This window comes from Somniosus microcephalus, chromosome 18, assembly GCF_052327205.1.
Source record: "Somniosus microcephalus isolate GS21.2 chromosome 18, FLI_Smic_1.0, whole genome shotgun sequence".
Taxonomy (NCBI): Eukaryota; Metazoa; Chordata; class Chondrichthyes; order Squaliformes; family Somniosidae; genus Somniosus; species Somniosus microcephalus.
Window position 1 is genome coordinate 19773071 of NC_141004.1, and position 72089 is coordinate 19845159.

Genomic DNA, 72089 nt, shown 5'->3' on the forward strand with positions numbered 1-72089 from the left:
TTTTGCTGTATTCTAATGAGCAATTATCTGGGTTTCTTTATTAATTCAAAACAAACCTCAAATTACTCGTCACCCATCAAATTAGTATTTACTGAGCTGAAACATGATCCTGACATCCAGCTTGTGTGACAACTTACCCCAGTGAAGAAATGGAGTACCTGCTGAACTGAAAACATCAATATCTGTAATAGGAGAGGAGGCACGCGGAGAAAATTGGCAGCTGCTGCTTCTTTATCAAGTACTCACGCTCGCTATTTTTGGTTCTCAATCTACAGGCGACCATTAAGCATCTCAACTATAGACGTATACTAAAAAGTGGGTGGATTGCATGGCATTTGACGGCAAGATTCATTTGCAGTTGGATAGGTAGAGTTTAGCTCTTCGGAATTAGAACTGTAGCACTGCATTGTTTACCGTGTGTATCTTGGAGGGGACGAACTCATTATGCAACTTTGACTATAGTTTTAGATTGGATCTAGAGCAGCTGTACGTTATAATTTGTGTCACTTTGGCTCAGTTGTCAGCAGTCTCCTCTGTAAGTTAGAAGGTTGTGAGTTCAAACTCTGCTCCAGAACTTACGCACACTGTCTAAACTGACCTTCTAGTGCAGTACTGAGGGTGTGCTGCATTGTCAGAGGAACCATCCTTCAGATAATACGTTAAAACTGAGACCCCCCATTAGCTTGTGTTGATGGTGGACTTTAATGATCCTGTGGCACTATTCAAAGAAGAATGGGTTGTCTTGGTCAACATTCCTCCTTCAACCAACACCAAGAATAACTAATATGATAGCAAAATACTGCGGATGCTGGAAATCCGAAATAACAACAGAAAACGCTGGAAAAGCTCAGCAGGCCCGGGCAGCATCCGTGGAGAGAGAAACAGAGTTAACGTTTCAGGTCGAAACCCTTCGTCAGAACTAGAAAAAAAGGCAGGAAATGAAACAGATTAAAAGGCAGTTTGGGGGCTGGGAAATGGGGGAGGGGATGAAAGAAGAGACATTAAGAGATATTCAGGGTGAGACGAGATGGTAATAGGACAGGTAAAGAAACAAACAATGGCTCTAGATGAAGTGTGAAATGCGCTGGCAGAGTGAGAGACAGCTGCCGTGTGGGAGAGAGTGAAAAAAAAAGGAAAAGACTCAATATCGAGTTCAACAATTACAGATCATAACCTCGGCCCCTCTTATATTTTTATATTTTTTATCCACACTTTTGGTTTGTGCCTTTTCCTTTATTTTTCGCTCTCTCCCACATGGCAGCTGTCTTTCACTCTGCCAGCGCATTTCACACTTCATCTAGAGCCATTGTTTGTTTCTTTACCTGTCCTATTACCATCTCGTCTCGCCTTGAATATCTCTTAATGTCTCTTCTTTCATCCCCTCCCCCATTTCCCAGCCCCCAAACTGCCTTTTAATCTGTTTCATTTCCTGCCTTTTTTTCTCAGTTCTGTAGAAGGTCGTCGGCCCGAAACGTTGACCCTGTTTCTCTCTCCACGGATGTTGCCTGGCCTGCTGAGTTTTTCCAGCATTTTCTGTTGTTATTACCAAGAATAACTAGACATTTATGTCACAGCTGTTTGTGGGACCTGCAAAATCACTGTTGCCTTTGTCCACATAATAACAGTCACTGTACTTCATAGTAATTCATTCCCTCTAAAGCACTTTGAGAGAGTTTTGAGGTATGATAAGGTGCTTTGGGAATGCAAATCTTTCAATTTTTAATAAAATTTACATTGCCTAAAGCAGTCTGGTAATATAAATATTGCACTGTCACTTTACTGTACACAAACTGGGAAACTAGCAACAGAACAGAAGTTAGCCATCACTACTGGCAACGCATCATTCACCTCCGAAGGGGGTCTGTTACTACATGATGAGCGTAAAATTCAGTATATTTCAATATAACACTCAAGACGCTTAACAGATAAGGTCAATGATATTATCTGCTGCTGGTCAGCAGGAACAGATGTCAACACCTAAACTGGTGAGTTTCCAGAGGAACAATAGCCTCTATGGCTTCCTTGATTGTAAAATTGCCCATGGTAAGCGAGCATCCCATAACTTCCAGAACCACAGCAGTTTCAGGAGCCCCTCCCGTCCCTGAGGTGCCAGGACAGCACACACTCAGATGGCTTTGTAATCTACACAAGAAATATCCATGTTAACATTTCACAAAAAAACAACAAACAATTGCACATTACTTACCATTAGAGGATTGCTTTAGCCCAAGACCATTCACAAAGGTTTCTGCAAAAGAAAGTGCTCAGAAAGCAATGCAACACATGAAACTGGGGAAAGGTAAAGATAGCCATGCTGTCTTCAAGCTGGTTCTAGTTCCGCTTCTATTCCCCTGCCAGCACTGAGCCATAAGGTTCTTCTACCTCAAACGCTGTGCGGTAAAGGAGTTTGGAATGTGTTGCTGGGACAGGTAAAAGTCTGCAGACTGCAGTGTGAAATGATACATAAACAATTTGCTGGAATTTTACATAGAAATGTGTAATGTAAACATTATCTGACCCCGTGTTTTACTGCTGTGCTCTGTAGCGTCACCAAACTATGAGAACCTAGGTGACAGCAGAATTGTTGCAAGGTAAGACTTAAAATCATAGAATTACATAGAATGTACAGCACTGAAACAGGCCCAACTGGTCCATGCCGGTGTTTATGCTCCTCATGAGCCTCCTCCCACGCCCCTTCATCTGACCCTATCAGCATATCCTTTTATTCCTTTCTCCCTCATGTGCTTATCTAGCTTCCCCTTAAATGCATCTTTGCAATTCGCCTCAACTACTCCTTGTGGTATCGCGTTCCACATTCTCACCACTCTCTGGGTAAAGACATTCTTCCTGAATTCCCTATTGGATTTATTAGTGACTATCTTATATTTATGGCCTCTATCTTTCCTGATAGGTATAAGCTCTCACTTCTGGTGTCATCCTTGTAAATCTTTTTAGCACCTTCTCCAGTGCCTCTATATCCTTTTCATAATATAGAGATCAGAGCTGTGCACAGTGCTCTAAGTGCAATTTAACCAAGGTTCTATTCAAGTTCAGCATAACTTCACTACTTTTCAATTCTATTCCTCTAGAAATGAACCCCAGTGCTTTGTTTGCTTTTTTTATGGCCTTATTAACCTGCGTTGCTACTTTTAGTGATTTGTGTATTTGTACCCCTAAATCGCTCTGTTCCTCTACCCCATTGGACTCTTAATCAAGCCATTGTGTCCAGTTAGAGGAGGAATTTGCATCTATATAGTGCTCTTCGGGCCCTCCAAAAGACTTTGCAGCCAATGAAAAGCTCTTCGCAGCCAAATAATTACTTTTTAAGTGTAATCATTGTGTTTTAGGCAAATGTGGCAGCCAATGTATACACAGCAAGATCCCACATATAATAATGATAAACAATCAGTTAATCTGAGAGATTAATGTTGGCCAGGACACCAGAAGAATTCCCCTCTTACTCTTCAAATAGTGCCGTGGGATCTTTTACATCCACCTGAGCAGGCAAACTTGGTTGGTGTTGTGTATGTACCTTTAAGAGAAGAACTGATTCTATACTGCAGTACCGGCAGTGACCACCCCTGTATATAAAGCCATAGCAGGCTTCTGTATTTCAGTCTTAAGTTATTATTGTTCTCCTGCAGTCCGTGTATTATTTATACTCGGACACTACATTAGCGACGAACAGGTTCGAACTCACCTGCAGTACTGCATCACCTCACGGGAATCTTTCCCTGAGAAGAAGCTTCTTGGAGGTTGAAGTCAGAACAACGGGCGTCGACCGCGGGCAACCGCCCAAGGATCCATCGGAGTTCGGAGAGTTGCAGGAGAGGCTGTGGAGAGCTGGGCTTGGCTCCCCAGTCAAGGTGTTCCAGCAAATCGTGCTGGTAGCAGGTAGTGCGCTGCCCCTTCCGGACTGCGGCGGGCTCGAGCTCGATCGAACGGCTCTGCAAAGGGGCCGTGCAGCGTCGTCGGGAGGAAAAGAGAGAAAGAGAGAGGGTGGAGCGCACAGGGCGCGGTCGGTGCTCAAGAACCGGGCAGCGTAGCGAAAATAAAACAAGGGGAAGGAAAAGTGAGACGCGCCGAAGCCGCAGGTCACCGCCATTACCCTGCAGAACACTAGGAGCAGCGTGGCAGCAAGGGGAAGAAGGAAAAGCGCGGGAGGCGCCATTTTATTCCATTGGTGAAGAAGAAAAAGCGCGGGGGGTGCCATTTTAAATCACCCAAGATGCCGAAAAGTGGCAGTATCACTGCTTTCGACAACGAGGTAGAAGACTGGACCACGTATGTGGAAAGAATTGAAGTGTACTGCAAGGCAAATGAGGTGGCCGATGGAAAGAAGGCGTTGGTATTATTAAATTTGATGGGCGCGAGAACATACGGCCTATTGCGGAATTTAATTACCCCAGCTAAACTAATGGAGAAAAGTTTTGAGGAGATTGTTAATATCTTACAGGAACACCTAAACCCTACACCGCTGCTGATAGCAGAAAGATTCAAGTTCCATAAAAGAAACCAGCACAAAGATGAGAGCAATGCTGACTATCTTACGGAACTACGCAAGTTATCGAAGCACTGCCAGTTCGGAGCAGGACTGGCAGACACCTTACGGGATAAGTTTGTCTGCGGGCTCCAGAGTGAAGGAACCCAGAAACGACTACTTTCGGAAAAGGACCTGACTCTAGAACAGGCTTTCAGCGTGGCAGTATCCTACGAAGCAGCAGCACGGGAAGCTGAGGAAATACAACAGAAACCACAGGAATACAGCGCTAACGAAATGGCGTATGGAGCAGAAAAGTGCTATCGCTGCGGCAGAACAACCCATGATCAGAAGGACTGCTGGTTTAAGGACAAAGTATGCAAGCAATGTGGGAAAATGGGACACATAGCAAGAGTCTGCAGGTCGGGAAAGAAAACCAACACTACAAGAACTACTCAGGGAAAGTACAAGAAAGTAAAGAAATTGACAGACAGTAGTTCGGAAGATCAGGAGAGTGATAAGGACTCTGGGAGCAGGAGACTAAGTTGTCTAAAGTTACACAACGTGATCGCAAAGGAGGATCACCGAACCATTTGGGTCACCCTCATGATAGCAGGGTCCCCAGTAAAGATGGAATTGGACACAGGATCAGCCCTAACTGTCATGAATCGACGAAACTATGAGCGGCTATTCTCACACATACCCTTGAAGGACACATCCATTGTATTGAAGACATACACGGGGCAAAAAGTCTACCCCAGTGGAAAAATAAGGGTGCCAGTTGAATACAACGGCAAGGAAACACAGAAACTGTATCTATATATACTACCAGATGGAGGACCACCATTATTGGGACGTGAATGGATCCGAAAAATACAATTGGATTGGCATTCCATTCAGGCGCTAACTGTGACTAATAAAAAGGATGATGACGTCACACCTGGACGACTGTCAAAGATTCTAACTGACGCGAAAGAGGTGTTCCAACAAGGACTTGGGACTCTAAAAGGAGTAACGGCAACGATAAAAATCGAAGATAACGCAAACCCAAAATTTTTTAAGGCCAGACCGGTACCGTACGCGATCCGCCCAGCCGTTGAAGCAGAGCTGGAGAGACTGGAGCGTTCGGGTGTGCTGTCCAAGGTGGACTGGAGCGAGTGGGCCACACCCATCGTTCCTGTAATGAAGAAATCATTGAGCAGCACGCCTGGGGAACCGAAGAAGGTTCGCATCTGTGGGGACTTCAAGGTAACTGTGAACCCAGTCCTGCACACAGTACAATATCCACTTCCACGGATAGAAGATATTTTCGCCTCACTATCTGGAGGGAAACGCTTTACAAAGATTGATCTGGCCCAAGCGTATCTACAAATGGAGGTGGAAGAAGCATCTAGGAAATACCTCACGATAAACACTCACAAAGGCCTTTACCAGTACAATCGACTGGTATTCGGGGTAGCATCAGCCCCAGCTATTTGGCAGAGGGTGATGGAACAAGTCCTGCAAGGGATCCCGGGGACCCAGTGTTATTTGGACGACATCCTGGTTATGGGCGAAAATGACAGTGAACACCTTGCCAACCTGGAGCAGGTGCTCACGAGATTACAGGAATATGGGCTACGAGCCAACCGCCCCAAATGTGAGTTCTTCAGGAGACAAATCTCGTATTGTGGCCACATGATTGATGAGGAAGGGTTGCATAAGTCGCCGGACAAGATTGAGGCTGTAGTCAAGGCTCCAGCACCGGAAAATGTGTCGCAACTGAGGTCGTTCCTCGGGTTGGTGAACTACTACCATAAGTCCTTGCCGAATTTATCTACAATTCTGCACCCACTGAATGCCCTGCTGCAAACTGGAGTAACATGGAAATGGAGTGATGAGTGTAAGCGTGCCCTTCAGAAATGTAAATGCCTAATCACTTCAAAAGAAGTATTGGCCCACTACAATCCAACACTACCGATTCGGTTAGCATGTGATGCGTCTTCCTGCGGCATCGGAGCGGTGCTGTCACACAAATTCCTTGATGGTTCAGAGAGGCCAATAGCCTTTGCGTCGCGCTCGTTAACCTCAGCCGAGCGTAACTACGCCCAGATTGACAGGGAGGCCCTCAGCCTGGTGTGGGGGGTGAAGAAGTTCAATCACTATCTGCACGGGCAGAAATTCACCCTACTGACTGATCATCAGCCCCTGGTCTCCATTTTTAACCCAAAGAAGGGCGTTCCGGTGATGACGGCGCAACGGCTACAAAGATGGTCACTTTTTCTGGGGGCACATCAGTACGACATAGAGTACAAGGGTATGAAACAGCATGGAAACGCTGATGGGCTGTCGCGCCTACCGTTGCCTATGGTAGAGGAAGCACCTGCAGTGGACCCTGTTGAGATATTCCATGCGACCATAGTCGAATGTCTACCTGTTACAAACTCAAGTATAGAGAAGGAAACCCGAAATGACCCGACACTCTCTCGGGTCTATGATTTGACGGTGAAGGGATGGCCAGCACATGGCGACTCACTGTTGCCAGCATTCTCGCCAAGGAGAGAACAGCTGTCAGTGTGCCGGGGGACCTTGATGTGTGGATCCCGAGTGGTAATTCCACCCAAGTTGAGAGATAGAGTGCTCAATGAGCTTCATGAGGGTCATCTGGGAGGGGTAAAAATGAAGAGCCTAGCCAGGGCGTTTGTGTGGTGGCTGGGAATCGATAAAGAAATCGAGGATATGACCAAGAGATGCACAGGATGCCAGAAGGTCCAAAACGCTCCACCACAGGCCCCGCTACATCCATGGGAGTGGCCCTCATCTCCATGACAACGGGTACACATTGATTTTGCTGGTCCATTTATGGAGTCAATGTTCCTAATCGCTGTGGATGCCCATTCGAAATGGCCAGAGGTCATCAAAATGTCCTCCACCACCACGGAGAAAACTATTGCAGTCCTATGGACCATCTTCACCAGGAATGGCTTGCCAGAACAGATTTGCTCCGACAATGGGCCACAGTTTGTGTCCGAGGATTTCCGGAGGTTTCTGAGGAATAATGGGGTGAAACATTACACATCTGCCCCATATCATCCAGCCACAAATGGATTGGCTGAGAGGTTTGTTCAGACCTTTAAAAAGGCAATAAAGGCAATGTATAATGACGACATACCACTACAGCACAAGGTGGATAATTTCTTGTTTGCTTACCGGAATGCGACAGATGCAGTCACCAACCAAGCTCCAGCCATAATGTTCTTCAACCGAAGGCTAAGATGTCGCCTGGATTTGCTCAAACCAAACATAAGACGAGATGTTGAGGATAAGCAATTCCAGCACATAAATGAGAAGCCAACCAAGAGCTTCAAGATAGGGCAACCAGTCTTGGCCCACGACTACCGAACAGAAAAATGGCAGCCAGGAACGATATGCACACAGCAGGGACCACTAATGTACACAGTGGACGTTGGAGAGAGCATAGTGAGACGCCATGCTGACCAGATTCTAGAGTCACAGGAACAAGACAAACCCATACCATGAGCAGGTGCACCTGGTAATCAACCCGAAGTACAGATTGCGTCTACCTCAGAAGCAGTGGTATTGGAAGCTGACGAACCAACCAATGACAATGAGCCAGAATCAACTCCGCCGCAAGAACAGGATACTCGAGAAAGGCGCTATCCAGTCAGGATCAGGAAGCCTCCTCAAAGACTGAACTTATAAATGATTATTTCAGTTGATGTATCTAGTACAGAGAAAATTGTAATTGTAATTAGTTATTATTTAGTTGTTAAATGAATGTTATGTACTGTTTATCTAAAAGGGGAGGAATTGTTGTGTATGTACCTTTAAGAGAAGAACTGATTCTATACTGCAGTACCAGCAGTGACCACCCCTGTATATAAAGCCATAGCAGGCTTCTGTATTTCAGTCTTAAGTTACTCTCTGTTCAGTAAATACCTGTTATTATTGTTCTCCTGCAGTCCGCGTATTATTTATACTCGGACACTACAGTTGGTTTAACATCTCATCCAAAAGACAGCACCTCCAACAATGCAGCACTAAACTAAAGTTCAACAGTACAGTACAACACTAAAGTGTCGATCTAGAATATGCGCTCAAGTCCTTGGAATGGAGCTTGTACCCATGACCTTCTAACTCGGAGGTGAGAATGCTGCCACTGGGTTAAAATAATACTGTCACCAAACCATTCTGTGGAAGTAAATAGTCTTGGAGGACAACACATTAATCTATCATTGGGAACGATACTCATTGCAGATGGTGCTCTGCCCTGTCTGCTATCTTTGCAGCCAAAGTACTGACTGCTGGTTTAACTGGAAAAGCAATGATATTAATTAATGTTGTCAGTGACATCAGACTGACTGTAGGAAACAACACTGCATCAATGTCAAATAAAGTTCAGATACATGGTTGGTCAGTCCGGTCAATGATAAACAAGAAGCAGATTGGATACAGATATCAAATTAACTAGCAATGGACTCCTGGAAATAGCTCCAAGTTTTATTTGTTCTGGCAAGACTACTAACCGGAAATGGCAGGCTAACAACAGAACTGAATGGGCACGTTGACAAAGTAGAGCTTTCAAATGCATGCTAAATGTGCAAAGGAAATAATAGAGCACAAGCGCTGGAAATGCTGTCAAACCCAACTGAATGAATTACCATTTGCACTAAGCAGCCACCTTTTTAGACGACATTGGTAGCCAAAGGTTTTTTGGGGGGTTTACAGGGCAGCAGGCACATGGGAACTCTACCACCTCCAAGTTCCCCTCCAAGTCACACACCATCCCGACTGGGAAGTATATCGCTGTTCCTTCATCGTCGCCAGGTCAAAATCCTGGAACTCCTTCCCTAGCAATGGGAGTACCTTCACCGCACGGACGGCAGCGGTTCAAGAAGGCGGCTCACCACCACCACCTTCTCAAGGGCAATTAGGGATGGGCAATAAATGCCGGCCTTGCCAGCGACGCCCACATCCCATGAATGAAAAAAAACTATGGATTCAAAACAGACTGGTCATTTAGGATTATCAAAGGAGGTGGGAAACAATCCTATTCCTCTGTTTTCATTTATGATTATCATCAAAACGCCTCAACTGGATTACTGCTTTATAATTCATTTGGCGTCCCCATTATCCTCCATGCAATGGATAACATAATCTTAAACAGCTATTTTTCACTATCCACTTGATGCAGGTTTCTCAGTACAATGGAAGAATTACCTACAGAGGGGTGGCTAATCAGTCTTAGTGAGCAATGCTTTAAAGTCATATATCAGTTATGCCTGTGTCGCACATTGTATTTTGTATAACAATACCAAATCAAGTTTAGCACAAGGGTCAACCTAATGTAACATGACAGCAACAAAGATAATCAATAATGAAACTTGATTTGTGCTGGTGGGCATATAAGCACAGTCTCTCAGCATCAAGGAGATGGATGACAAAACCAATATGCTACCATTATATTGCAAAAATCAGTGAAACCTCAACTAACAGAATATCCGTTAGAATATCCCATTTATTATGTTTTTCTCAGCAAGATAGAAGTTTTGGAACAAGGCTTCCAACGTATGGAAAAAGCTTCTTTTTTTTTGTTGTAAAATTTCAACAGCTCCCAAAGCATCTTTTTATGTTTAAATTAAGAGGTGACTGGATGAATGCACTGACTGGTGTTGTACTGACATCTCCCAATAAGTTCTCAACCAGGGCAATTGTTGGCCTCAGTACCTTTGGCTAGTAGTTGGAAAAAGATCATCATTAGATAATTACAGTCATGCAGCCCATTTTAATTCATTCAAAGTTCTCCCACTGCAACATTCATTTGGTTATTAAAAGATTCCAGTGTTTCTACCTCCACTACATTACCTGGAAGTCTATTCCATAGATTGATCGCTCTTTGCATGAAAAATATCCTGATACCAGTTCTAAATTAACTCTTTACTAGTTTGAACCTGTTTCCCTTTGTCCTACTCTTGCAATTTAATTTCAAATAATATTCCAGATTTACCTTTCCATTCGCTTAACTATCTTGTATATCTTTGTAAGATCACCTGTCAGGGTGATTCCTTTCCAGTCTGAAAAGCTAAAGGTTTCTCTAGAGTTTCATCATAACTGAAATCTTTGACACCAAGGATGTATCTCTGCAGTGCCTCCAGCACTTGAATGCCTCCCTCGGGTCTCTGGTGATCAGAATTGGAATACAGAGTAGAATTTCTAAATTTGCCAATGACACCAAACTTAGGGGTGTGGCAAACAGTGAGGATGATACCAATCGACTGCAACAGGACATGGAAAGGCTAGCAGAATGGGCAGACAAGTGGCAGATGGAATTTAATACAGAGATGTGTGAGGTGATGCATTTTGGCAGAAGGATCAGGGAGAGGCAATATACACTTAATGGCACAGTTTTAAAGAGTGTGCAGGGACAGAGGGACCTGGGAGTTAATGGGCATAGGTCCCTGAAGGTGGCGGGACATATTGAGAGAGTGGTTAGCAAAGCATATGGGATCTTGAGCTTCATAAATAGAGGTATTGAGTACAAAAGTAGAGAAGTTATGCTGAACCTTTATAAAGCGCTGGTTAGGCCACAACTGGAGTATTGCATCCAGTTCTGGTCACCACACTTTAGGAAGGATGTGAAGGCACTTGAGAGGGTGCAGAGGAGATTTACCAGAATTGTTCCGGGGATGGGAGATCTTAGCTATAAGGACAGGTTGGAGAAACTGGATTTGTTTTCATTAGAGCAAAGGAGGTTGAGGGGTGATTTGATAGAGGTGTACAAGATTATGACGGGATTGGACAGGCTAGACGGGGAAAGGCTGTTCCCACTAGCTGATGATACAAGGACTAGGGAACACAGATTTAAGAGATACAGGGGGGGCGTGAGGAAAAACTTCTTTACGCAGCGAGTGGTGGTGACCTAGAATTCGCTGCCGACGGACGTGGTGGAAGCGGAGACACTCAGGCCTAGAAATTCGGTATAGCCGCGTTTGGGGCGCTAGTCCTGGTGATGCGCAAAGTTTAGCGCCAGGCGCAATTTAGCGCCACCTAGCGCGATATTGGGTTGCAGCGCCCCTAAAGGTGATTGCGGCACTAAATGAGGTGCTGCACGCTACTCTTAAGGCGCTAACCCGGCGGCGCAACCCAATTTCGCCGCGGCGGGGCGCAGCGAGGGTGCTGTCAATAATCACTTTCCCTGAGACACAGTGGCGCCGGCCAGCTCTTAAAGGGGCAGGTCAATTGGCATCACCAGACACACTCACTGCCTTGTAGGCCTTCAAAGCGGTGGGAGCCTACCTGTGGCGCACCAGCCTAGCAAGACATGGAAAGGGTGAGACAGAGGGCGGAGCGCCTCACTGATGGGGCATTGGATGCTTTGGTTGGCGCAGTGGAATCAAGGCCAAGGAAGATGGTCGGAATGTGATTTATGTTTTGGACAGTCTCCCGGGTGTGAGAGGCAGTTATGTGTCAGTGTATTAGTTTTGCTTTCTGTTGCCATAGCTTTCTCATGTTTGAAGGAACCACATTTTGTGTAATGAAACACTTTCTTCATTTACAATGGCCATGCCTGCTATTTACATGCATCTTGCCCTTCACATGCTTGGGGGTATCAGACCAGTTCCATTCCTGTTCTTGGAATGGCAGCAAGCATTCTGTGAGAGGGGCCTAGAAGCTACTTCTGATCAGCCTCTGATGCGCAGCCTGAGAAGAGCCGCTCACGTAGAAGTTCAGGCCAGCAGCCGTCTTCTCAGCCGCCGACAGAGATGCCCTGCACCTTATCTGAGGCTGCAGATCTGGCTGAAGCAGCTGGCACAGCTCAGTCACCACCTCCTTTCTAAATCGCAGCCTTCTGACACACTGCTCCTCCGGCATGTTCATGTAGGAAAACTGCTGTCAGATAACTCTGCCAGCGAAAGGTCTGCTGTGGCGACGTCTGTTGGCCCTCCTCCGTCTGGCCATGCCTGCCCCCCTCTCCCTGCATCTCAGTGCCCTTTCCAGATGATTCAGCAGCAGGACATTCCCCTCCGATGCAGCCCCCATAATAAGTGCCCACAGGAAGGTTCCCCATTGTCAAGGCTCACCAACAGCAAGGTGATGGTCAGAAGGCTGAAGATCATCTGCCTGCACTGGCTCAGTGGTCAAATGGCTCTCAGTGTGCAGCTCAGCAACTCTTTGTAGCTCTCGAAGAAGTTGTGATCCAAAAATGGCTGCCGCTTTTAAACCACACCAGTCCCCTTTAAATAACGCTCCTCCAGCCCGAGAGCGACTTGGTAAGGCCCAGGTAAGCTGTCACTATTAGCGCCAGGCGCTACGGAGGGGGGCGCCACTGAATTTCCAGTCCGGGGCACCCAAAAGGCGTTGCACACTCAAATGACGTCATAATCAGTCTGCGCCCATGAGCGGGCGCTAAGATTTAGCGCCGGCGCTAAATGCATGCTCAATATGGGGCGAGGCGCTAGGCGCCTTGCGCCCACCCGGAAATTGGCTAGCGCCCCACTTCTCGGCCTCTTTAGGCGTTAATCAGTGGTGCTGACAACCAAATTTCTCCCCCTCAATGTTTTCAAGGGGAGACTGGATAGGCACTTGAGGGAAATAAACCTGCAGGGCTACGGTGATAGAGCGGGGGAATAGGACTGACTGGATTGCTCTACAAGAGAGCCGGCATGGACTCGATGGGCCGAATGGCCTCCTTCTGTGCCGTTATGACTCTATGGACTGGATTTTACTCACTGAGACGCATTGGGGGCAGGACTGCTGCCTTCTGGGTTCTAGTCCCGCCCCCAGCGACGTCTGACGAACAGACGCTATTTTGCCCTGATTGGCCTTGTTAAGCCCACCTAGCGAGTTTGCCGGCCAATTAAGGGAAAGCCGGTGTCAAATGATGTCAGTTGATGACGCTTCATCTGCCGGTTTTATTAAAGGCATATGCACCACACTTGCTTGACAGATGATTTGACAGTGTTTGACAGCATTAAGTTGCTGTCAAACACTGAGAATCACTGTCCAAAGGTGAGCCCTTGTACCCAGGCTCTCCAATTACTCTCTCTTTAGGATAAAACAGATGGCAGCTGCAGCTGAGATTGCAGAAGTCATCTGTCACTTCTCCCAATGAGATGAGCCGACACAAACACTTCACAGCTTGTTACCTGCAGAAACATCGAACCATTACTTTCACAACTTTTCCTTAGCTCTGATGTTAACCTGTGTCCGATTGCACGCTTCACACCACTTCTGTAGCTGTCATCCAAACACCAACATAACAACAGACCCACAGCATGCCTCACTTACCCTGGCGGGGTTCCCTGACATCGGGAAGCCCACAGGACCAGTCGAAAAATTGGAAAAAGCCTCTTAGCTGCCTGTTAACAGGCAGTTAAGTGGCTATCATCCTCTTCCCGCCGCTCAGAGTCGGGTCCCTGCGCAAATCGGGGACCCGACTCCCGGGAAGATTGGCTGGAGGCGGGTTGGGAGCGGGTTTGGGACCCGCTCCCATTTTGGGGGATTTTCCCAGCAGTCCTGCCTCCAGACCCGCCTCCTCAGGGCTGGTAAAATCCAGTCCTATGACTCTATGAATTGGTCGCGGTATTCAAGGTGGGATCTGACCAGAGTACTGCACAGTTTGATCATGACTTCCTCCGACATATATTCTACTACTTTGGCTCTGCAGTTCAACATTCTATTGGCTTTGCTGATTGCTGTCCTGCATCGGTTAGATACATTGAAGCGTCAAGTCTGCCAAGGACTCCCACGTCTCTCTCGGCTTCATCCTTCGCTAATTCAGTGCCTTTCATGGAGTATGTGTGCTGCCTATTTTTCCTTCCTTTGTTCGGTACTTTACAATTGTCTTTAAATTTCATCTGCCATTGCTGTACTCACTTAAATATTTTTGCCCAACTCATTCTGTAATTTCTCAGAGCTTATTCGCTGCCCAGTTTGGTGTCATCTGCAAATTTGACCACTTTGCATTGTGAGGCAAGAAGATCGGTTTAAGAGTGAGCAGCGGACTGAAAATAAATTTTAAAACAACGAAATATTCATTTTTCTCTGCGAAAGGGATTAATAGAACTGAAAAGATCATGTGCCCAAACTGTTCCTACAGTAGGTCACAATGACCTGGACAACGTACAACAATGTAAAAAACAGCCAAAAGGAACACTTGAGGCAATCCATGGAACAATCCATAGGCAGAAAATAAAACCAATTGATTTAAATCTCTAGTTACAGCCCTCAGGAGAAAATCCACTGGTTTCTCGGCACTTTAGTTCATTTTCCCTTTCGGATTACGTGTCTGTAAATTTTCCATTAAGTCTTTTGCATTTGCTTAATGTACTGCAATTTTTTTTGTATGACTGTGATTTTTCCCTTTTTAATCCATAACCCTCGGCTCAAGTAAAATCTCCTTCGCTCTGCCCCCCGCTCCCCCACCCCCAACACTCCCCAGTCTTCTCCACTCCTCTCCTGAAGGCACCGAACTCTGCTGCAGTGCGATTCCACCAGCCCACCAGCACCATGGCTAAATGACCAGCCCTGATGGCTGAGCCTGGATCATGAGCGGTGGCAGGCTACTTGGCGGTGAGGTTGGGTGCTTCCTCATGCCGTCCTCATCCAGCACAGACAGTGACCTTAGACCAAGGAAAATTGTAGTGTATTTAGCAGTGCCGTCCCCGAGATCATCCACCTCAGGCCAAGGATCCGACCTGGGCCTTCTCGTCAATGCAATGCAGCGGGTGGATTTGTCCAGTAAGTCATGGTAGGAGCTGACATGAATCAGTCATTCATGAAAGAAAGACTTATGTAGTAATACCAAGCGGCCTATGGGTGGTGCTGTCCAGGGAGAGTATAAATACTCGGGCATGGGCCCAGCTTGCGCAGGACATTCTTAACAGGAACTAGTGAAGGACACAACTAGACCTCCATTTTGTAAAACAGTTGATTAAAGCTTTGTTTAACGCTTAGACCAAGTGCCGAATAGTTTTCTTACGTCAGAAGCCATCTTTAGTTAGTTGTCTAGAACTAGGGGGCATAGTCTCAGGATAAGGGGTCAGCCATTTGAGGCTGAGACATGGAGGAATTTCTTCACTCAGAGGGTTGTGAATCTTTGGAATTCTCTGCCCAAAGGGTTGTGAATGCTGAGTCTTTGAGTATATTCAAGGCTGAGATAGATAGATTTTTGGACTCTTAGGGGAATCAAGGGATATGGGGATTGGGCGGGATAGTGGATTTCAGGTCGATGATCAGCCATGATCTTATTGAATGGCGGAGCAGGCTCGAGGGGCCGTGTAGCCTACTCCTGCTCTTAGTTCTTATGTTCTTATGTTCTAAAGCTCTCGTTGTCCAATAAAATCAATTGAAGCTGCTTTGAGATGCTGTGATAATATTGTGGAAGTAGGATTTTTATTTCCACTGATAGTTCTGCACATGAGTGCTACAAATATCACTCCACCAGAAGAGTCTGTAATGGACTCACAGCTCAGTATAGACAAGGTTCTTGTCACTCCACTGAGGATATTCCATGTCCCTTCGGAGGAAGACGAGGAATATTCCCACTTGCAAAGAAGGGTCCAACAGTTAATGAGCGATAAAGTGACGAGAGGCCTTCCAGAATGATGAGAATTGTTAATATTGTGTTGACGCTTATGAAGCATTCTTCTTGTGTGACATGTACTTTCATTGTAGTTGTTGGTCGTTCAGATCCACTGAAGAAAAAAGAAAGAATTCTAACCAAGCTCCAGTGATGAATCTTGTCAGGAGTGTACGCGTGTTTTTTTTTTTGCCAGCAGCTGCTGTGTGGACAATATGGAGAGTGGAAGAAATGGATGCATTGAGAGTTGGGTAGGATGCCAAAAGAGACAATTGGATTACTGTCAATAATAAGAGGCCAGACAGCCAGACCCAAGCCAAGGACAATACAGACCTGGAGCAGCAAAACCCTGGACTTCATCCCAGAACAGAAAATTGAAAAAAAAAGTGGCTAAATTTGAAACTGTGAGCAAATTGTATTCTTGTACCTTCCAGAAAGCAGTGCCTGAAAACAGAAGCCAGTCCGTCGAACTTTGCAGGAGCCACAGCCCCAATTATCCGTACCTGTGCGTGTATGTGGAGGCAGACAGATTTTTTTTTTAAGTTAAGTTAGCACTGCTCTGTGCTGAGATAAGTAGAAATAAATTTATTTCCTCAGAGGTTGCCTCATTACGCCCTACCAGCATGCACCTCTTTTCTTCTCAACACACCATATTGAAGAAGACGCTTTGCATAATGCCAGTGTGTCTCAAAGAACAATGATTAGGTTGGAATTAAGACCTGGCTTTCTTAGACTATTTAGCTGTAGAAATCTATCAAGCTATACCGAGTTGGAATTTTCAAAGACTTGGGGTGATGATGAATTCCTAATACAGAAATGTCCAGTAAAGAAAGAAAGACTTGCATTTATATAACAACCTCAGGACACCCCAAAGGGATTTACAGCCAATGAAGTACTTTTTGAAGTGTAGTCACTGTTGTAATCTAGGAAACACAGCAGCCAATTTGCGCACAGCAAGCGCCCACAAGCAGCAATGCGATAATGACCAGATAATCTGGATAAATATTGGCCAGGACACCAAGGGAGAATTTCCCTTGCTCTTCTTCGAAATAGTGCCGTGGGATCTTTTACGTCCACCTGAGAGAGCAGACGGGGCCCTCAGTTTAACGTCTCAGCCGAAAGACGGCACCTCCGGCAGTGCAGCACTACCTCAGCACTGCCCTGGAGTATCGGCCTAGCTTTATGTGCTCAAGTCTCTGGAGTGGGACTTGAACCCACAACCTTCTGGCTCAGAGGTGAGAGTGCTGCCCACTGAGCCACCGCTGACAAAAATTCAAATGTATCAATAAATCTGAGGTTTGTTGACATACACTCTCTAATTATTTCGCAATTCAAAACTTGCCAATGGCATATCGACTGCATGTAAGTGGGTTTGTTTAATAGTTTCTTTCCAAAGAGCATCCAAAAAATGAAAATCTTGTTGACAAAGAAACTGTCAGCTCCGTGGGAACAGCTCTGCTCACTCAGAATAGGATTCAAGTGGAAAATGCACTTGTTTTATTAAAGCATAATATGCCACACAACATTGAACAAATGTTGGCCTCTCTGTTACTGACAGCTGCCCTAGGTCTATTTTCACAATTGATTTGGAAATAGTGCCGAGAGGAACGGACAGAGTTGCAAAAAGGAAAATGAGCTCAGCCTTGTGCACTTAACTGTGTGTGTCCTTTCATATCTGTGTTTGCTATGCAGAGGTAATACCCACGAAGAGGTTTTGTTCACTAGTTTTAAGATTACACATGGGAGGTGGCTCATGGGGCGAGACTTTATTGACATTGTGAGCACGCCCATTTACCCTGATAGAGCTGCAATGAGTCGAGATTAAGACGACATCATTGAGAAATACATGGTCCCTGGAACTTCTCCCTGACCTGTTCTGACTTTATTTTTTCAAGAAACCTTTTTATTTGCCCTAATGTTTCTGCTTGCAAGGCTTCTGTGTAGAGCTTTACATCCATTTGCTGCGGCATTACTTGAGGGGGAAACATGAGAGGCACAAGGAGCCACTGGCCATGCTCCCATGCCAAAGTTTCTAAATCAGTGCTTACAGACTCTTTAGTTAGAGAAGGGCATTCAGGCTGGCTTTTTCAATCTCTACCGAGTTTTTACAATGCATTCCTCCAACCCTGTACAGGAAACTTTTTTTTATCCGGCACCGACGTGGTGCCGGTTCATCAAAAATTCCGGATAACCGAGAGCTATAGTAAAAGATACGGAGCTGAGAGCTCCGTATAAAGCAACAAACCCTGTTGCTTAGCAACAGGTGCAGAACAATGGCCACAAGTTCCAAGCGTCTCTGTAGCTTAGCAACAGCTGTAGCCACACCCAATTGCACAGCAACAGATCGAGGAAGGCAAGTAATATGAAGTAAAAGTTACCTGAACCTACTCCTGAATTTTGCCGGTTAACCGAGATTTCCGGTTATTTAGGTGCCGGTAAATCGAAAGTTTCCTGTATTTCATTCTTTGACTCACCCTTCAATTTTCCCCTTCAGTTTGAAAGGAAACTGGATATAAACTTAAAAAGGGAAAACATTGCGGGGCTATGGGGAACGAGCAGGGGAGTGGGACTAATTGTATAGCTCTTTCAGAGCCGGCATAGGTACGATGGGCTGAATGGCCTCCTTCTGTGCTGTATCATTCTATCATTCTGCTGTTCGGAAACGCATTGTACAAAGTTGCCAGCTTTCCATGACATCCCATAACAGGATCTGGAGCTGAGCAACAACCACAATAACAACTTGCATTTATATAGCGCCTTTAACATAGTAAAAGGCGCTTCACAGGAGAGTTATCAAACAAAATTTGACAGCGAGCCACATAAGGAGATATTCGGGCAGATGGCCAAAAGAAGGTCAAAGAGGTAGGTTTTAAGGAGCGTCTTAAAGGAGGAGAGAGAGGTAGTGAGGCTGAGAGGCTTAGGGAGGGAATTCCAGAGCTTAGGGCCCAGGCAGCTGCAGGCACGGCCACTGATGGTGGTGTGATTAAAATCGGGGATGCTCAAGAGACCAGAATTGAAGGAGTGCAGATATTTCGGAGGGTTGTAAGGCTGGAGGAGATTAGAGATAGAGAGGGGTGAGGGATTTGAAAACAAGGATGAGAATTTTAAAAATTGAGGCGTTGCTTAACCGGGAGCCAATGTAGGTCAGCGAGCACAGGGGGTGATGGGCGAATGGGACTCGGTGCGAGTTAGGACACGGGCAGCAGAGTTTTGAATGACCTCAAGTTTACGTAGGGTGGAATGTGGGAGGCCAGCCAGGAGTGCGTTGGAATTGTCAAGTCTAGAGGTAACAAAGGCGTGAATGAGGGTTTCAGCAGAGGGTAAGCTGAGGAAGGGCCGCAGTCAGGCAATGTTATGGAGGTGGAAATAGACGTTCTTAGTGATGGCGAAGATCAATTACACCCCCAGTGCATCGAGAAAGGAATTGGGGAAATCAGATATATATATGACAAAAATCAAATAAAATTGATGTAATCTTGCAGCTACTGCAGATGTACAGTGTTTGATTCAGATGAGAATGTCGATAGGGAGTTTACATGACCTGGAAATGTTGAAAATAGTAAAAAGCAATAAAAAATGCTTTGTTTTCCTTGAACCTCCAACCAATGTTCCCTCTAATTCTTTTGGGGTGCACGGTCCCTTTAAGTGGCTGCGCTGCTCATTCAAATTTTCACGCATGGGCGGTTTTTCCCATTTAAAAGCCGGTGACCGGCCTGCGCGGGAACTCCAGACCACTGAGCGGCCACGTGGCTGAACGGGAACGCTGCCTCCAACCCTGATTGACTTCAGTCCAAGGTAAATACATTTCAGCTCATCCGTCCAAACAGAAAAACCTACCGCCCTATCCCCCCACCCCCATCACAGCATCCAACGGGCGCCAGGCTGACACAATCCAGAAGTTCATTCCCAGTATTGATTTATCATTGTGTTAAGAAAGTCTTCCTGCCATCAGTCCTCAATACTTCTTAACCAATTTAAACCTGGGTTCCCTTCTATTACTCTCACAGCTCACATTGAAGTAGTGCTCCAGATCAACCTTTTCAAAACTGTTTAATATCTTACATATGTCCCTGCAAAGTCCCCTCTCTGAAACCTGGCGGGATAACAGCACTGGATTGGAAATGCAGTTGAAAGGTTATATTGGGTTCCATAATGATAGGTTGGGTCACAGATGGGGATGGTAGATTTATTAATAGAAAAGAGATATGGCTTTGACGGAGAGGGAGGATATTGGCCAGCAGGAAGAAGTTGAAGTGTTTTGAGTGTAGCGGGAGTCTGGAGTTCATCCAGGATTGTTCCTTGGCATATGTTATAGGCCTCTGGAGCAACAGGTAGAGCAGGACACAGCAGCCCGCTTGATTGGCACCCCATCCACCACCTTAAACATTGACTCCCTCCACCACCGGCGTACCATGACTGCAGTGTGTATCATCTACAAGATGCACTGCAGCAACTCGCCAAGGCTTCTTCGGCAGCACCTCCCAAACCCGCGACCTCTACCACCTAGAAGGACAAGGGCAGCAGGCGCATGAGAACACCATCACCTCCAAGTTCCCCTCCAAGTCACATACCATCCTGACTGGTAAATATATTGGTGTACCTTCATCGTCACTGGGTCAAAATCCTGGAACTCCCTCCCTAACAGCACTGTGGGAGTACCTTCACCACACGGACTGCAGCGGTTCAAGAAGGCGGCTCACCACCACCTTCTCAAGGGCAACTAGGGATGGGCAATAAATGCTGGCCTTGCCAGCGATGCCCACATCCCATAAACAAATAAAAAGAAAGCAGGAGAGGGAATTTTGTAAAAACCTAAGCAGACCAGAAGAACAGAGCAGCATTGTTATCATGGGATGTTTTAACTATCCTTCCATTAAGTAGTCTGCTACGGGACTGACAAGTTTGCTCCTGATAATTGATTTCATCATTTTACCCAGTATTGATGTAGGTTTAATGGAATTGCATTTCCCTAGATTAGATTGGTCACCTCTTGTGTTGAGTGTCTAAATATATTCCAAAGTCCGGGATCCTCTTTGCTCCTTCAGCCACCCTTTATCTGAAGGTTGCTAACCGTATGCTCAGTGGACCCCACCTCGCCTTGCTTCCTCTGGACACACTCAAGGGGAGTTGAGATTATGCGCAGTGTAGCGCTGTGAAGTTATAAAAAAGATATTTCCAAATTCTAAAAACATATTACAGTACTCCCTCACCAGAATATCCTCCAGTCTGCCACGGGTTGGCACAGCTTATATTGTCTATGGCTTCCTCGTCGATAAACAGGACAGCGCCTGACTGAACAGCAAGGTGGTGCTCAGACTTGCTGCGTGGCTGGGGAGTAGAACGTGTTCAGTTCTGACGAAAGGTCATCGACCTGAAACGTTGACTCTATTTCTCTCTCCACGGATGCTGCCCTGGTCTGCTGAGTTTTTCCAGCGTTTTCTGTTGTTATTTCGGATTTCCAGCATCCGCAGTATGTTGCTATTGTATCCGAGTAGAATGTGGGTTCTCTTTAAGCTCCACGAGGCGAGTTCCAAACCTCAACTGAGCCAACTGCCAGGGTGTTGACCTGGGAGGGGGAGGGGAATATTTCTCCAAAGGTCAAGTCACAACCTGGACATCATCCGGCGGTTGTGGAACATAGTGGCCGTGGGGGGAGGGGCGCGCACTACCCAGCAAGATGATGATATTAAAAGAGAAGAAAACTACAATTTTTTATTTTTTGAATCGAAGCCAGATAAAATAACCCATCTCCTGTCAGTAGAACAGGATATTTTGTGCAGCTTCCAGACACTCTTTAAGCAGCATCTGGTGCAGTCCGAATTTTGGCTTGGGCAATGATTGGTTCTGAACCCGAGGAGAAGGGGCAGGAATCCTCTGCATGCTGAAGATAGAGCTTTAGAAAGTGTACAAATGCAGGAAAAGACAAAACCAAGTCTGGTTACGGGGAGAAGATTCCAAGGCCTCACAAGCAGAGGGACGTGCTCAGTTCAACAATGACTTCATCTAAAATACATACGAACATACGAAGTCGACGGGCAGGCAAAGAACCAGCTGGTCCGTCGAGTCTGCCCCACAGAACTGCCATACCTGCAGCATCACAATTAGGCACGCGTACCCACCCACACCCCAATCAAGGAAAAAGAAAGACCTGCATTTATACAGCGCCTTTCACGACCACTGCAAGTGCCAAAGCTCCTTACAGCCAATGAAGTACTTTCTGAAGTGTAGTCACTGTTGTAATGTAGGAAACACAGCAGCCAATTTGCACACAGCAAGCTCCCACAAACAGCAATGTGATAATGACCAGATAATCTGTTCTTGTGATAACTATTGGCCAGGACACCTGTTATTCTTCGAAATAGTGCCATGGGATCTTTTACGTCCACCTGAAAGAGCAGACGGGGCCTCAGTTTAATGTCTCATCCGACAGTGCAGCACTCCCTCAGCACTGCACTGGAGTGTCAGCCTAGATGTTTGTGCTCAAGTCTCTGGAGTGGGACTTGAACCTACAACTGCCTGACTCAGAAACGAGAGTGCTGCCCACTGAGCCACTGCTGACTCTAAATCTGGGAGTATGTGTAGATTCTTAATTCCCTTTTTGTTGTTTGATGATCAGTTCAGATTACTGATGCCTTAAGTGGAACCAGAAGTAGCTTTTTTTTAAAAAGTCATTGCACTTTACAGTCAGTATATTTTGAAGCTGATGCATTCCTCTACCGTGCATGTTAATAAATGGCACCTACACGGGGAAGGCAGTTTGAAATCAGCAGTACGGGTTATAGGTTATAACACACACAAAGAGCTGCAAACTCAAGAAAAGGAAAATCAAGTCAATACCCCAGCAAAAAAAAATCAATGAAATTGATCTGCACCTGATACAGTGTCAGCTGTGGCTTAGTGGGCAGCACTCTAGCCTCCTGAGTCAGAAGGTTGTGTGTTCAAGTCCCACTCCAGAGACTTGAGCACAAAAATCTAGGCTGACACTCCAGTGCAGGGCTGAGGGAGTGCGGCACTGTCAGAAGTGCCATCTTTCAGATGAGACGTTAAACCGAGGCCCCGTCTGCCCTCTCTGGTGGATGTAAAAGATCCCATGGCACTATTTTGAAGAAAAGCAGGGGAGTTATCCCTGGTGACCTGGCCAAAATTTATCCCTCAATCAACATCACTAAAACAGATGATCTGGTCATTATCACAATGCTGTTTGTGGGAGCTTGCTGTGCGCAAATTGACTGCTGGGTTTCCCACATTACAACATTGACTACACTTCAAAAAGTACTTCATTGGCTGTAAAGCGCTTTGGGATGTCCACTGGTCGTGAAAGGTGCTATATAAATGCATATTTAATAATTTATTAGAAAAAGGTATAGTGCCAGAGGACTGGCGGATAGCTAACGTAATACCGATATTTAAGAAGGGGGAATAGAACATGTCTAGGGAAATACAGACCAGTCAGCTTAACATCGGCGGTAGGAAAAATAATGGAATCCCTACAAAAGGAGAAAATAGAAGAACATCTAGAAACCAAAAATATAATAATGAATAGTCAGCATGGATTTCAAAAGGGAAAGTCTTGCTTAACCAACCTCATTGAATTTTTTGACGAGGTAACAGTGAGAGTTGACAATGGTAATGCAGTACTGTAGATGTAATTTATCTGCATTTTCAAAAGGCCTTCGATAAGGTACCCTATAATAGACTGATGAACAAGGTCAGAAAATGCGGAGTCAGGGGACAAGTAGCAGAATGGATTGCTGGCAGGCTTCAGGACAGAAAGCAGAGAGTGGGAGTGAAGGGTAGCTATTCACAGTGGCAGAAAGTGGGTAGTGGTGTTCCACAAGGATCAGTGCTGGGACCACTGCTGTTCACAATTTACATTAACGATTTAGACTTAGGAATCAAAAACACAATTTCTAAATTTGCAGATGACACCAAATTGGGGGGGATAGTCAATACTGAGGAGGACTGCAACAAGTTATAGGAGGACATTAATAAGCTTGCAGAATGGGCATATAATTGGCAAATGAAGTTCAACAGAGGTAAATGTGGGGTATTACATTTTGGTAGGAAGAATAGGGAGGTCACTTATTACTTGGAGGGTGCGAGTCTAGGTGAGGTAGAGGAACAATCTAGGAGTACAAATACACAAATCACTAAAAGTTGCGACACAGGTTAGCAAGGCCATAAAAACAGCAAACCAAGCACTAGGGTTATTTCAAGAGGTATAGAATTGAAAAGTAAAGAAGTTATGCTAAACCTGTATCGAACCTTGGTTAGACTACACTTAGAGTACTGCGTACAATTTTGGTCGCCATATTATAAAAAGGATATAGAGGCACTGGAGACGGTGCAGAGAAGATTTACAAGGATGATACCAGAAATACAAGGATATACATATCAGGAAAGGATGAACAGGCTGGGTCTCTAATAGAGGTCTTTATAATTATGAGATGTTTTGATAGAGTGGATAATGAGAGAATGTTTCCACTTGTGGGGAAGAGCATAACTAGAAGCCATCAGTATAAGATAGTCACCAAGAAATCCAATAGGGAATTCAGAAGAAACTCCTTTACCCAAAGAGTGCTGAGAATGTGGAACTTGCTACCACAGGGAGTGGTTGAAGCGAATAGTATAGAGGCATTTAAGGGGAGGCTGGACAAACATATGAGGGAGAAGGGAATAGAGGGTTATGCTGATAATTAGAAGAGGAAAGATGGGAGGAGGCTCGAGTGGAGCATAAATGCCGGCATGGACTGGTTGGGCCGAATGGCCTGTTTCTGTGCTGTATATCCTATGTAATCCTATGTAAAGTCTTTCTTTCTTTGTGAACCAATGATTCTGTAGGCTGTCGTCCAATCTAGCCTTTAGAGTTTTCTGTTTCCCCTCTCCCCCACTGAAAACAATTCCTCTCATAGGAAAAAATGGTGAGACTAGTTGGGGGAAGGGGGGGCGGGTGAATTTTTTTTCGTCAAGTAGTAAACACTGTAGTGTATGTGCCTTTAAGAGCCCCCTGTGTACTGTAATGCCGGTAATGGCCACTCGGGCTATATAAGCCTGTATATTGTGTTGTATCAATTAGTTCACCTCCAGACTTTGTTCAGTAAACACCTGTGAAACCAACTCCTGCCTTCAGTGTCTCTATTAACACACGGACACAACAGTGGCGACGAATTGGAAACGGACTTACCTGCAATTCGGCAGCACCTCAAGGACATCGATTCCTCAGACGTCCAAAGTCGAAGAAAAGCAAGAAAAAGAAAAAGCTGTGGTTTCACCAGCTAGCCGAGCTGGTGGCAGGTACTGCAATAATCCTTCCTGGGCGGCGGGCTGGGGCTCCATCGGCTGGCTCTGCAGCGAGGCCAAGCAGTGAAGGCGGAGGCAAGCAGTAACAGACGGGGAGGGAGCACTCGGGAGACGGCCGGCGCTGCAAGCAGGTCGGCGTTCGGACCTAGCAGAGAGAGTCCGGCGGGAACGAGTCTCCACCTGTAAATAAATTTTATTATTTTTTAAACGCGGAAAACAGCGTTGTCATCGGCAGCAGCGGCGGGAAAGCGCGGGAAGCACCATATCTTTTCTGCAGGAAAGAAAGAAAAGCGCGGGAAGCGCCATTTTTTTCCAGGATGCCTAAGGCTGGCAATATTGATGCTTTTGATAGCGATATAGAGGATTGGACCACATGTGTGGAAAGAGTGGAGGTATATTGCACCGCAAATGGAATAGAAAATGATAAAAAGGCGTCAGTACTCCTAAATCTAATGGGCGCAAAGACATACGGCTGTTACGAAACTTAATCACTCCAGCCAAACCAAAGGACAAGAATTTTAAGGAAATTGTTGATACCTTACAGGAGCACTTAAACCCAACACCGCTGCTGATAGCGGAACGATTCAAATTCTTCAAGAGGAATCAACACAAGAATGAAAGTAACGCTGATTACCTCACTGAATTAAGAAAGCTATCAAAGCACTGCCAATTCGGGGCAGGACTGGCAGATTATCTTCGAGACAAATTCGTCTGCGGTCTCCTAAGTGAAGGAACACAAAAAAGGCTGCTTTCTGAGAAAGATTTGACACTGGACAAGGCTTTCAGTATGGCTGTATCATACGAAGCAGCTGCAAGAGGAGCTGCAGAGATACAGCAAAAGACACAGGACTTCGGCACCCATGAAATGACACAGGGTTTCGAGAGATGTTATCGCTGCGGCAGATCCACCCATGACCAGAGGGACTGCTGGTTCAAGGACAAAGCATGCAGGCAATGCGGAAAGATTGGACACATTGCACGGGTATGCCGATCTGGAAAAAAAAAATCCACGGACAGGGAAAAAAAAATCAATAAAGAAAAGTACAGAAAGGTACAAATGATGACGGACAGTAGCTCCGAAGACCAGAAGAGCGATAGCGACTCCGGAAACAAGAGACTAAGCTGTCTCAAATTACATAATGTAATTGCCAAAGAAGATTACCAGACCATTTGGGTTACCCTCACGATAGCAGGGTCCCCAGTTAAAATGGAGCTAGATACAGGATCAGCTCTGACCATCATAAATCGACGGGATTACGAGCGGCTATTTCCGCATATACCTTTAAAAGACACATCCATTATCTTGAAAACATATACGGGGCAGAAAGTATACCCCAAAGGAAAAATAAGGGTGCCTGTTGTATACAACGGCAAGGAAATACAGAAGTTGTATTTATACGTTCTACAAGATGGTGGTCCACCGCTGTTGGGACGTGAATGGATCAGGAAAATACGTTTAGACTGGCACTCCATTCAGGCACTGACGGTGACCAGTAAGGAAAAAAATGATGATGACGTCATACCTGAATGATTAAAAGACATCTTGGCCAACGCCAAGGAAGTGTTTCAAGAGAAACTAGGAACCTTGAAAGGCATCACCGCCTCAATAAAAGTGGAAGATGCGGCAATTCCCAAGTTTTTTAAGGCAAGACCGGTGCCATACGCAATTCGTCCAGCAGTCGAGGCAGAGCTGGAGAATTTGGAAAAGGCAGGCGTATTATCCAAGATAGATTGGAGCGAGTGGGCGACACCCATCGTCCCGGTCATGAAGAAAACGTTGAATAATGATAAATCTGAAGAACAGAGAAAAATTCGCATCTGTGGAGACTTCAAGGTGACTGTAAACCCAGTCCTTCACACGGTACAGTATCCTCTTCCGAGGATAGAAGATATTTTTGCCTCACTATCCGGAGGGAAACGTTTCACCAAAATTGACTTGGCACAGGCATATCTACAGATGGAGGTTGAAGAGGCCTCTAAAAAGTATCTCACGATAAATACACACAAAGGCCTGTACCAGTACAATCGACTGGTTTTCGGAGTAGCATCCGCTCCAGCTATCTGGCAAAGAGCTTTGGAGCAAGTCCTCCAAGGGATTCCGAGGACTCAATGCTACCTAGACGACATCCTTGTAACAGGAGAAAACGACAACGAGCATCTTGCCAATTTGGAGCAGGTGCTCACTAGGCTGAGAGAACGGGGCCTATGAGCAAATCGCCCCAAGTGTGAATTTTTCCAGAATCAAATATCATATTGTGGCCACATAATTAATAAGGAAGGATTGCATAAGTCACCTGAAAAAATTGAAGCGGTCATAAAAGCCCCAGCACCTGAAAATGTTTCACAATTAAGGTCGTTCCTGGGATTAATAAATTACTATCATAAATTTTTACCGAACTTATCAACTCTTCTGCACCCTCTTAATGAACTGCTACAAACAGGAGTAATTTGGAAATGGAGCGAAGACTGTAAACGTGCCTTCCATAAATGCAAAGACTTAATCACGTCCAAGGAAGTTTTGGCTCATTACAACCCATCACTGCCAATCAGACTGGCGTGCGATGCATCCCCTTACGGCGTAGGAGCGGTATTATCGCATAGATTCCCTGATGGCTCGGAACGGCCGACAGCTTTTGCGTCACGCTCATTGAACTCAGCTGAGCGTAACTATGCCCAAATCGACAGGGAAGCACTCAGCCTGGTATGGGGAGTGAAGAAATTCAACCATTACCTACACGGACAAAAATTTACCTTGTTGACTGACCATCAACCCCTCATCTCCATATTCAACCCTAAAAAGGGTGTTCCCATTATGACAGCGCAAAGGCTACAGAGGTGGTCCCTTTTTCTAGGGGCACACCAATATAACATAGAATACAAAGGATCAAAACAGCATGGGAATGCTGACGGTTTATCGCGCCTACCGTTGCCAACGGTAGAAGAGGCACCTACCGTAGACCCAGTGGAGATGTTCCACTCTACCATAGTCGAATGTCTACCAGTAACAAATTCTGCCATTGAAAGGGAAACTAGAAATTACCCGACTCTCTCACGAGTCTACGATTTAACAGTGAAGGGATGGCCAGCACATGGCGAACCACTGTTGCCAGCATTCTCGCAAAGAAGAGAACAGCTGTCAGTGTGCCGAGGAACCTTGATGTGTGGATCTAGTGTGGTGATTCCACCCAAACTCCAGGATAAAGTTCTAAAGGAGCTACACGAGGGGCATCTGGGTGGAGTGAAAATGAAGAACCTAGCCAGGGCGTTTGTATGGTGGCCAGGTATCGATGGAAACATCGAAGAAATGACCAAGAGCTGCCTAGGATGCCAGAAGGTCCAAAACGCTCCACCACAAGCCCCTCTACATCCATGGGAGTGGCCCTCATCTCCATGGCAAAGGGTACACATCGACTTTGCTGGTCCATTTATGGACTCAATGTTCTTAATCGCGGTTGATGCACACTCCAAGTGGCCGGAGGTAATAAAGATGTCCTCCACCACCACGGAAAAAACCATCACAGTATTAAGGACCATATTTGCCAGGAATGGGCTGCCTGAACAGATTTGTTCTGATAATGGACCACAATTTGTGTCCGAAGAATTCAGGAAGTTCTTAAAAAACAATGGGGTTAAGCACTACACGTCCGCCCCATACCATCCCGCCACCAATGGATTGGCTGAAAGGTTTGTCCAGACCTTCAAGAAGGCCATGGGTAGTAAAGACATAAAACTTCAGCATAAGGTGGATAACTTCTTGTTTGCATACAGGAATGCAACACATATGGTTACAAACCAAACTCCCGCCATGATGTTCTTCAATAGAAGCCTAAGATGCCGGCTGGATTTGATCAAGCCAAACATCAGAAGGGACATGGAGAACCGACAATTTCAAGGCATGAATGAAAGGCCAACTAGAACCTTCCAGATAGGTCAACAAGTTTTGGCCCGGGACTACCGTACCGAGAAATGGCAGCCTGGAACTATCTGCACACGACTAGGACCGCTGATGTATACCGTGGACATTGGAGAAAGCATAATAAGGCGCCATGCTGACCAAATCATAGAGTCATCCGAAAAGGGACAACCTACACCACAACTCTATACGCCTAATGATGAAGTAGAGATACCCATAGTATCTACCTCCGATCCGGTGATACTGGAACCCAATGAACCCGACACTGGCATTCAAGCCGAATCAGCCTTGCCAAAAGAACCTACTACACCACCAGAAACTACTACACCACCGAGGCGTTATCCGGACCGAGTCAGGAAGCCTCCAGAGAGACTGACTTATAATTGATTAACTGCAGCAATGTGTAGATTATTGTTCTTGTAACATGTAATTAATGATTACTTAAAATATTATGTACTGGTTGGCTAAAAGGGGAGGAATTGTAGTGTATGTGCCTTTAAGAGCCCCCTGTGTACTGTAATGCCGGTAATGGCCACTCGGGCTATATAAGCCTGTATATTGTGTTGTATCAGTTAGTTCACCTCCAGACTTTGTTCAGTAAACACCTGTGAAACCAACTCCTGCCTTCAGTGTCTCTATTAACACACGGACACAACAAACACGAAAAATAATAATACCTTTTTGTACAAGCCCATTTGCCTGACAGTTCTGGGAAACTGCTTCAGGACCACAAAACATCCTGGTTGGTTGAGTGAAAGAGACAGATTAAAAAGAGATTTACAGGTCAATGGAATTTGACACCAATAACAGGATGTTTACCTCAATTTGCTTTGAATGAAACAAATGAGAAGGAGGTCCTCTACTCTTTTACACAGTTTGTGTGTTCATAGGAAGCCCATTAAGTGGCTTTGGGCTAAAGTAACAGGTGTGTTCTGGTGTTTCCATTGAGAGAATAGACGTGTCTTGTTTCATTTGATAGAGTGGAAGTGTCCCATGTTGTCTTCATTGACCATTTCTCTTACAGCACTTTCCCTCTTTTCTCTTTGTGGGAAATGGCTCTCGTGGTTCCAACAGCCCTCTAGTACTTTACACGGGTGGTCAATCTTCATTTATCAGCCTGGCAGTGCATGTTGGCAGGCTACTTGACCAAGGCGCGCATCACAACCAAACTCAATCCTACCTTCATGCGATGCTTATACTTGCCGATTTTCCAACAGGATTCAATTGTTAGTGATCAGGCACAGGAATGCTGGTACGATTTCCTCTCCTAATTCAGGGACGCTAAGGGGGAAATGTTGGGTTGCTTTGCGCCTCCTGTTAGTGCCCTGGGAGGGGCGGGGAGTTAACTGGGCGCAAAGCCCCTATCACCCATGTGCGGTGCCACTAACACCTCCTGCGAAATTCAGCATCATCGCTGTGCGCAGCACTCCGCTCGCAAACTTCGGTTGTGCCCCCTGACCTATCACCGTGCGATATGTCTGACAGGGTCAGGTTGGTGCTTTTGCAGCTGCGGCGGCGCAAATTAAAGGGCAGGTGTCAGGCGGCCATTTTTTGGGGGCTGCCTGCCAGCACCTGCCCCCTTTCCCCTTTTTTATTCGGGGTGCCGGTCGCAATCACTCAGCCCGGTACTCCTCGAGTGCCGGGCTGTTTCCCCGGCACCCCGCTGCTCAGTGGTCCAGCAGGGCCCCGGTGCGCGCTGCACTAGGCCCCTCCCCTTTAACCAGGGGAGGGAGGCCTTTAATGCAGCGGCGCTACGTGCCAACGTGCGTGGCGTTGCTGCACGTAGCGCTGTGATATTCACTTGTTGCGCCCCAGGAAGGAGGGGGAGCGCTTTCAGTCACCTCCTGCTTGGGGCGCTACCACTGAATTTACGGTGCTGGGGCGCTAACTTTGTCGGGGTGCTAAAAGTAGCACATCCCAAGGTAAGTGCAAATTCTTGCTTTATCCACGAAATCATCAGGGAAACCTCCATTAACAAGTTGGCGTTGCATCTCAAATTAGATTGCGCTGTTTGACCATAATCCTTCGAACCAATGGATTGGAAGAGCAGCCAATTTGTGCACAGCAAAGTCCCGCAGACAACAAATGGGGATGATTTTCCGAGCGAGTGCTTCCTCACGTCCGTCGTAACTTAGCTGGAAAAGCCGCGGAAGCCGCAGAGAAGCAAAAGGTATGGCGGACGAGCAGGAGAAGCCGTGCGGACATTCGCCCCCAATCTGTTTGCGGTGATCCGGATTGAGGGATAAATGTTGGCCAACACACCACCAGCAAACTTTGTTCACCAAATTAACAAAGACTGGATATCAAGTTGAAGCTGTTCTTACAAAGAGTAATTAACTCATTATGGACCTTCTCATTGTATTTGCGTTTGTTTATATCGGCATTTTGTGCTTCATATTAGGTACTATTTATTTGCAAATAAAGAAATTAGTTACTTTAATCTGTTAACCTCTGGTCTGTCTACTAATATCTGCCTTGTCAAAGAGTTTGAGCTTTAAATCCAGTAAAAAAGTGGAATAGATGTTCGTAAACAGATACTGCCACTACAAGAATGAGTATAGGAAAGGTATAAGTTCATATCATAGGAGGCAAGGTTTGTTAATGTTAGACTATTGAGATAAGACAGTTACATAAAAATCCAAAATTGTAATTACTTTCACCTCTGGAACTGACTTCATAAGATCTTAGTACATATTAATCAAACTTTCATGGCTGAGAGTTTGTGTGGGAGGAGTAAAGACCAAGTGTAGTCATCAGGTAATCATAAGATTCTGAGGGGGATTGACAGGGTAGATGCTGAGAGGTTGTTTCCCCTGACTGGAGAATCTAGAACTCGGGGGCATGATCTCAGGATAAGGGGTCGGCCATTTAAGACCGGGACGAGAAGGAATTTCTTCACTCAGAGGGTTGTGAATCTTTGGAATTCCCTGCCCCAGAGGGCTGTGAATGCTGAATCATTGAGTATATTCAAGGCTGAGATCGATAGATTTTTGGACTCTAGGGGAATCAAGGGATATGGAGATCGGACAGGAAAGTGGAGTTGAGGTCGAAGATCAGTCATGATATTATTGAATGGCGGAGCAGGCTCGAGGGGCCGCATGGCCTACTCCAGCTCCTAGATGTAATTCAGTCCTCATTTTAAAGTCACATGCTGTCCGCATTTGTATGCAATAATTTATAGTTAAATGGTAACAACCTACGGCACCTTGGGGAGCAGATAACTAGAGTTGGTTAGAATGGAGGGGTTTCTCCGCAGTAAAGGCAGACCATGCAACTGAGGCATTACAGTGCCACCACAGGTTGGAGGGTGTCATTACAGCATGACAAGTTTGCTTCGGCACTTTCCATTCAAGATCTAGACATAGGAATTTATAATGGGAAAGGTTTAAATCAGGAAATAAAGGTTTTGTAGGCAGGAAGTGCACACAGACATAAGCTTGTTAACATATTATAGACAGAGTTAACGTTTCAGGTCGAAGAGAGAAACAGAGTTAACGTTAATTCTGTTTCTCTCTCCACGCATGTTGCCTGGCCTGCTGAGTTTTTCCAGCGTTTTCTGTTGTTATTTCAGATTTCCAGCATCCGCAGTATTTTACTATTGTATTAGTGTTTGGTTCACAGTGACTGTTCTGTACATCAGGTAGCTGCTCCAGTAATTGGTATTACCTATTAAAGTACCTGTATAACAAAAGACTTGCTATCAATGTAAAGCAATGAAATCAATCTGTGAGAGCACCAGCCCAAAATCACTTGCGTGAGGGTCCACCCGATAATGTGCACGATGCATAAAATGGGCATCAATGCCTTCCTTCAGTACATGTTATGATGGAGTATTGTAAATCTTGCTGGAGGCTTGTTGGGAGAATGGAATGCTTTACCACAAGGAATGGTTGAGCAAGAGGTCATTGCCTCTTTTAAGAGAAAAAGGGATAGTTATTTGAAGCAGAGAAAGATACAGGGCTGTGGGGAAGATGGGGGATGGCAGGGTAAGTTTTGGCAGGCCTAGCAAAGAGCTGACACACACACACGATTGGCCGATTTTATAAAGTCCTATGGTTCGAAATGCACTGCATTAAGTTACAGGACATCTGACGCAGGTTTCCAGGCAGAGTGTACGTTAGGTTTCCAGCTGTCATTCCATTCCATAGGAAAAGAATGTGAATTAAGTAAAAGAAAGTATTTCTTTATTGCCACTCCTGGAAAAAGACCAACAGCAGGAGAGGAGAGGAGGAAAGAAACAGCTGGACGAGTTCATTGCTGTGCCCGTTTACAGGTGTTTGGGCTTTTTTATATTCGTTCATGGGATGTGGACATCGTTGGCAAGCCCAGCATTTACTGCCAATCCTTCATTGCCCTCGAGAAGGTGGTGGTGAGCCGCCTTCTTTAACCGCTGCAGTCCGTGCGGTGAAGGTACCCCCACAGTGCTGCTGGGGAGGGAGTTCCAGGATTTTGAAAGGAGCGGCCGATATATTTCCAAGTCAGGATGGTGTGTGACTTGGAGGGGAACTTGGAGGTGATGGTGTTCCCATGTGCCTGCTGCCCTTGTCCTTCTAGGCGGTCACGGGTTTGGGAGGCCTTCACCTTATAAGGTCTTCACCGAGGACTTCTGGAGTTCCACATTTCTCTTAATACTATTCTCAGTTCTTCCCCCTACCCAGTGACACACATCATTCTCTTGCTACAATTGTACAGGGCCTTGGTGAGACCACAGCTGGAGTACTGTGCACAGTTTTGGTCTCCTTATCTAAGGAAGAATATACTTGCCTTGGAGGCGGTGCTACGAAGGTTCACTAGATTGATTCCTGGGATGAGAGGGTTGTCCTATAATGAGAGGTTGTGCAGAATGGGCCTATACTCTCTGGAGTTTAGAAGAATGAGAGGTGATCTCATTGAAACATATAAGATTCTGAGGGGGATTGTCAGGGTAGATGTTGAGAGGCTGTTTCCCCTGGCTGGAGAGTCTAGAACTAGGGGGCACAGCCTCAGGATAAGGGGTAGGCCATTTAAGACTGAGATGAGGAAGTATTTCTTCACTCAGAGGGTTGTGAATCTTTGGAAGTCTCTGTCCCAGAGGGCTGTGCATGCTGAATCGTTGAGTATATTCAAGGCTGAGATCGATAGATTTTTGGACTCTAGGGGAATCAAGGGATATGGAGATCGGGCGGGAAAGTGGAGTTGAGGGTGAAGATCAGCCAGGATCTTATTGAATGGCGGAGCAGACTCGAGGGGCCGTATGGCTGACTCCTGGTCCTATTTCTTATGTTCTTATTATTCTCAACTGGGAGAATGAGCTGGGCTGGCCTGCTTCTAGGCCTGTTGTAGTAAAGTGCTAGGAGTTGTCCAATTTTCTCCCTCCTTGCCTAATTTTAGCTGTGGACAGGGGACACGGGCACGGGGGAGGCAGCGGTGGCAGGTGCTATGCAATTCCCTATAGTGACAAAGCATAAAATAAGCTATTCTTGTGCACTTCCGTAGTGCCATTGGCAGAGGGGGTTGGCATGGGTCAGCTGCCCAGCTGCCATTTTGGCTGGGGATGGGTTTGAACAACGAGAAAGAAGAGAAATACATTTTAAAAGGGCAGTCTCTGGGATGGTGCAACTCCGCAGAGTACTTGCAGACTGGGTTTTTACACTGTTAATTTCCCAATCTCAGCCTTGCAGAAAGAAAGCAAGACTTGCATTTATATAGCGGCCACCGGACGTTCCAAAGTGCTTTGCAGCCAATTAAGTACTTTTTTGAAGTGCAGTCACTGTTGTAATGTGGGAAACACGGCAGCCAAATTGCACACAGCAAGCTCCCACAGACAGCAACGTGATAATGACCAGATAATCTGTTTTTGTTATGTTGATTGAGGGATATATATTGGCCAGGACACCGGGGAAAACTCCCCTCCTCTTCTTCGAAATAGTGCCGTGGGATCTTTTACGTCCACCTGAGAGAGCAGATGGGACCTCGGTTTAACGTCTCATCCGAAAGACGGCACCTCAGAGAGTGCAGCACTCCCTCAGCACTGCACTGGAGTGTCAGCCTAGATTTTTGTTCTCAAGGCCCTGGAGTGGGATTTGAACCCACAACCTTCTGACCCAGAGACAAGGGTGCTACCCACTGAGCCACTGGCTGAGATCAAGGAGGCAAACAACTGGGCTCAAGAGACAAGTAGGTGTGCTTTTGGAGAGAGAAGGGATTGAAGGATATGGTGCGAAAGCAAGTAGATGGGGTCGGTCTATGAAGAAAACACTTATTTATTAGGCCTAATGGTCTTTTCCTTTAGCTAAAAGCTCTTCTGTTCTACGAAGGCCAGATGCAGATTCACTAGAATGATATCGGAGCGATAAAGGTTAAATTGTGAGGACAGGTTGCAAAGACTAGGCTTGTATTCTCTTGAGTATAGAAGATTACCGGGTGATCTACCTGAGGTGGTTAAGATGATTAAAGGATTTGACAGTGTAGATAGGGAGAAACTATTTCCTCTAGTGGGCGAGTCCAGAACAAGGGGGCATAACCTTAAAATTAGAGCTAGGCCGTTCAGGGGTGAAGTCAGAAGCAATTCTTCATACAAAAGGTGGTGGACCTCTCTCCCCCAAAAAGCTGTTGTGGCTGGGGGTCAATTGAAAATTTCCAAACTGAGATTTTTGTTATGCAAGGGCTATGGAACCAAGACAGGTAAATGGAGTTAAGATACAGGTCAGCCATGATCTAACTGAATGACAGAACAGGCTCGAGAGGCTGAATGGCCCACTCCTGTTCCTATCTTTCCACATAGGGATGGAAGGGACACAGTAATAGATAGAGAGAAACTATTTCCGCTGGTTGGGGGTTCTAGGACTAGGGGGCATAGTTTAAAAATTAGAGCCAGACCTTTCAGGAGTGAAATTAGGAAACACTTCTACACACAAAGGGTGGTAGAAGTTTGGAACTCTCTTCCGCAAACAGCAATTGATGCTAGATCAATTGTTAACTTTGAGATTGATAGATTTTTGTTAAGGGATATGGAGCAAAGGCGGGTATATGGAGTTAGGTCGCAGATCACTCGTGATCTCATTGAAAGGCGGGACAGGCTCGAGGGGTTGAATGGCCTCCTCCTGTTCCTACATCCCTATGTAATATTTTTAAAGTTCGATTCTTCCAAGCTTTATGAATCCTGTGGAGTGTTTCAATCGGGGGTGCTTTGCGTTCTTTCTGTGAGGTGAGATGTTGTTTAGTAAGTAACAAGTGTCGTGCAGAAACTGTACCCCAGCAAGTGGTTGCCAGTGTCGGTGGAACTGTACCCCAGCAAGATTTTTGTTAACCAAAGGTATTAAGGGATACGAGGCAAAGGCAGATCACTCATGATCTCATTGAATGGCGGAACAGGTTCGAGGGGCTGAATGGCCTCCTCCTGTTCCTATGTTCTCCTACACATCCTCTAGCTGCTGTATCAGAGCTGGCATTGACCAATGCCTAGGAGCCGTCCTGATCGTTCAGTGGCAATTGGTGCATGGTCCAGGAACTTAGAGAGAGCCTTACCCTCAAACAAAAAAGAAATTGAACTGAGTGTTGCGGCACTGTTGGCCAGTAAGTGTATATTTCGTTGAATTCTGTTGAAAATCAGTTATAAATGGATGAGGCGTGTCCTGCACGAAACAAAACATACGCCTCTATTTATAGCAATACGTGAATACAAGTGACTGCCATCAATATATGCCAGTGTTATATTGTTGGAGTGTTGCCAAGAACTTTGCGAGACAGCTGCTAAAGACAGGAGTCTTTTGTGAATTGTGATTTTCAACAGTGGTAATACTGTCCATGTTATTCTTACATTTTCTACAAGATGGGGTTAGAGAGCCGCGACGTGGAGCTGGGGCTGTAAACACTTGGGAGAAAAAAAAATTCATTTTATTGGCAAGGCCACCGACAGCAGATTCATAATTAAAGAAAGAAAGAAAAGTTTGCATTTATATAGCGCCTTTCACGACCACCGGATGTCTCAAAGCACTTTACAGCCAATGAAGTACATTTTGAAGTGTAGTCACTGTTGTAATGTGGGAAACACAGCAGCCAATTTGCGCACAGCAATCTCCCACAAACAGCAATGTGATAATGACCAGATAATCTGTTTTAGTGATGTTGATTGTGGGATAAATATTGGCCACAGGACATAACTCCCCTGCTCTTCTTCGAAATAGTGGCCATGGGATCTTTTAATGTCCGCCTGAGAGCGCAGACGGGGCCTCGGTTTAATGTCTCATCTGAAAGATGGCACCTCCGACAGTGCCGCACACCCTCAGCACTGCCCTGGAATGTCAGCCTAGATTTTTGTGCTCAAGTCTCTGGAGTGGGATTTAAACCCACAACCTTCTGACTCAGAGGCGAGTGTGCTACCCACTGAGCCACAGCTGACAGAATTGGTTTACATGAGTAATTGTTAGCTTGCTACAGTCATTCCCAATGATAACTTCCCTTTAAAAATATACAAAGAAAAGGGTGATCTCACTGCTTCACACACCACCCCCTCACGGGAGCCCTTGGTTTCTCTCATTATTACAAGAGGCTGTTTCCTACTGCTTGAAAATCTATCAACACACAAACAATACCAGCAAAAATATAGGCCTAGAAATTGGATGGCGCCGCGTCTGTTTTTCGGGCACCAAATGGGCACCTCAGCCTCCAATATGGCGGGCAGGAAGTGCATGCTTATTATGAGCCAGGAGGACGCTGCCCGCCATATTGGTGCCAGGCCGGCTGTGCTCAGGAAAAACAGGTCTACATGTGGCCTAACCAACGATCCTGAAAGGATTGTTCCCGTGGGTCCCCGGCGACAGCCCCCTGCTGCCCAAAATCCTGCTCCCGCCCGCCGGCCAGACTCCGATTCCTGCCGGGTTCGGGCTAGACTCCGAGCCTGAATATTTAAATGAGGCCCAGGAGTCAAAATCTCTCCGGGCCTCAGCATGCTCGTTTGTCGCTTATCCAGACCCTCCCCTTGCACACTTATCCAGACCCTCCCCTTGCACGCTTATCCAGACCCTCCCCTCGCACACTTATCCAGACCCTCCCCTCGCACGCTTATCCAAACCCTCCCCTTGCACGCTTATCCAGATCCTCCCCTCGCCCACTTATCCAGACCCTCCCCTTGCACGCTTATCCAGATCCTCCCCTCGCACGCTTATCCAGACCCTCCCCTCGCACGCTTATCCAGATCCTCCCCTCGCACACTTTTCCAGATCCCGCCCCGACTGAAAATTGAGGCCCGAGTGCCAGTAGGCTACTTGATCATCAGGCATGTCCACAGCCAAACCTGCTGCTGTCCTGACGAATGGTCATCGACCTGAAACGTTAACTCTGTTTCTCTCTCCACAGATGCTGCCTGACCTGCTGAGAATTTTCAGCATTTTCTGTTTACATTTCAGATTTCCAGCATCCGCAGTATCTTGCTTTTGTGCTGCTGTTGTCCTCACCTGATGACTCCTGCTGCACACTTTCTGACAGGGATCAATTGACAGCGATTGGCAGGATAATTAGCCAAATCTTCCCGGTCCCCACAGGCAGGGTTGCCAACTCTGGTTGGCTGGATTCCTAGAGGCTTCATCACATGACCTCCCACTTCCAACCGCCCCGTCCAGTCAAACAGCCTTCACCCACCCCCCACCCCTCCCCCAATCTCTTCCAATATTTTTATAGCTAATAAAAGAATGTGGAAAAAAAACAATTTTTTTTAATGCCTTTATGATTATTTTCGGCTGGGTTGCTCGTGTAGAAGATCAATCTTTCATCCCTGGAGACTCCAGGGCAATCCTGGAGAGTTGGCAGCAACCTTACCCTTATTGCTATCCCAGCTAAGGTGAGGTAAATCAGCGTCGGATTGGGAATCAAACCGGGCACCTCCCTGCCCCTGGATGGTTCAATTCCGCACTTAGTCCATCCACTTATTACCTGAGCCTTTGGAGGAAGGCAAAAGACATCTTGTGCAGAAGCAAAAAAATGTATTTTCTTGCCGCTCGGCAATCTCACTGTTTCAGAGCCAATGCGATTGCAGCGTCGATGGCTATGAATACTTCATGGAAATCATATACCGTCATGTGACATTGGCCTCACATTTCTGACTGGGCGACACTTGCCAAGTTACTATGTAATGTTCAACCCAGCCTGTGGAGATTATAATTCTTGTCATGAATCTTATCATGACTCATGAAGTAACACTGGGCGGCCAGCTGGTGGCGCCGTCCAAGGAGTATAAATACTCGGGCGTGGGCCCAGCTTGCTCAGGATGTTTCTGTAACCAGGAACTAGTGATGTAACTAGAATCTCATGGTTTTAAAACAGTTGATTAAAGCCTTGTTTTATACTCAAACCAAGTGCTCAGTAGTCTTTTTACATCAGTTCTGGCTTTACATACCCGTAGAGGTAAGGCAGTAATATTTTTCATCATATGACAGATATCTTCTTCTTCTTCTTAGGCAGTCCCTCGGAACCGAGGATGACTTGCTTCCACACTAAAAATGAGTTCGCAGGTGACTGATGAGTCCAATGCGGGACCTACAGTCTCTGTCACAGGTGGGGCAGACGGTGGTTGAAGGGGCGGGTGGGTGGGGTGCTTGGGTTGACGTGCGCTCCTTGCGCTGCCTGCGCTTGGCTTTCGCTTGCTCCCGGCGAAGAGACTCGAGGTGTTCGGCGTCTTCCCGGATGCTTCTCCTCCACTTTGTGCGGTCTTGGGCCAGGGATTCCCAGGTGTCGGTGGGGATGTTACGCTTTTTCAAGGAGGCTTTGAGGGTGCCCTTAAAGCATTTCCTCTGCCCACTCTGTCTTCGACACGAGTGTCCTCAACTCCATCCCGCAGCATGCTACCCGCCACCATCTCAGCACAACCCCAGCCCGGCATGAGGTTGAAAAGGCCATCCGACAACTGAAGAACAACAAGGCCTCAGGAGCAGATGGAATCCCCGCCGAGGCACTAAAGCTTGGCGGAGAAGCACTACTGGTGCGAATTCATGAACTCATTTCTCTTATCTGGAAGGAGGAGAGCATGCCAGGGGATCTCAGAGACACCGTAATTGTGACCATCTTCATGACAGATATGGGCCACTTCAGCCCAGCAACAACTGAATGCAGTGGCAACCGTAATCCTATCTGAAGTGTCTTCCCTTTCCCCGCCACTCCCAATCTTCCATCTTCCTCTTCTGAAGATTCAATGCTGAGATACGGTTCCGCTGATACCTCACCAGAGTCCAGCGAGTGTAGTTGGCAGGCTATTCAACACTGGAGGCCGTCATAGCCAACCTGATCTTGCCCCTTCATTTGATGGCCACACGCGTAAACCTTCCAGCAGCTGTCACTGGATAATGAGTGGGAGAGGGAAACGCTAGCCAATTTCCTCCCTACCCAGGGACACTGAAGCTAATTCTGACACCATTGCTGCTACCCTCCACCATCCCCCACCACCCCACTCCACCCCCAGTCTTCCATACCCCTAGTCAGCTGATAGTGCAGAGCAGGAATTAAACCTGAAGCCTTTCTGGTCTGAAAATGGAGCCAAATAAGAACATAAGAAATAGGAGCTGGAGTGGGCCATTTGGCCCTTCGAGCCTGCTCCACCATTCAATAAGATCATGGCTGATCTTCTACCTCAACTCCACCTTTCTGCACTATCCCCATATCCCTTAATTCACTTAGTTCCCAAAAATTTATCGACCTCTGTGTTGAATATACTCACCGACTGAGCATCCACAGCTCTCTGGGGTAGAGAATTCCAAAGATTCACAACCCATTGACTGAAGAAATTTCTCCTCATCTCAGTCCTAAATGGCCGACCCCTTATTCTGAGACTGTGACCCCGTGTTCTAGATTCCCCCGCCGGGCGAAACATTTTCTCAGCATAAACTGTCAAGCCCCTTAAGAATTTTATATGTTTCAATTAGATCACCTCTCATTCTTCTAAACTCTAGGGAATATAAACCTAATCTACTCAGTCTCTCCTCATAGGGAAATCCCCCCATCCCAGGAACCAGTCTGGTGAACCTTCGTTGCACTCCCTCTAAGGCAAGTATATCTTTCCTTAGGTAAGGAGACCAGAACTGTACACAGTACATAATATACAAATATTATTCAAAGGGAAAAAACATTTAATCCGAGATGCCACACAATCCGAATTTCTATTTAAATAATGTATCTGCACGCTTACCGAGCTCGCAGTGACGTCTGCTCGCTGTATCTGAAAGATCCTAGTCAGGGGCAAATGATATTTTGTGTAGAATTTTCCCTGCAGTTACCTCATGAACTATCATCCAGTGACATCATGAATGGAGTCGGGGCACTGCTCACAGCCCTCTGTCTCCATTCATGATGTCATTGCAGAGGGGAATTATAAAGGTCATCGCCCTGAAATGTTAACTCTCGCTGTCCACAGATGCTGCCTGACCTGCTGAGTATTTCCAGCATTTTTCTGTTTCCTTTTCAGATTTCCAGCATCCGCAGTACTTTGCCTTTGGAATTATGCTGTGTCTGTCTGCTGCTGCTTCTGGCTGACAGTTTCAAAGCCTAAAAAGATGAAGAACTAGGAGTCAAATCGGGGTTTAAATTTGTCACAGAGTTCCCATTGAGCACACAAGAGAGAATAGCGCCATTCATGACCTCAGGACGTCCCACAGCCCTTTACAGATAACGAAATACTTTTTTGTTGTAGTGTAGCCATTGTTTTAATGAAACACGGCAGCTAATTTGCGCACAAGGTCCCGTAAACAGCAATTTGACAATAACCAGATAATCAGTTTTTAGGTACTGGTTGAGGGAAAAATATTGGTCAGGATACCGGGGAGAACTCTCCTGCTCTTCTTCAAAGCACCATGGGATCTTTTACGTCCACCTGAGAGAGCAGACGGGGCCTGAAAAACGGCACCTCCGACAGTGCAGCAATCCCTCAGTCACAAAGATGTTCTTGTCCTATTGACATATCAAAAATGGCGAGGAAATTGTGCCCCTGGTGTCTCCTGATTTTTGCAGAAAACCGAAACAAATGAGATTTCCTTTTTAATTTTCCTCGCATTTTCCCCTCTCATGCTCCGAAGATGAACTCTCTCCAGCAGAGGTCACTGGGTAATTTTCCTCATATCCTTTCATTCCTGAGCATGCTGGGGCACAGTTCCACTGATGTTGGGAGCCCTCCAGTAAAGCGCCCAAGGAGCCATTCTTCTGGGTACCATCAGGTCCTGCTCTTCCACCATAGAAACCAGCACCCACATGAATTATTAAAAATCTGGTAATTTAGCAAAAGAGACCTGTATACAATGAGTTTCTAAAAGGAACATCACACAGCTCCCACGGTAACACCATGCTATAAAACTCACTCCCACGGTAACACCACACTTATACATCTCACTCCCACGGTAACATCATGCTTATACATAATCGGGGGTCCCGACCCCATCCCGCCCCCAACCCGCCTCCATGCCAGTTTCAAAGGAGGCGGGTACCCGCCCCGCACTGGGACCCGCCTCCCCGAGGCGGGAAGGGGATTAGTGCCAATTAACTGCCTCTTAACAGGTAGTTAACAGGCAGTTTTCAGCCTAATTCCTATTTTCATTGTTGAAATGTGGGATTCCCGACGGCTCCAATCCACGCCAAGTTAGCGAGGTGGGCCGTCAGGATGAAGGGCTTGGAGGGGTCAAGATGTCCGGTGTTCAGGTGAGTGATGGGTGCATGAGTGCAGAGGTAAGTGTGTTTGGTCTGTGTAAAGTGTTTAAAGAAGTTCTACTAACCTTTACTTACCTTTACAGCCTTCCTTCCTTCAGGTCTCGGGAGTCCCTCATCTCACCGGCACAGAAAGCAGAATGGCCGCCAGCTGTCAAAATCTGCAGCCTCTGCTTTCTGTTCCGGGGAGATCTCTAAATCAGCCTGAGAGGAAGGAATTAACCTGGAGTACAGATTGTCAGTGTTTGACAGCTTCAAACAGCTGTCAAACACTGATATTTCATCTGTCAAAAGGTCTTGACAGATGAAATTTCAATCTGTGATGTCACCTGTTGCCGGGTGGCCCTTAATTGGCCTGCTGAGCCCACTGGGCGGGCTCAACAAGGTCAATCAAGTCTAAATCGCGTGGGTTGGCTAGAACTCAATATAGTCCCGCCTCCTACCCGACTCCTCAATGAAAATCCAGCCCAAATTCTCCAAAACTGCCGATCAATATGATAGAGTTAGATAAGGAAAGACAGACGGAGGCTGGAGTGGAGCACAACTGCCAGCATGGACTGGTTGGGCCGAATGGCCTCTTTCTGTGCTGCATATTCTACGTAATCCTATGTAATGCCACAAATGCTTCTATGGAGTAACCTTGATACTGAACACACACTGAATCTACAGGGGATTTTGTATCGGTGTTAAATCTTTGTAATAAATGTTTTGTTTGCCCTTCCTCTGAACATTAATTTTCTTTGATATCCCATGATCTGACAAATTGTCCAATGGGCCACCCTGGGAAAATTGAGCATTTTTCTGCCATATCCCGAACAATGGCCGCGATTTTACTGACCCCGGTAGGTCTGTGGCGGGTAACGCCGGTGGCGGGTCCCGACCCCGCTGCTGGCTCCATCCCGCTGTCTGAAATGAATTTCCCTTGATGAGGCTTGTTAAGCCCCGCCCAGTGCATTTGCCGGCCAATTAGAGGAAGCGGGTCTGGTGACATCATTTGATGACGTGTCATCAGCCGGTTTCCTTAAAGGGGCCATGGCCAACTTTATATTGACATTTGTGCTGTCAGTGTTCTTCTCTTCTTCTTCTTCTTAGGCAGTCCCTCGAAACCAATGATGACTTGCTTCCACACTAAAAATGAGTTCGCAGGCTACTGATTAGTCCAATGCGGGACCTACAGTCTCTGTCACAGGTGGGGCAGACGGTGGTTGAAGGGGCAGGTGGGTGGGGTGCTTGGGTTGACGTGCGCTCCTTGTGCTGCCTGCGCTTGGCTTCCGCTTGCTCCCGCCGAAGAGACTCGAGGTGTTAGGCGCCTTCCCGGATGCTTCTCCTCCACTTTGTGCGGTCTTGGGCCAGGGAGTCCCAGGTGTTGGTGGGGATGTTGCACTTTTTCAAGGAGGCTTTGAGGGTGTCCTTGAAGCATTTCCTCTGCCCACCTGGGGCTCTCTTGCCATGTCGGAGCTCCGAGTAGAGCGCTTGTTTTGGGAGTCTCGTATCGGGCCTGCGGATGATGTGACCCGTCCATCGGAGCTAATCGAGTGTGCTCAAAGCTTCGATGCTGGGGATGTTGGCCTGAGCGAGAACACTGATGTTGGTGCGCCTATCCTGCCAATGGATTTGCAGGATCTTGCGGAGGCAGCGTTGGTGGTACCTCTCCAGTGCTTTGAGTTGCCTGCTGTACATGATCCATGTCTCTGAGGCATACAGAAGGGCGGGTATCACTACTGCTCTGTAGACCATGAGCTTGATGCTGTCAGTGTTCTACAGCATTGAGGTGCGGCAAACACTGACAATCACTACAGAGAGGTGCAGGGCTGCACCCAGGCTCTCCCATGACTTCCTCCTTTTGCTTACGGAGGGAGTCACTGCACGCGGGGGGGTCCTCTTCCCTTCCCATGGATGGAAGAGACCTCCCCAGGACACCAACACAGCCTGTTTGCATACTGCAGAGGAGGGCACAAGAAGAGATGTCGTCAGGAGGATGTGGGTGCAGTGCCACAAACATTTCAATGATCTCAGTAGATCATGAAGCATTAGTACAATGCCACACTCAACCTCATCCTGTTGTGCCTCTCATCACATCCCCATCACTCTGCCTTCCCTACCCTACTCCTGCACATCCTTACTGACACCAACCTACCTTGTACCTCCACCCATCCCGCTCTCTCTACATTATCACATCCCCATCTCACTAGCCACCCCTCACACTCACCCTCATCCTAGTGCAATCATACCAACTAACGACACGCAAGGGTAGGCACTTGGGTGCTTTATGCAATGTTCATGTAAAGTTTCTGTTAATGTGGTGTCAAACATTGAAACCTTTATTTTCAACGCTTTGCGTTCTTGGACAAATCTCTGTGCACCTTTGGAAGTGGCTTAGTGAGTTGCAGTGAATCATGAGACATAACGGTACCCCCGCAATGCTGATGAGTGTGGCAGCCAGGGTGTACAGCGTCAAGTGAAGTAAATCTGGGCTCCCGGGCAGCAATGTGGTCGGGTGCTGATGCCCTGTGTCCTGTGCATCATCAGTTGATTGCGGAGAAGGTTGGTGCTGTTGTTGGTGCAGCTGGCGTTGGGGCTGATTGTGGTCAGATTCTGAAGACCAAGGTGAGAGAGTATAAAGGGCACCCATGCTGATGGAATAGATGGCAGGAGAATTAGAGATGACAGAAGCGATCTGTCAATGGTGAGAGAGGTAATGAGGTCAGACTGGATGGAGACTTGTGTAAAGACTTGCAGCACGGTAAATCTGTTGTGGAAATGCAGTGAGAAAGAGCTTGTGGCTGAGGGAAGATATCTCTGTAAGGTGGGAGCTTTTACTTTACATTTGAAGCTGCCAACTCAACAGCTGATTCAATGGCCACTGAACTCCCGCCTCAGCTTAACAGACGTGATCCCCAAGCAGCGAGGACCCCATGGGTGAGCACGTAAAATCAAAAGCTAAGCTCAAATATGTTCTTAATCATCTCTAAACAAGGTAATAATTATGCGAATTGGGTCCCCCGCCACTATGAGTCGGGTCTGCTCAGCGCTGAGAGACCCAACATTGGGGAAAGGCGCGTGGCGACGGGTTCACAGCGGGGTCCCGACCCGCTTGGGGAAAAAAAACTTTCCCACCTGGCCCGCCACAGATCTCGCCCACTGACCCCCCGGAAAATCCAGCCCAATGTGTCTGCAACACTTCTCAAACTACTAGCCACCGTTTCATTTTTAATACGAATATAAGAACGTTTAGTAACAGGAAAAAGCATTTTAGCCAATGCGCTCAGCCCTTTTTCATAGATCAACCTCAGCCACCCATCCTCTCACCATATCCTTAATCCCTTACATCTAATTGCCAATTGAGCACATTTACACTGAATAGAAAAAAAAGAAAGACTTGCATTTATATAGTGCCTTTCACGACCACCGGATGAAGAAGCGGAGTCACTGTTGTAATGTAGGAAACGCGGCAGCCAATTTACACACAGCAAGCTTCCACAAACAGCTATGCGATAATGACCAGATAATCTGTTTTTGTTATGTTGATTGAGGGATAAAAATTGGCCTAGGACACCGGGGATAACTCCCCTGTTCCTCTTCGAAATAGTGCCATGTTAGCACTTAAAGGGTTGGCTAATTAAAAACAGAGCCACTTGAATGCAGAACCCTCTGAAAGTGATACTGGGTTTTGAGAAAACAGGATGTATGCTTCACACACACAAAAAACACAAAATCTGTTTCTAATTCTACAGTGTTTGCGGCTGGTCAAATTGCTGATGAACTACATCAATTGCTAAATCTGCTTTCCGCACTGTAACAGGGAGACAGTTCATAACGCGAGAGGGGAGGGGGATTAGCCACTCTCCATTCACAATCTCAACTTGCTGCATTCATAACTAATCTAAGTCCATTCATCGCCAAGCACCAATCAAATTGGTTAAACCGATAAGTTCTTATTAGTTGCTGTCAGCCGTGGCTCAGTGGGCAGCACACTCGCGCTCTGTGTCAGAGTTGTGGGTTCAAGTCCCACTCCAGAGACTTCAAGCACATAAATCTAGGCTGACACTCCAGGGGAGTGCTGCACTGTCTGAGGTGCCATCTTTCGGATGAGCCATTAAACTGAGGCCCCGTCTGCTCTCTCAGGTGGATGTAAAAGATCCCACGGCACTATTTCGGAGAAGAGCAGCGCAGTTATCACCGGTGTCCTGGCCAATATTTATCCCTCAACCAACATCACTAAAAAACAGATTATCTGGTCATTATCACATTGCTGTTTATGGGAGCTTGCTGTGTGCAAATTGGCTGCCACGTTTCCTACATTACAACAGTGACTACACTTCAAAAAATACTTTATTGGCTGTAAAGCGCTTTGAGATGTCCAGTGGTCATGAAAGGCGCTATAGAAATGCAAGTCTTTCTTTCATTGATGATAAAATGAAAATTCAGCTCAGCTCTTTATTTATACCCACCCCATTTAATGAAAAAATTCCTTCAATTTATCGTTATCCATTAAAGGAAATGATGCAACTCATACCAATTAATGCTTATCAAAGGTAAAGATGGATGTTGTAAATGATTATACTGCTGCTGAGGTGTGTCCTGGCTATCTGTATGGAGTCACAACACCATTGTATTCAAATTAATTTCACGAATCATAGCATCATGCAGCACAGATGGAGGTTATTCGCCCCATTGTGTCCATGCCGGCTTTTTGAAAGAGCTCTCCAATTAGTCAATTCAATTCAATTCAATTCAAATCGCTTTATTGGCACGATGACAAGGTACATCTTATGTGGCCAAAGCATCGAAAAACATTTATGGTTGAACACATAAACGCAGATCTATCCATACAGTGTATAAACAGATATATCCCTGAGTGTATAAATATACTTTCATATAATTTGTATATACTCTTTTCTTAGATTTAATGGTTGTCCCTCTGTTTATGGCAAGCTGTAACATAGTGTGCCGCTAAGGTTACACAATTTCTCTGTTCCCCTAGCAGGTATGGGAGTTTTTGGTCGTCATTCAAATTTCTGAATTCAGGGCATATTTTTGTGAATTTTGGGTAGAAATTCTCCCTTATGCCCTGATATTTTCCACAAGCTGTGAGGAAGTGCATCTCTGTCTCCACCACTCCCTGACTGCAGTGAGAGCATATCCTGTTCTCTCTTGTCAGCCAGGTCTGTCTGTGTCTGCCTTTTTCGATAGCCAGGCTATGCTCACTAAGTCTGTACATAGTCAAGGTTTTTCTCGATTTGCTATCTTTTACCGTGATCAGGTATTCAGCCATGTTGTATTGTCTGTTTAGGGCCAAGTAGCAATTGAGTTTGTTTTGGGTTTTTGTTGTTTCTGCCCAATATGACAGATATTTTTCCTTTTGCTTAGTGACAATTGTGTTGGGTTGAATTCTCTGTGCTACGATGTCACTGTCCTGGGGCTGGTTATTGTTAGTAGTGTTAGTAGTTACTTCACTGAGTCCCAGGACTAGTTGACTGAGGGTATTCTTCTTTATGATCCTCTCTTGGCATTTCAGGGCTTCGTAATGATAGCAGTGGGGGTTGCTCATTTTTAGGTGTTTCCAAAATTTGGTGGCTCTTTTTTGGATAGTAATTATTAACGGATATTGGCCTAGTTCTGCCCTGCATGCATTGTTTACGGTTTTCCTTTGAGTCCGGAGGATACTTTTACAGAATTCTGCATGTTGGATCTCAATTGGGTGTTTGTCCCATTTTGCAAATTCTTGTTGTGTTAGTGGTCCCCACACCTCACTGCCATAGAGTGCAATTGGTTCAATTACTGATTTGAAAATTTTGAGCCAAATGCTAATTGGGATTTCTATTTGGATTGATTTTTTAATGGCATAGAAAGCCCTTCTTGCTTTCTCTTTCAGTTCATTCACAGCCAGATGAAAATTTCCCGTAGAACTAATTTTTAAGCCCAAGTATGTGTAGTTAGTGGTTTGTTCAATTTTAGTTGTTCCTAGTGTGAAATTTATTCTGGGTCCCTGATGTCTGGATCTTTGCTGGAACACAAGGACTTTGGTTTTTTGGGGGTTTATTGTCAGGGCCCAGGTCTGACAGTACGACTCTAGCAGATCCAGGTTCTGCTGTAGACCCTCCTTAGTTGGTGACAGCAGAACCAGGTCATCTGCATAGAGGAGGAATTTAACCTTGAATTCATATAGGGTGAGGCCGGGTGCTGTAGATTGTTCAAGTAGTTTTGCCAATTCATTTATGTAAATATTAGAGTGTCGGTGAGATGGGCGAGCCCTGCGTCACACCACGCCCCTGTGGGAAGTATTTTGTTTGTTTGTCTCCAATTTTAACTGCACATTTATTGTTTGTATACATTGATTTAATTACATCATATGTTTTTCCCCCTACACCACTTTCAATAAGTTTCAAGAATAGACCGTCCTGCCAGATGGAATCAAAAGCCTTCTGGAAATCTATAAAGCAGGCAAAAATGTTGCTTTTGTTTTGATGAACATGTTTGTCAATTAGGGTCTGTAGGGTGAAGATATGATCTGATGTTCTATAGTTTGGTAGGAATCCAATTTGGCTTTTACTAAAGACATTGTGCTCCTCAAGGAAGTTTATAAGTCTTTTGTTTATGATACTACAGAATACCTTCCCCAGGTTACTGTTTACACAGATGCCTCGATAGTTATTTGGGTCAACTTGTCTCCACTTTTGTATATGGGCGTTATGAGTCCTTTGTTCCAGATATCAGGGAAGTGGCCAACACTCAGAACCAAGTTGAAGAGTTTTAGGATAGCCATTTCATTTTATCGTCTGTGTGTTTAATCATCTCGCTTAGGATGCCATCTGCACCGCAAGCTTTTCCTGGTCGCAGGTTCTTGAGTTTTTCAAATAGCTTTTTCAGTTTTTAGTCCCACTCCTCCGCTCTTTCCCCACAGACCTACAATTTTTTTCCTTTTCAAGTATAAATCCAATTCTATTTTAAAAGTTCCCACTGAATCTGCTTCCACCGCTCTTTCAGGCATAATAACTCGCTGCGTAAAAAAAATGTCTCCTCATCTCCCCCTCTGGTTCTTTTGCCAATTATCTTAAATCTGTGTCCTCTGGTTACTGACCCTCCTGCCACTGGAAATAGTATCTCCTTATTTACTCTATCAATACCCCTCATAATTTTGAATACCTCTATTAAATCTCCCCTTAACCTCTCTGGTCTAAGGAGAACAATCCCAGCTTCTCCAGTCTCTCCACTTAACTGAAGTTCCCCATTCCTGAATAACAACAGAAAATGCTGGAAAAACCCAGCAGGCCAGGCAACATCCGTGGAGAGGGAAACAGAGTTAACGTTTCAGGTCGAAGACCCTTCGTCAGGACTGAGAGAAAAAAAAGCAGGAAATGAAACAGATTAAAAAGCAAGTTTGGGGGCTGGGAAATGGGGGAGGGGATGAAAGAACAAAAGGGAAGGTCTGGGAGGTGAAGAGACATTAAGAGATATTCAAGGCGAGACGAGATGGTAATAGGACAGGTAAAGAGACAAAGGATGGCTCTAGATGAAGTGTGAAATGCACTGGCAGAGTGAGAGACAGCTGCCATGTGGGAGAGGAAAAAAAAGGAAAAGGCACAAACCAAAAGTGTGGATAAAAAATATATAAAAATGATAGGGGCCGAGGTTAAACAGAAAATGCTGGAGAAACTCAGTTTTAACAGAAAAGTCCCCCATTCCTGATATCGTTCCAGTGAACTTCCTCTGCACCCTCTCCAAGAAGCCTCTGATGCTGAAATTTGTCCCCCAAAAAAGGAACTGAATATCGGGTGGGACCCCAACAGCGATACCAACTGTTTTGCTACTGCCCAGGATAAATTTCTCGCCCAATGTCTCTTGGAATGTCCCCGCCGCACAGAGAAACTCCTCAAGAACAAAAAAAATTATAACAGATTGATCTTAGGAAATATTTCTTCAGCCTATCGGATAACATCCACCAGTTGTAATGCGACGGCTTAATTTCTGCTCTTTATATGGCATTACAGAACATGCTGAAACTGCTCCAGCTGTCTCCCCTTCATCTAAGTGCGGCAGAATATTATTTTTCTCAGCTGCAGCTCAGCCAGTCGCTCCACGTTATCCTCACTGTGGAGATACAAGCTTGGAAATTAGTATGGATGTTATTGTCTGAACATTTAACATGCTCACATCAAATTGTTCACTTTGTTATCTTAATGGAGACGTTTATCCATTTATTTTAATACAGGGAGGAATTTGAAATAAACACATTAAGCATTCATACAGTAACATCACTCAAAGTTATTTCCAGGCTATAGCAAAGACTGGTACTTCCCCAGATAAATGTCACGTTAATGGGCCATAATTTGCTGAAGAAGGGCATCTAATGGTGTCCCGTGGTTAAAGAGTATACAAAGAATATTTGATGCGAAATATTTATTATCGTGGCATTTATTTGGGGGTAAGTACTGGTGGCAATAAAAATGTTTGATGTAAATTATGCCCAACATGTCCCTGCTGTTGCCTAGAAATGATGGTGAGTGATGTTACTGTACTAATGCTTAATGTGACTCCCATCTTACCCACATGCGGCTGTGGGGTGAAGCTGGCATTGGGCTCAAGTGTGGGTGAACTAGAGCCTGTTGACACTCATTATCTGAGCTCGCACGTGGAGACTGGCTGCTTAAGTGAGGTACTGAAAGGTTGTCCATGGAACTCTACGCCAGCAAGAGCCTTGAGGAGGAAGATAGGGGAAATGTAAAAGTAGTTGATACAGTGTAACTCTTCACACATGTTTTCATGAAGAATGGGACTGTGAGTGGTAATTAAGTGTTTATTTTAAATATGAGAAGTGAGTACGTTAATTCATACATGTTCATTGACACTTTCAGAATTTGAGACCTTTCCTCACCCCCTCACCCCACCCTCATTTAACTGATGGTCACTTTGATATGATAGAAACATAGAAGATAGGAGCAGGAGTAGACCATTCGGCCCCTCGAGCCTGCTCCGCCATTCAATGTGATCATGGCTGATCATCCAAATTCAGTACCCTGTCCCTGCTTTCTCCCCATATCCCTTGATCCCTTTAGTTTTAAGAAATATATCCAACTCCTTCTTGAATATATTTAATGAACTGGCCTCCACTGCCTTCTGTGGTAGAGAATTCCACAGGTTCACCACTCTCTGGGTGAAGAAATTCCTCCTCATCTCTGTCCTAAATGGCTTACCCCTTATCCTTAGGCTGTGACCCCTGGTTCTGGACTCCCCGACCATCGGGAACATCCTTCCTGCATCTAGTCTGTCTAGTCCTGTTAGAATTTTATAAGTTTCAATGAGATCCCCTCTCATTCTTCTAAACTCCAGCGAGTACAAGCCCAATCGACCCAATCTCTCCTCATACGTCATTCCTGCCATCCCAGGTATCAGCCTGGTGAATCTTCGCTGCACTCCTTCCATGGCAAGAACATCCTTCCTCAGATCTATTTGCCAAAATATATTTTGGTGTGGAAACTCACTGGTAGCAAACATACTTCCACCATCCTTAACTGCAAACATCACTCACTCCACAGAAAAGCCTCCTAGAGAATTTTCATTTGAACCAGGTGTTGTTGATGCTAGTCCATGAATGGTTTGCTAGTTATGGCAAACCTCAATTCAGTGGCAATGACCTCTCATTCAAGATAATCATATTTACAGTATGTGTGCATTTGCAGTGAGCGTGCAAAAAATAGAAACTTGTGCAACAGCTTTATCGCAAACCGTTATCATTCTGTTTGTTGCACAAGGATAGTGGATCAGCCAGGAAGTGGACTGTTGTAACATTCTATACCTTTGACTCAATGGGGGTACTTTTGACTTTGGGCAAGAGTGTAAACCGAGCGATATTGGAACAGACTTCAATGGAAACGAGAATCGGGAGAGAAGTACAAGGGGTGGCTGATCTGATATCGCCCGTTTCGCACTGCCGCCCAAAGTCAAGATTACCCCCAGTGAGTTCCAAAACTCCCGACTCTAATGAGATGTGCAGGCAGGATGACCAGCGGAGATCTCAGCCAGGTCATCAGCAGCCCAGTGAACCAGGCAGAGAGGAGAAAGGGGAGGGGAGAACAACAACTGGAAGTCACCCTACATACACAGCTCCAATACCTTCTAGTGTCTGAATCAGGAGTGGCATTGGCAGCACCTGTGAAGGCAGGTTAGACTGTCCAGACCGCCCACATTTGAGGAGGAACAGAGTTTACGGATTAAAACAAGGTAAAAATTGAATGATAAAATGGCGTACAAATGATGAAAGCTTTACATTAAACATTTTGGTGCTTCATTAGGGGACCAACTATCACAATAGGTTTGTAGCACAGATACAACCTGGTTTAGGGTTGATGGCAGGGAAGCACTTCTTCACCAAATGGTGATTAATATCTGGAATGGTCTTCTGGGTAGAGCAATGGAGGCAAAAGCTTTGGTGTCATTCAAGAGGCAGTTAGATGTTGTGAGGGGGTAAATCGTAGGTTTCTATTGACGGATAAGCTAGATGGGCCAAATGGCCTCTCTCACATGTGATCATTGAGACAATAGGGTTGTGTCGAAGGTATCAAGTCATTTTCAGTTTGTCTTTAACATTATATTGTTCCAGAGGTTCTACTTGCTGGGGTGCAGTTCCACAGACACTGGCAACCACTTGCTGGGGTGCAGTTTCTGCACAACACTTGTTACTTACTAAACAACATCTCACCTCACAGAAAGAAGGCAAAGCACCCCCAATTGAAACACTCCACAGGATTCAAAAAGCTTGGAAGAATCAAACTTGAAAAATATTACATAGGAACAGGAGGAGGCCATTCAACCCCTCGAGTCTGTCCCACCATTCAATGAGATCATGGTAGATCTGTGACCTAACTCACCTTTGCCCCATATCTCTTAACACCTTTGGTTAACAAAAATCTATCAATCTCAGATTTAAAATTAACAATTGATCTAGCATCAATTGCCATTTGCGGAAGAGAGTTCTAAACTTCTACCACCCTTTGTGTGTAGAAGTGTTTCCTAATTTCACTCCTGAAAGGTCTGGCTCTAATTTTTAGACTCTGCCCCCTAGTCCTAGACACCCCAACCAGTAGAAATAGCTTCTCCCTATCTACCCTATCTGTTCCCCTTAATATCTTGAAAACTTCGATCAGATCACCCCTTAACCTTCTAAATTCCAGGGAATACAATCCTAATTTGTGTAATCGCTCCTCGTAACTTAACCCTTGAAGTCCTGGTATCGTTCTGGTAAACCTACGCTGCACTCCCTCCAAGGCCAATATATCCTTCCTAAGGTGTGATGCCCAGAACTGCTCACAGTGCTCCAGGTGTGGTCTAACCAGGGCTTTGTATAGCTCCAGCATAACTTCTACCCCCTTGTATTCTACAGCATGACATTTTCCAACTGTGGGGAAAGGGGAAATTAAAAAAAGGTAAAATTAGGTTTTTACACAAATTGTTCAACTTCCAGAAGAAATTTTTGAACTGACGCGCAGAAATAAATATATTACCACTGCTCTCTGAACTGCTTTTGGGGGAGTGAGGATGGGGGGAGGGATCGGAGACCACTCCCATATTTTCCAGCTCTCTCTTCAAGAGTGTTTGAAGACCAGGACCTCAAACCCAGCACTAAGCTCATGGTCTACAGAGCAGCAGTGATACCCGCCCTCCTGTATGCCTCAGAGACATGGACCATGTACAGCAGGCACCTCAAAGCACTGGAGAGGTACCACCGACGCTGCCTCCGCAAGATCCTGCAAATCCATTGGCAGGATAGGCGCACCAATGTCAGTGTTTGCTCAGGCCAACATCCCCAGCATCGAAGCTTTGACCACGCTCAATCAGCTCCGATGGATGGGTCACATTGTCCGCATGCCCGATACGAGACTCCCAAAACAAGCGCTGTACTCGGAGCTCCGGCACGGCAAGAGAGCCCCAGGTGGGCAGAGGAAACGCTTCAAGGACACCCTCAAAGCCTTCTTGAAAAAGTGTAACATCCCCACCGACACCTGGGAATCCCTGGCCCAAGACCGCACAAAGTGGAGAAGCATCCGGGAAGGCGCTGAACACCTCGAGTCTCTTTGCCGGGAGCAAGCGGAAGCCAAGTGCAGGCAGCGCAAGGAGCGCACGTCAACCCAAGCACCCCACCCACCCGCCCCTTCAACCACCGTCTGCCCCATCTGTGACAGAGACTGTAGGTCCCGCATTGGACTCATCAGTCACCTGAGAACTCATTTTTAGTGTGGAAGCAAGTCATCCTCGGTTCCAAGGGACTGCCTAAAAAGAATATTTTCCAGCTCTGTTATTATGCAATGGTAAATCAGTGTTTCTTTGTGATAACTGCATGATCTTCAAAAATGTACAAGCGAGGGACATATCCATTACTACGCTGACAGCTCCTTAAATATTTTATGGTAATACAGGTTCAGCGTCCCAAATGCGCAGTTCCGGAATCAGGACTCGGACGATTGGTGGCAGGGGTCCGGAATTCGTAAAATGTTCCGGAATCCGGACACCCTGAGGGAGGGCTTACCAAAAACCAGAAATAGCGCAACCTGGGCCTAGGCATTTCCGGACTCGGAACGTGTTTCTGATGTCCGAAGTCCGGAAATATCACAACCTGGGCTCGGGAGTTTCTGGACTTTGGACATTGGAAACATGTTCCGAAGTCCGGAAAAACCCGAAAACTGGCTCGGCCTCGGTCCTGAGGTTGCCGGATTCAGGACGCTCAACCTGTATGTAGGATGAACGATTCCCCCTTCCCCTTCGTAACCACTGGGTTGTAAGAAAGACTTGCATTTATATGGCGCCTTTCATGACCACCGGACGCCTCAAAGCGCTTTACAGCCAATTAAGTACTTTTGGCGCGTAGTCACTGTTGTAATATGGGAAGCGCGGCAGCCAATTATATTGTTCCAGAGGTTCTCCCCTCCTGAAGACAGTGCTACTTGCTGGGGTACAGTTCCACGGACACTGGCAACCACTTGCTGGGGTGCAGTTTCAACAATGTAACACACAGCAAGCTCCCACAAACATCAATGTGATAATGACCAGATAATCTGTTTTTGTTATGTTGGTTGAGGTATAAATATATTGGCTAGTACACTGGGGATAACTCCCCCTGCGCCTCTTCGAAATAGTGTCATGGGATCTTTTATGTCCACCTGAGAGAGCAGATGGGACCTCGGTTTAATGTCTCATCCAAAAGACGGCACCTCCAGCAGCGCAGCACTCCCTCAGCACTGCACTGGAGTGTCAGCCTAGCTTTATGTGCTCAAGTCTCTGGAAGTGGGACTTGAACCCACAACCTTCTGATCCAGAGGTGAGAGTGCTGCCCACTGAGCCACAGCTGATACCAGCGGGGTGTATACTGGGCAACCGGTCCATTGTTGCCCGTTCTGTGCCCCCCCCCACCGCGAAGTTGAATTACACCCCCCCCCCCCCATAGTGCGTAAAACGCCATGGTTCAAAGCAACTTGTATTTTCTGCATATGACAGTCCACAATATGCAAAGTCTCAGCACAATTTTTAATCTCATTAGAAAAAAACAAATCGCCAGACTGCGTCAGCTGCTGCTCAGCAGCGCCACCATATGGTAATATGCTGCATCCCGGGGCTATAAGAAATATCACGGACTATATAGCACTCCACAAACAGCAACATTCAATTCTATTTTACTCATCATATATGCAACAGACGTATGTACTGCACAATGAAATGTTGATTTTTACGAGTCCTCCCAACATTGGAATAAATATGGCATAACAATGATAAAATACTAATAGAAATACAGTAATAATAAATAAAACAACAGTAATAAATAATAATAAATTATACATTCATGAGTCTTATGGCCTGGGGGTAGAAGCTGTTTCGAAACCTGCTGGTACGAGATCGTATGCTTCGGTATCTCTTACCGGACGGGAGCAAGGCGAAGAGGTTGTGGCTGGGGTGGCTCGCGTCTTTGATGATTCTCAGGACCTTCCCCCGGCACCTCTCGGGGTAGATATCCTGGACAGCAGGTAGTTTAATTCCTATAGTGTGTTGTGCAGCTTTCACCACCATCTGTAGAGCCTTGTGGTCTGTGGCGGTGCAGTTGCAATACCAGGTAGTGATGCAGCCGGACAGGATACTCTCGATGGTGCACCGGTAGAAGTTGGTGAGAATCTGGGGGGCCATTCCAAATTTCTTCAGTCTCCTGAGGAAGAACAGGCGTTGGCATGCCTTCTTGGTTACAACGTCGGTGTGATGGGACCACGTTAAGTCCTCCGTAATGAGTACACCCAGGAATTTGAAGCTGCTGACCCTCTCCACCTCAGCCCCTTCGATGTAGATTGGGGTGTGTCCCTCCCCCTGCCGCTTCCTGTAGTCCACGATCATCTCCTTTGTTTTGCTGATGTTGAGGGAGAGGTTGTTGTACTTGCACCATTCTGCTAGAGCTCTTACCTCCTCCCTGTAGCCTGTCTCATCGCCATCTGTGATCAGGCCTACAACGGTAGTGTCATCAGCAAACTTGATGATGGAGTTGGAATTGGAGTTGTGTGTGGCCACGCAATCGTGAGTAAACAGGGAGTACAGAAGGGGGCTAAGCACACAACCCTGGGGAGCTCCCGTGTTCAGGATCAGTGTTGAGGAGGTATTACTGCCTATTTTCACCACCTGGGGTCTGCCCGTCAGGAAGTCCAGGATCCAGTTGCATAGGGAGGTGTTAAGTCCTAGCTGATAATGGTATTGAATGCTGAACTATAATCAATGAACAACATTCTCACATAGGTGTTCCTCTTATCCAGGTGTGATAAGGCAGTGTGCAGTACAGTGGCGATGGCATCATCCCTAGATCTGTTTGGGTGGTAAGCAAATTGGAGTGGGTCCAGTGTGTCAGGTAGTAACGAGTTGATGTGGGTTTTGACCAGCCTCTCAAAGCACTTCATGATGACAGAAGTGAGTGCTATGGGGCGGTAGTCGTTTAAACAGGTTACTTTTGTTTTTTGGGGACTGGAATAACCGATGTCATCTTGAAGCAGGTGGGGACTACAGACTGGTACAATGAACGGTTGAATATATCCGTAAACACGGCTGCCAGCTGGTCAGCGCATGCTCTAAGGACACGCCCAGGGATTCCATCTGGACCGGGTGCTTTGTGGGTGTTCACTCTCTTAAAAGTCTTGCTCACGTTAGCCACGGAGATTGAGAAGACCCGGTCGTCCTGAGCCGCGGGCGCCCTTGTAACAGGCCAGTTGTTGTTGGCCTCAAACCGGGCGTAAAAAGTGTTAAGCTCGTCCGGGAGAGAGGCATCGCTGGGCATGACACAGCTGAGTTTCCCTTTGTAGTCCGTAATAGATTGTAGTCCACTCCACATCCTTCGCGAATCTAAGCTATGATAGTGTGACTCCACTTTATCCGTGTATTTTTTTGCATTTTTGATGGTTTTTCTTAGCTCGTACTTTGATTTCTTGTACTCATCTATGTCCCCAGAGTTGAATGCGATGGACCGTGCTTTTAGATGTAGATGCTCCAATCAACATTATAACAAACAGGTAACACTAATCAGAAATTCTACTCTAAAGAGTCTCTCAAGAGTAATTTAACTACAAACATTCTTGGTACAAAATACAACAACTTATAAGAACATAAGAACGAAGAGCAGGAGTCGGCCATATGGCCCCTCGAGCCTGCTCCTCCATTCAATAAGATCATGGCTGATCATCGACCTCAACTCCACTTTCCCGCCCAATCTCCATATCCCTTGATTCCCCATGAGTCCAAAAATCTATCGATCTCAGCCTTAAATATACTCAAAGACTCAGCAATCACAGCCCTCTGGGGCAGAGAATTCCAAAGATTCACAACCCTCTGAGTGAAGAAATTCTTCCTCATCTCAGTTTTAAATGGCCGACCCCTTACCCTGAGACTATGCCCCCGAGTTCCAGCCAGGGGGAAACAACCTCTCAGCATCTACCCTGTCAATTCCCTTCAGAATCTTGCATTAATATAGCACCTTTAACGTAGTAAAATGTCCCAAGGCCAGAAATCATTCACTGCTCCCCGATCAGAATACAATTTGTTCTTGGTCTGCAATGACTCAGTGGGGCGTATACTGCACAGACCTGGAGAACTGTTTGTTCAATCCTCCATCAGCAAAACATTCTGACACTCACTTTCTGGGCTCACGTATGAAAAGTGGCCACTTGGTTGAAGTTCAGAAAGAAGCGCTTTAAGCTGAGAACACCGAGCTGGGGGAATCTTACTTTCATCGTCTTGAGTACAGAGGCATTGCCGCAGTCTTCAATGTGCAAAGTGCAAGGTATAACTGACCTATTAACCTGATAATAAAGAGAAAAACCTGCTGTTTTTGACCGGATTGCCAGCAAAAGGTACTTTCCTGTCTCGGCCAGGTAACAGAAAGCTGTTAATGATCTCCTCGTAGCAGTTAATCTGCAATACAGTACATGGTAAAACTACACATTGAATCTTATTGAGTAAAACGTAGGTAGAATAATAGCATTAGTGAGTGTGAGGCTTCCGTTACACATATACAATGCAAGTTTGGTAGCTAGTACGAGGGATCTGAGTTACAGGCAAAGACTGGATAAACCTTGGGCACTTCAGCCTTCAAAAAGGTAGAGACTGACAGGCCCCCTTTAGAGGTGTGGAATGCAATAGACAGTTTAGAAAAGGTAAACCTGGAATACTACTCCAAATCATACCATTGCACTAGGGCAAACAGGTATAACTTCAGGGCAGAAAGCAGCAACTGGAAATGATGTTAGGAAGCTCTTTGTACACAAAAAGATCAACACTTCTGGGTAGTGAAGTGCAGATAACATTTTTCTGGATAGAGGTGCAGAAATCTATCTATCTCCTTCTTAAATATATTCAGTGACTTAGCCTTCACAGCCTTCTGTGGTAGAGAATTCCACAGGTTCACCACCCTCTGAGTGAAGAAATTTCTCCTCATCTCAGTCCTAAATGTCCTACCCCGTATCCTGAGACTGTGACCCCTCGTTCTAGACCCCCCAGCCAGGGGAAACATCCTCCCTGCATCCAGTCTGTCTAGCCCTGTCAGAATTTTATACATTTCAATGAGATCCCCTCTCATTCTTCTAAACTCTAGTGAATACAGGCCTAGTCGACCCAATCTCTCCTCATACGACAGTCCTGCCATCCCAGGAATCAGTCCTGTGAACCTTCGCTACACTCCCTCTATGGCAAGTATATCCTTTCTTAGGTAAGGTATCAATCTCACACTGTAGTATAACTGCACCTTTGCATAGGCTTTAATTAGTGATCGAGTACAAGTGGAGTTTTTGAGAAAAAGGTTACCTTCTTTAAAAGACACAGAAAACTCAGAGGGGGTCATTTTAACTGTAAAACGTGCAATATTGAATTAAGTGTCCATTATGCACCACCACTGATTTTCCGATCCAATGAAGTCAATGGATGGGGAAAAGGGGCGGGGCATATATGAACGGCCAATTCACTATCGCTCATTTTACACTACCACCCAAAGTTCAAATGACACCCTCGTCCCCCTCCCCCCAAGATCATAGATTCATAGAATGGTTACAGCATGGGAGGAGGCCATTCGGCCCATCGAGTCCGTGCCGGCTCACTGCAAGAGCACTTCAGCTAGTCCCACTCCCCCGCCCTTTCCCCGTAGCCCTGCAAATGTTTTCCCCTCAGGTACTTATCCAATTCCCTATGGAAGCAGTGATTGAGTCTGCCTCCACCACCCTCTCAGGCAGTGCATTCCAGATCCTAACCACTCGCTGCGTGAAAATGTTTTTCCTCATGTCGCTTTGGTTCTTCTGCCAATCTCCTTAAATCTGTGTCCTCCGGTTCTCGACCCTTCCGCCAATGGGAACAGTTTCTCTCTATCTACTCTGTCGAGACCTCTCATGATTTTGAACACCTCTATCAAATCTCGTCTCAATCTTCTCTGCTCTAAGGAGAACAACCCCAGCTTCTCCAGTCTATCCACATAACTGAAGTCCCTCATCCCTGGAATCATTCTCGTAAATCTTTTCTGCACCCTCTCTAAGGCCTTCACATCCTTCCTAAAGTGCGGTGCCCAGAATTGGACACAATACTCCAGTTAAGGCCGAACCAGTGCTTTATAAAGATTCATCATTTTAGTGTTTCAGATCAACAGCAAGTATCCTAACACTGCCGGATGACACAAATCTGCCCTAAAGCAGTGCAAAACTTACTACTGAGATTAAATTAATATGGAATTGTGCTAGGTACCAGATATTGCAGGAGTGTTGTCCAATTATAACACATAAGCTGTTTAACTGTATTCAATTTTACACTAAGGGTATCTAAACACTCCAATTAAAAACATGTTTTAAAAGGCCACTGTTTTTTCCCCCAAAAAAACATACTATAAGCATTGGAAACAGATTGACATTAACCAGATGCCCACTGAGAAAATAATAGTTTTTTTGTTTGGCAATAATAATGCTTGATTTAAAACACATTACATACAGGATGCCGGATCTTATGGTGATCATTACAAGTTATTACCATTGTTCTTTCAGCAGAGTTCATGACCACCACTAGTACAAGGGTCATGAAGGTCTTTTCGACAAATGGCCCATCCCAGTGAGATATTGCCATGGTAATCCAGTAAGAGATTCTGGATGTAATGTGGTTTGATAATAAGTACTACGAATAACTAGCTGGAAAATACAGGAAACTTTCGATTTACCGGCACCTAAATAACCGGAAATCTCGGTTAACCGGCAAAATTCAGGAGTAGGTTCAGGTAACTTTTATTACTTTTTTTACTCCATTTGTTGCTGTGCAAGGGTGTGGCTGCAGCTGTTGCTAAGCTACAGAGACGCTTGCAACTTGTGCCCATTGTTCTGAAGCAAGCAACAGGGTTTGTTGCTTTATACGGAGCTCTCAACTCCGTATCTTTTACTATAGCGTTCGGTTATCCGGAAATTTTGATGAACCGGCACCACGTCGGTCCCGTCCGTGCCGGATAAAAAAAAGTTTCCTGTAAAAAGTGTTCACACAACATGTTGCTTCACTAAATACATCTTGCAGTATAGCAACTGCTGCACATGCAGGCTATCACCATTGCCAGCCGTGGCTCAGTGGGTGGCACTCTCACCTCTGAGTCAGAAGGTCGTGGGTTCACAGTCCCCACTCCAGAGACTTGAGCACATAATCCAGCTTGACGCTTCAGTGAAGTACTGAGGGAGTGCTGCACTGTTGGAAGTGCTGTCTTTCAGATGAGATGTTAAACCAAGGCCCTATCTGCTCTCTCAGGTGGATGTAAAAGATCCCATGGCACTATTTTGAAAAAGAGCTGGGGAGTTATCCCCGGTGTCCTGGCCAATATTTATCCATCACTAAAACAGATTATCGGGTCATTATCACATTGCTGTGTCTGGGAGCTTGCTGTGCGCAAATTGGCTGTTGTGTTTCCCAAATTACAACAGTGACTACACTTCAAAAAATACTTGATTGGCTGAAAAGCACTTTGGGACATCCTGAGGTCGTGAAAGGCGCTATAGCAATATAAGTCTTTCTTTCACTAACTGGCGCTATAAAAATATAAAACTTTAAAAATGCAAGATATACTGTAATCATTCCTCAAACTACGTATTCTTTCGCATAAACTAGCCGATCTTCTGTGACACTGCTCCTGGGTAATCTAGGGTGGCGATATTTAGCAGCTAAGGTAGATGTGTGTTGAAGACGGTCTGTCCTTTTACGGCAACGACTTGCAATGTCCCAAGGCGCTTCTCAGGAGCATCATCAGACAAAAACTGACACTGAGCCAAAGGAGGAAACATTAGGACAGGCAACCAAAAGCTTGGTCAAAGATTGAGGTTTTAAGGAGCGTCTTAAAGGAGGAGGGAGCGGCGGAGAGGTTTAGGGAGGGAGTTCCTGAGCTTAGGGCCTAAACGGCTGAAGGCACGGCTGTCAATGGTGGGGTGAAGGCCACTTCTCATCCTGTGCTCAGATTAGAGGCTTATCACTGAAGGAAATTTCAGTAGGTTGACAGCTGCTTATAGATATCTGGCCCCGGGCTTTGCACAGAGCCACGTTATCAAGATCAGAATAAAACACAGGAAATAGCTGACTTTGTTTCCTTTTAAAAAAAAAAAAATACTTTGAACTGTGACATCTGAAGTGTGCAGACGCAAGTTGGGCACCTGTATTCACACTCCACACCCTGCTCCAGGGAATCGCACTCTGCTTGGTTCTGGTGACAGTTTAGGCCCGGACTCTAGATTCAGGCTGCATTTGCACTATGGGGCCGATGCTCCTGCCCTCGACCCTGACCCCGGCACTGGACAGGAGCAGCGCATCTCAAGTACACCACACTGGGTGCACCAGAATTTACTTCCCAGGCCATTAACGAGGCCCGGGGCGACCTCCCCCACCCCCGGCTGGGCCTAGTACTGGAAAACCAGGCAAGAAACTGGAATACTGCTCCAGTGCTGAGAGATGCCTCCCCCAGAGCCAGAAAAAAACAGCCCCACTCTCCCTCTTTGCAAGCACTTATTGTTTTTTCAGTACAGAAACAGGCCATTCGGCCCAGCTCGTCTATGCTGGTGTTTATACTCCACATGAGCCCCCGCCCACTCTAATTTTGCAGTCTGATACAGACTAATTACAGAATATAATTGCCTGCATCTGCCATAGAGTGGCAATTAGAGCTGCAGGCATATTAACTTGCTCTGGTAAAAGCTGGCTAGATGTTTGATTCAATTAAAGAATGTTCTGGTTAATTACAGCTGCGAGGTTTCTTATTTAATTGGCCACCTGGAATAACTCATGGGATTATAATTGTTTATGGGATGCATGTAATAGCTGTGATTGTAATTGAGACTAACAACCGCTACCATGGTCTGAGAAAGTCTACTGTATTCAATTCATTGAAGCAAGTGGAGGAAGAGGGTGTTGCTGGAACTTTTGAAAACGGTGATGGTGGCGCGTGCTGAACCAGACTTCATCCCTTCTCCCCAGGCCTTCTTGTGGGATTCCGTGCTCAAGAACAGTCCTGCTCCCAAGCCTGAATGGAAAGATGCCAGTGAGACAGCTTCCCTTTGCAATGTTAGAGATGCACCAGCAGGCGGTGGTAGGGAGCAACAATTGCTCACCCCGAGGCACAGCATGTTAAAACACTTCACCCCGAGGCACAGCATGTTAAAACACTTCACCCTGCGGCACAGCATGTTAAAACACTTCACCCCGAGGCACAGCATGTTAAAACACCAACATTCTTTGCTATGCCGCTTGGGGTGATGTGCCTTTTCTTTTAATCGAACTACCGTCCTTGGCCTCTTGTATTGTTCCACGGAAGCTCAACGTAAACTCGAGGAACAGCACCTCATCTTCCGATTAGGCACTCTGCAGCCTTCCGGACTCAATATCGAGTTCAACAATTTCAGATCATAACCTTGGCCCCTATTACACATTTTTTCTTGTAATTTTTCCACTCCTTTCCCCCCCCCCCTTTCCTTTTGTTTCTCTCTCACACCTGGCAGCTATCTCTTGCCCTGCCAGTACACTTTACACCTAATCTCAGCCTATTACCATCTTGTCTAGCTCTTTTGTTTCTTTCACTTCTTTTGTCCGATCGCAGCCCTGCCTTCGATCTATTTTCTTTTCTTTCCAGTTTTGAAGAAGGGTTCGACCTGAAACGTCAACTCAAATTTCTCTCCATGGATGTTGCCTGATCTGCTGAGTTTTTCCAGCATTTTCTGTTGTTATTTCAGATTTCCAACATCTGCAGTATTTTGCTACCATAAAAAGTTATACAGGCTACTAATTGGACTTTGAAAGCACCAGCACTTTATTTGAGAGGCCCTGTTAGCTGTTGCTGTGCTGCAGGGCAAGTTGTCTGGTTGCGGAATGATTGGGTGGCTGGCAATTGCGGATGGGATCTCTCAGCCAGCAGTAATTCTTCCAAAATTCTATAGACTCTGGAACAGTTCCCATGGATTGGAGGGTGGCTAATGTAACCCCACTATTTAAAAAAGGTGGTAGAGAGAAAACGGGGAATTACAGACCGGTAAGCCTGATATTGGTAGAAAGGAAAATGCTAGAGTCCATTATAAAAGATGTAATAGCAGAGCACTTGGAAAACAGTGACAGGATCGGACAAAGTCAACATGGATTTACAAAAGGTAAATCGTGCTCGACTAATCTACTGGGATTTTTTGAGGATGTAACTGGTAGAATAGATAAGGGAGAACCAATGGATGTGGTGTATTTGGACTTTCAGAAGGCTTTCGATAAGGTCCCGCATAAGAGACTAGCGTGCAAAGTTAAAGCACATGGGATTGGGGGTAAGGTACTGTCTTGGATAGAGAAATGGCTGGCAGACAGGAAGCAAAGAGTTAGAATAAACAGGTCTTTTTCCGAGTGGCAGGCAGTGACTAGTAGGGTACCGCAGGGATCGGTGCTAAGACCCCAGCTATTCACAATATATATAAATGATCTAGATGAGGGAACTAGATGTAATATCTCCAAGTTTGCAGACGACACAAAGCTGGGTGGGCGTGTGTGCTGTGAGGAGGATGCAGAGAAACTCCAGTATGATTTGGACAGGTTGGGTGATTGGGCAGATGCATGACAAATGCAGGATAATGTGGATAAATGCGAGGTTATCCACTTCGGTCGCAAAAACAGGAAGATAGATTATCTGAACGGCAATAGATTGGGAAAAGGGGAAGTGCAACGAGACCTGGGTGTCCTTATGCACCAGTCGTTGAAGGTAAGCATGCAGGTGCAGCAGGCTGTTAAGAAAGCAAATGGTATGTTGGCCTTCATAGCGAGAGGATTCAAGTACATGTCTTGCCATGGAGAGAGTGCAGCGAAGATTCACCAGACTGATACCTGGGATGGCAGGAATGACGTATGAGGAGAGATTGGGTCGATTAGGCTTATATTTGCTAGAGTTTAGAAGAATGAGAGGGGATCTCATTGAAACTTATAAAATTCTAACAGGACTAGATGCAGCAAGGATGTTCCTGATGGCGGGGGAGTCCAGAACCAGGGGTCACAGTCTAAGGATAAGGGGTAAGCCATTTCGGACTGAGATGAGGAGGAATTTCTTCACCCAGAGAGTGGTGAACCTGTGGAATTCTCTACCACACAAAGCAGTTGAGGCCAATTCATTAAATATATTCAAGAAGGAGTTGGATATATTTCTTAAGGCTAAGGGGATCAAGGGATATGGGGAGAAAGCAGGGACAGGGTACTGAATTTGAATGATCAGCCATGATCTCATTGAATGGCGGAGCAGGCTCGAGGGGCCGAATGGCCTACTCCTGCTCCTATCTTCTATGTTTCTATGTTTCTCTATTTGGCAAAGTCTTTCACAGCTCATGCACGTGACTGGATTAAGAGAGGTGGGAATCAGTTCAAGAGTCAAACTATGGATCATAACCGCCAAGGTGGGACCAAGAAAGTATAGAAAAATCAGGCAAGACAGGCAAATCTCCCGTGGCAAGTCAGCTGCTGTGCTGTTAGAAGGACAGGAATTTGATGCATTGGAATGTATTTAAGGTTAGAAGGTGTAATTGAGGTGAAGTTACGGATGACAACCGTGACTGTTTGTTTCACAGGGCAATTACGTTTGCATCACAGAAAGAGGCCATTCGGTCCATCATGGCTATGCCAGCTCTTTGCTAGGTTATTCCAAAACTAATCCCACCGAACGCCACTCTCCCCATCGTCTATTTCCCTTGGTTTCAAATATTTATCCATTTTACTTCAAAGGAAAGAATGATCCTTGCCTCAATCATTCCCTGTGCCAAATTATTCCATTTTCTAGCCATTCTAGCATTCTTGGCTAAAAGCCTATTCCGGATGAGCTGCACAATATAAGCCCACCGCCTCCCACAGCTACCTTGACTACACTTCCTCCCACCCCACTTCCTGGAAAGACTCTATTCCATTTCTCCGTCTCTGTTGCAACAATGCCACCTTCCATACTAGTGCTTCCGATATGTCTTTCTTTTGTCTTCAACCGAGGATTCCCCTCCATCGCGGTGACATGGCCCGTGACCGCGTCCGCTCCATTTCCCGCACTTCTGCTCTCACCCCTTCCCCTCCCTCCCTGAACCACAATAGTGTTCCCCTTGTCCTCACCTTTCACCCCACCAGCTTCCACATTCAACGGATCATCCTCCACCATTTCAGCCCCCTCCCGTGTGATCCCACCACCAAACGCATCTTCCCCTCCCCCTCCCATCGCCACCCTTTCAGCATTCCAAATGGACCGCCACCCTGGTCCACTCTTCTATCACCCCCAACACCCACTCCCCTTCCCGTGCAAGCGCAGGAGATGCAACACCTGCACTTTTACCTCCTCTCTTCCTACTGTCGAGGGCCCCAACACTACTTTCCAGATGAAACCGCAATTTACTTATACTTTTTTCAATTTAGTATACTGTGTTCGGTGCTCACGATGCGGTCTCCTCTACATTGGGGAGACCAAATGCAGATTGGGTGACCACTTTGCGGCACGCCTCCGTTCAGTCCGCAAGCGTGACCCCCCGAGCTTCTGGTCGCCTTCTCACTCTGTCCTCAATCTCCAACCCTGACCAATGAAACTCAACATAAGCTCGAGGAACAGCAACTCATCTTCCTATTAGACACTTCACAGCCTTCTGGACTCAGCATTGAGTTCAACAATTTCAGACCATAACCTCTGCCCCCATTTTTTCAGATGGCAGCTTTTGCTGATGATTCTGCCATTGCCATTTACAACTCATCCAGACCCATCTTTTGTTTCTTTACTTGTCCCATTACCATCTCCTTTTGCCTTGCACCATCGTCCCCTTTGCCTCTGAATCTCTCCTGTCTTTCACCCTATCACAGACCTTCCCTTTTGTTCATTCCTCCCCTCCCCCCTTTCCCTGCCCCTGCACTTGCTTAAAAACCTGTTCCATCTCCAACCTTTTCCAGTTCGGACGAAAGGTCTTCGACCTGAAACGCTAACTGTTTCTCGCTCCACAGATGCTGCCTGACCTGCTGAGTATTTCCTGCATTTTTTGTTTCTATTTCAAGATTTCCAGCATCGGCTGTATTTTGCTTTTGCACAATATTATTTTTGTAAACTGGAGTGACATTAAAGACAAATAGGTAAAACAGAGAGCAAAGGGTGGTTGTGAATGGAGCTGTAACAGTATGGCGAGGGCTAGGGGTGTCACACAGCTAAGTACAGAGTCATCATGGTTTACAGCTGTGGCTCAGCTGGTAGCACACTTGCCTGAGTCAGAAGGTTGTGGGTTCAAGTCCCACGCCAGGGACTTGAGCACGTAAAGCTAGGCTGACACTCCCAGTGCAGTGCTGAGGGAGCGCTGCACTGTCTGAGGTGCTGTCTTTCAGATGAGACATTAAACCGAGGCCCCGTCTGCTCTCTCAGGTGGACGTAAAAGATCCCAAGGCACTATTTCAAAGAAGAGCAGGGGAGTTATCCCCGGTATCCTGACCAATATTTATCCCTCAACCAACATAACAGAAACAGATTATCTGGTCATTATCGCATTGCTGTTTGTGGGAGTTTGCTATGTGCAATTTGGCTGCCGCGTTTCCAACATTACAACAGTGACTACATTTCAAAAGTCTTCTTAGGCAGTCCCACTGAACTGAGGATAACTTGCTTCCACATTAAAAATTAGTTCTCAGGTGACTGATGAGTCCAATGCGGGACCTACAGTCTCTGTCACAGGTGGGGCAGACATTCCTGTTGCTGTTGGGATTGTCCATGAGGGTCCTGACGTTCCAGGTTCCAAACTTCATTTTAAAGGGTGGAAGATGCCTCTGCGTGAATTCTTTTAACATGGGGTGGCCGTTCTTGGTCCAATGGTAAGGGGATCCAAGACGATTGGCGACCAGGCTCTGCTACAGCCAGCGCGCGCACGCGCACGCGCACACGCACACACACACACACACACACACACACGCTGCTACTGTCCTCCTCCCTCCTTCCCGCAGGTCCTCTGAGGATGCATTGTCCTCCCGACCTTGCTGTTAGTCCATGCGGCACCTTCCCTGGGCCCGACCCCGCTGCTGGGTCCCGGCCTCTGACATGAATGATGTTGTCTCTCTCAGGATCAAATCAGCACCGATATTCTCGCGATCCCTGGCCCCGAGCTCTACTAGTCACTAGATCGCTGGTCCAATCCCACTTCTGACGCTCCAAAAGTACTTCATTGTCTAAAAAGTGCTTTGAGACATCCGGTGGTCGTGAAAGGCGCTATAGAAATGCAAGTCTTTCTTTTTACAGTATATAGAATTTGTAATACAGTACAGAAAGAAAAGCCGAGTATTTAGAGGACATTAGATTGGGGTCTAACAAAGGGACATGCAAAACAAATCCAAAAAGGGATTGAGATAGATTGGGAAGGTGGGCTGATGAGTGATAAATGGCTTTTAATGTAAACGAAATGTAAGGTAATGAGTCTAAATAATGTAATTAAAACAGTGGAAATATAAACTAATTGGCCCTAGGCTACAGGACACAACACAGGATAGATTACAGGAACCAACAGCACAACGTGCAGCGGCAAGTAAAGCTAACGCCTTTATTTCGACATTCTTAAAGAGATTGATAAATTGAACGGTATTGAAATTGCTGCAAACTTCAGAAACCGGGGGCTCCGATTGGGCAGAGATTACTAGATTCAACTATCGGAAGATAGAAGACTGCCCAGGGGGCGCAGCTAGCGCGGACACATTCAAAGGAGAATCGGAGAAATATTTCTGGGAGAGGACAGATGAAATGTCCATTTTTGGAAGGATAAAAAACGTTGCAAACGCATATAAAGTTAAATGTACCTTTAAGAGAGAACTGCTTTTATACTGTAGTACCGGCAGTGACCACACCTGTATATAAAGCCGTAGCAGGCTTCTGTACTTTCAGTTCCAGCATACCCTCTGTTCAGTAAACACCTGTTATTACCGTTCTCCTGCAGTCCATGTGTTATTGATACGCGGACACTACACATCAGTAAAGAGAAAAGTTAACATTTCTGGAGTCTTTACTTAACAGCTGCTGACGTTTTGCTATTCATTTTTGGGAACTAGCCAATTGGAGTGTTGATTCCTATTTGGTATTGGTAGTTGGTATTTGCCAGTCCTGTAGTTTCCCGCGGTATCCGAATCGACCCAAGATTACTTGTGAGCACTTCACCCTTACAAGTAACAATTCAGATGGTTACAGATTAGAGGACGGGGACTGAGCAATCTACCTGCTGGCAAGAGTGGGAAGGCAAAGGGACCACGTGGAACATCTTGAGCTCCATGAAAAACTTGCAAATCCTAACATCAACTGCAATCCCTGGAAATTAACCCCACGCAAAGCCATTGGAGACTCTACCATGGCATAATGCACTTTATAAATGTTAACTTTCTTTACTCCTAGATGCACACATCAACACTAATAATATGAGCAACCCTCATCCAATCTGTTGATAAACTAGCAGTAAAATTACCACGTCCCACAAATGGCAAGAGAATATTGTATTTTTGAGTGCAATTGACTTTGCCAGCAGTCACATCCTCAGTAGAGTTCACTCAAATTCATCTTCAGATTGGCGGGATCCACTTCGGATCCTGATGCGAAGAAGTATTTTGAAACAAACTGTAATTTGTCCTAGTTATTTAGGGTGCAATTCTCTTGGACCCAAGGACACCGCACACGTAATGCAGGTACTTCAGCGGGCAGGGGTTGAAATGAAAAGGAAATTGGGGAATTATAATTAATGTAGCATCAATAGTGGGGCAACATTATCAAAAGCTCAACCATGTGATACAGAAGGCATAAAGGGAATATACAAGGAAGCAACTAAAATCAGTAGTCAATAAAAACTCAATGGATGCAACCAACCTGAATTCTCAGGCGACATTGGATAAAGGCTCGGCCCCAGCCGCTTTTTGCACATAAGACACTAATTTCACGTTGCCGTTAACTGGGTTGAAAAAGGACTTTGGCAATAGAATACAGGAAGTGATGCAAAGCTCGGTCTTTAGGATTGGGATAGAATGAGCAGCGAGTGAACCATCCTGGAGCTCGGCTCCCGGCCCTCCACTGTTTACATTATCAGCGATCCGGAGGAGAGTGCTCATTTACTCGGCCAGTTTAAGGGGAAGTGATGGCCTTCAAAAAGCAGCTGTAACGTTACTAAATTGAGTAGCAGCAGACGTGTGTAAAAAGGAAACGTACGCAGTGACAATCACGGAAAAGAATGTTGCGGCAATTAACCACTTGGAATGCATCCAAAGAATATTGAATTAAACCCCGAAAAAAGATTACTTTGAAGTAACTCTGGCTTTTGTTTTTAATTCGTTCATGGGATGTTGGCGTCACTGGCAAGGCCAGCATTTATTGCCCATCCCTACTGGAAGGTAGATTATCTGAACGGCAATAGATTGGGAGAAGGGGAAGTGCAACGAGAGCTGGGTGTCCTTGTGCACCAGTCGCTGAAGGTAAGCATACAGGTGCAGCAGGCGGTTAAGAAGGCAAATGGTATGATGGCCCTCGTAGCGAGAGGGTTCGAGTACAGGAGCAAGGATGTCTTGCTGTAGTTGTACAGGGCCTTGGTGAGACCGCATCTTGAGTATTGTGTGCAGTTTTGGTCGTCTTATCTGAGGAAGGATGTTCTTGCCATGGAGGGAGTGCAGCGAAGATTCACCAGACTGATACCTGGCATGGCAGGAATGACGTATGAGGAGAGATTGGGTCGACTGGGCTTATACTTGCTGGAGTTTAGAAGAATGAGAGGGGATCTCATTGAAACTTATAAAATTCTAACAGGACTAGACAGACTAGATGCAGGAAAGATGTTTCAGAACCAGGGGCCACAGTCTAAAGATAAGGGGTAAGCCATTTAGGACAGAGATGAGGAGGAATTTCTTCACCCAGAGAGTGGCGAACCTGTGGAATTCTCTACCACAGAAGGCAGTGGAGACCAATTCATTAAATATATTCAAGAAGGAGTTAGATATATTTCTTAAGGCTAAAGGGATCAAGGGATATGGGGAGAAAGCAGGGACAGGGTACTGAATTTGGATGATCAGCCATGACCTCATTGAATGGCGGAGCAGGCTCGAGGGGCTGAATGGCCTACTCCTGCTCCTATCTTGTTTCTATGGCCCATCTGGAAGGCTAGGTGCGATTTTAAGCACCT